The sequence below is a fragment of the Pezoporus wallicus genome, unplaced genomic scaffold (genome assembly GCF_028554395.1).
Source record: "Pezoporus wallicus isolate ANWC-B61680 ecotype Strahan unplaced genomic scaffold, APGP_CSIRO_Pwel_v1 contig_6401, whole genome shotgun sequence".
Taxonomy (NCBI): domain Eukaryota; kingdom Metazoa; phylum Chordata; class Aves; order Psittaciformes; family Psittacidae; genus Pezoporus; species Pezoporus wallicus.
Genome location: NW_026638608.1, coordinates 3,043,782 through 3,113,259, shown reverse-complemented (window position 1 = coordinate 3,113,259; position 69,478 = coordinate 3,043,782). Strand labels below are relative to the sequence as shown.

Sequence of the window (69,478 nt, the reverse complement as noted above, 5' to 3'; positions counted from 1 at the left end):
CCACTGGTACGGGGGAAGCCCTGTTTGCTCCTGCCAAGCTGATGCTGAGGGAGATGCAGCGTGGTGCCTGACCACACACTGGCTGCTGAAATGACTGAATTTGCTGAAGGAAGAAGCATGAGGGCACTGAATGCGCTGTGATTCAACAGGTCTGCTTTGGGGGACCCTTAACCCCTTCCAGGCAGGATGCTGGGGAGCACAGGGCCTCTCCCTGCACACAGTGCTGAGGTGCTTGTATAGAGCATCCTCTCCAGCTCAGCTCAAACCTCTTCCACCAGGCCCCATTAAATAGATATCCTGGTTGTGCCCACTGTTGTGTGAGGTTTAGAGAGCCTGTGGTTTCCCCTGCATCCCTCTCTGTGCTTGATGTGAAGCTGGGTACCACTTGTCAGCACCTGGGTGCTGGAGGAGGGCTCCAGTGCTCTCCCCCCTGGGAACAGCTTGTTCCCATCCTCTCCCCAGCTTGCTCTGCTGAAACATTTCACCCCACTTAAAAGGGCACTGAAATCCCCCCTCCCACGGGTGGGGAATCCCAGCACGGTGTATAAACTGCTGGAGGTGTCTGGTGAGGGGTTCACGTGGTGTAAACACCAGGGAGGATGTGCCCTTGGGCTGCAGCAGCTCGGATGGGTGCTCTGGCACAGGGGTGGTGATGCTGAAGACCAAGCAGCAGGGAAAGGAGGGAGCTGAGTGGTTTTGCTGTGCCCAGAGGGTATTTACATCCCCCAGGCAGGATGAAGCTGCTCCTTGCAGCTGAAGTGTGCTCTGTAAAGCGGACAGAAGCATTGGATGAAGCTGCTCCTGCACGTTGCTGCACCCAGGAGATGCAACAGGCTCTCCTAAGAAGAGTTATGGCCTCCATTGTGTGTGGGTGGGAGATGGGCTGAAGACTGTGAGTCCTCTGCAGGCAGGACCCTGTGGCACTCTCCAGTGTGGAGCTGGGGGTGGCTATCTCTAGGACCACAGCATCCCAGTCAAGTCCAAGGTCACTTCCCAGTGCTGGGAGCACTGTCTCTATTGATGTGAGAGAAATGGGAGAATAGATGCAGTGAACTCAAATCTGCTTCCAGATGAGGGCCTGGTGAAGCCCTCTAAGGAGCTGGACTGGTTCACCATCAGCCTGTGAACCCTGATATGAAAGCTGGAGTTTCTGGTGTTCTTGTCATCCAAGGCTTGGCATGAGCTCTCCTGTTTGTAAGGAATGAGGGGATGGATGCCCATGGTGGGAACATTTGGAGCTATACAAAAGCTGTGTAGAGGAGTGAAATCCCTGGCAAAAAGAGATCTCACATCTCTATGAAGAGATGGCTCAGACCAGCAGGTCTGATGCTGGTGCAGGGATGGGGACACAAGAGAATGGCTTTAAGTGTGCAAAAGCCCCTAAATGGTTTTATACTCAGAGTGAAAACCTCATAGGATTCCCATGTTTAATGCTTCAGATTGGCTTGGTTCAGGTGTGGGCTCCTCCTTCACTGGAGCATCTGCTCTTGAAGTCCTCCTAAACCCATCCTAAGTGAGATGCAGTGCGGGGCCTGACCACACTGGCCTGGTCAAAGAAGGCAGAGCCCACCCATTGCTGATTTGGCTTAGAAAAGAGTGTGAGGGCCCTGAATGCACTTTGGGCTTTGTGAGGGCTTTGCCACGAGCCTATTGAGAAGCCAGGTTGGGAGCATCATGTCAGGATGCTGGAGTGAATCTGACTCCCTAGGGAGGCATCACTTATGGTCTTTGCATCACGCTCTGGTGCTCTGCTGGGTGAGGAGGGTGAGTGGTGGGGCTTGGACCATGGCACTGCATCTTGTTTGGCCTTTCGTGCTCCAAAGAGCTATAAACCCAGGTGACAGCACCGATTTCTCCCTTATTTGCCACAACCTAATCTAATCCCATCTCTCCATGCTCTGAACTCATCCTTGTGCCACGTTCCCAAATAAATCCAACCTCTCCTGCCCTGTTCCAGTGTGCTGCCAGGGAAAACATGTCTGTGATAGACCCACTCCTGATGCCTTCACACTGGAACCAAGTGTCAGCCCCAGCTCCGTGGCTAATAAACCATCTGGTATCGCTTATTCTAATTGCACTGTGCTCTGATGAAGGTTGCTGAGGAGAAGAGGGTGGTTTGCATCCTTACAGGCAGCATTTGGTTGGGAATGATTGTGCAGGATCCCAGTGCTGGGGCCTTTGATTCTCAGCCAAGGGATGCAGGTGCTTTCAATGCTCACCCTGCTAAGCCTCTCTGATAAGGAGATTGCAAGCTGCATGTAGTGGTGAGAGGGGCTGGGGAGGGAGGTCAGCCTGGGTAGGTAGCAGGTCCTTGGCTGGGGATGCCCCATGGCCTCTTGTCACCGCTGTCCCTTGTCGCATCTTGTCCTTCCCGTGCTGCCTGTCCATGTGTTTGCTGCGTGTGGCTCTCCTGAGGTGTCACCCAAACTGCCTCTGAGCAGAGTGAGTGGTGCCTGATGCTTTCCCTTCTCTTGCTGTTGCCTCTCTGCTCTCCTAAATCTTCCCTCCATTCCTGCCCAGGCATTGGCTTTGGTTTGCCCACCGGGGACAGGATGGAGCAGCTGCATCCCTGCATCAAGGGCTATTTCTGCAGCTCGGGATGCCTCCAGCCACCTCTATAACCCATTAAAAGTGAGCATCTTGGTGTGGCCATTGGGTTGCTCCTAGTGTTGGAGTGAAAATAGGCTAGGTATGGCAAGGGGAGGCTGCGGTTGTGTCTCAGGCTCTCCCTTCCCTGTGCCTCAGTTTCCCTTTCTGCTCTTTGGTTTTCATGCTCAGCTCTAGGCATAGCTGTGGATGGAGGCTGGTTTGGGGGGAAAAGCACTTTGTGGCCTGTGGGATGGGTAAATCCTTGGGCTGGGATTTGTATGGCATGACTATGTCTATGGGGACACGGCAGTGCTGATGAGGACAGTCATCCTGCCTTACTGGGAGCTCATTCTTCTTCCAAGGCTTTCCTATGGGTCAAGTTTCACTCATTCCCCAGGGAGACCTGGCACCTTCCAACCCCATGTTGTGCCTGCACCAACAGGGAGAATAAACACACAGGCACAGGGGATGGCATCACCTTGTCCCACCAGTGCCGAACTGGGGCTTCCCTTTCCCAGGCTGGTCTCAAATGGGACATCTCGGCCATTCCCACTTGGTGCGGCAGCCACTTCGGGTTGCTATGGAGCACAGAGCATCACCACTCTGGAGTAAGCTGGGAGCCCAACCCTTGAGCTGCTGCTCTGCTCCCACCTCTGTTTGTTCCCAAGTCCCCCCCTACCTTCCATCAGTTCTTAAGCTCTCCACCCACACACAAACAAGGCTCGCCCCTGCCAGGCCCTGGTGTGTGAGCGGACGCTTCCATGTCTTGGTTTTCCCAGGCTTTGCTGATAAATCCTGTCTCCATAACCATGGCACGGATTGACTTGCTATCAGGCGATGTGTGGGGAGGAAGGGACCTGTGACCTGCCTGGGGAGATGGGGTGACCCTGCAGGAGGGCTTCCCTTTTTAACATGATAGAGCCAAGCGATACCTAAACAGTGATGGGGCGGAGGAAGGTGTGGGGGGTGAGGACAAGGGGATGCAGAAAGCATTGGGCACATGGGGTGGGATCATTTTTGCTGGCAGAGCACGAGGGTTGAAACTGCTGGGGTGAAACATCAGCGTGGTTCCCAATGGAGCTGAGCATCGTGGTGGGGCAGAGCTGGCTGCACATCAGCGGGGCTGAGCTTGGCTCACACGATGCTTTGCCTCAGTCCACCTGCTCCATATGGATGGGCTTCCCAGCTTCCCACCGGGGTTATCAGGAGAAAGCCCACTGGGAGATAAGAGCACCCATGGAGGGGAGGGTGGCATTGGACAGGCTTGGTGTTGGGACCCATCCCACAACTGGGGCTGCCCATGCTGCCATCCATGCGCTGGGGATGGAGGGGAGGCTGCAAACTATGTCCTTGTTGTCCCCAAACCCTGGGTGTGTATCAAGAGGGGGATAATTTGTGGTCCCTTTTCCTCCCAGCTGCTTTTAGAGCAAGGGACCTTTCAAACCTCACCTCGTCTTTATAGTGGGGGCAAAAGCGTTAAGGCATCACTGACTTGCTTCCCTTTGGGCATCCTCTCCAAGGGAACTGCAGGGTTTGGCGTGTGCTGAGCTGTTGGAGATGCTGGCAGGGGCAAGCAGGGTTTCTTGGCGTGTAGGAGCAGGGGTGGAAATCCTGTTGCTTGCCTTATTGCAGAGAGGATAACGCCTGGATCAGGACAGAGCCCTGTGGGACAGATGGGAGCTACCCTCCTGCCCCTCACCCTGCGTCAGGGCTTGAACTGATCCCATCAATGCCAAGGGCCAGCCTGCCTGTGTGGGTCTCTGATCCAGCTCCCCAGCAGGGATTAGCAAGGGCGGGCCTTTGCCAAGTCCTGGCTGTCACTGTGTTCCCACCTTTGATCGGGAGGCGGCATTCCTGAAGTGCTCCATCTCCCCCATGTTGCACTGATCAAAGGCAGCTGTTGCCTGGACCTTCCCCTGAGTCCATTTACACACACCCAAAAGTACAGAGAGGCTGAGGAAACTGAAGCGATGGATGGATGGATGGACGGGTGGACGGACAGGTGGATGAGTGGATGGATGGGTGAATGAGTGGATGGATGGATGGAGGATGGATGGAGGGGTGGATGGATGAATAGATGGATGGATGGAGGGAGGGAGGGAGGGATGGGTGAGTGGATGGATGGGTGGATGAGTGGATGGATGGATGGAGGGGTGGAGGGATGGATGGAGGGATGGAGGGAGGGATGAGTGGATGGACGGATGGATGAGTGGGTGGATGGATGGATGAGTGGATGGAGGGAGGGATGGATGGATGGAGGGAGGGAGGGAGGGATGAGTGGATGGATGGATGAGTGGATGGATGGATGGAGGGGTGGAGGGATGGATGGATGAATAGATGGAGGGAGGGAGGGATGGGTGGATGGATGGATGGATGGATGGATGGATGGATGGATGGATGGATGGATGGATGGATGGATGAGTGGATGGACAGGCAAGGGGCAGCAGTAGGCAGAGCACAACCAACATCTCCCATGGCTTTAGGTGGGCTTTAGGTTTCCTTTAAACCCACTCCCACGTCAGCACTTGGTGTGTGCTCAGGACCAAAGGCCATGCAGTCCCCTCTGGAGCCCCATGGATGTGTCTGCTAGGGAGAGATGTTGCTGGAGATGGTGATGTTCCTCATCAGCCCATGGGCAGAGGGGTTGACTCAGGACCATCTCCTCCAGGTCTGCCAGCATCAGCTGCTTCAAAGGGAGAGGAAGGAGGTCTGAGACCTGCTCTGATGGTGGCTCCTGTCCAGTATGACTGGTCCCATCAACTGTGTCTTGGAGGATGCTTTATTGTTTGTGCACATGATTTACCTCTGCTCCTCACCTCCTGTGATGCAAAGGACTTGGGCTATCCAGGTTCCCAAGTCCTTTCTGAATGCTTCTCTGTGGCAAGCCTACCTGGTGCCGGTATATGAGGATATGATGAGGAAAAGCTCTCCTCCCTCTTTCCATCCTCAGACCTACCTCTCATTACTCAGCATTAGTTTAGCTGTAAGGCTTTGAAAGGACATGATCTCCACCCCAGAACTGCAGACACACAGAGAGCAGAGCCACAGACACGCTTGCAGGGCAGTTCCTCAGCTAAGGCAGCAGGTTCAGGGGAGGGTTTAGCTGGTTGAAAGCCCTGTTCTGCTGCCCATAGACACACCACAGCCATTGCATCCCCCAGGCAAGGATGAAAGCAGATCCCAGCTTCCCAGGGATGGAGCCCTTCAGAAGGATGCTTTGTCCTGCTCCTCCCTTGGCCCCATCTTGGGTACCAGGCAGGTGAATCAGGCACTGCATTTCCAAGCATCAACTGTATCATTAAAGGCAGCCTCTTATTTCCTTCCTCCAGGACTGGGCAGGACAATCTGCTCACGGGAGATGGATCCAGGCATCTCTGCTCCCCAAACCTAACATCTCCAGCAGCAAAACCCAGAAGGTTCAGGCAACGTTTCCAATGGTGCTGTTAATATAACACTATCCATGTAAGCAGAGTGACTTGGTGGGATGCCAGCACACCAAAACCTGGCAGTGAGTGGTGCTGGGTCACATTCATCCCTGTCCCTGCTGGTGTCTGTGGGTTAATTTAATCAGCTGAAGAAGGTCCTCAGCTGGGCTACATCCTCTGTGGTAGTCCCTGAGGCTGAATATTGTTCATTATCCACATCTAAAAGGTGATAAGGTCTAGGGAGGGGATTCTCCCCCTCTACTCTGCTCTATGATGGGTATGCTCAGGACCCCCTATAACCTTCAGACCTGCTCAGCACCATCCCGCAAGCACCTGAATGGCTTCCTGGCATAGGGGATGCCAGCCAGGGTGACCTTGGTTCAGATGGATCCTACCTTCCCTGTTCACCTTCAGTGTCCATTGGTGACCAAGGCACTCCTGATCAGACAGGCATGAAGGGCTCCTCGGGGCTGTCCTTGCCCTTCTCAGGCAGGGCTGGCAGTGCTTGCCTCCAGCCCAGGGCAGTCACAGCAAGCATCCTCACTTGGAGTCACAGCTCTTCCTTGGGATGGCAGGAATGACAGGCTGTGCACGTGGGGGAATCAGGGAGAAACCTCCGGTGTCCCTTTGGACACTGTAGGGGCTACAGGCCAAGAAGGATCTCTCCGAAGACAGCAGAAGGACTTTGCATCTGGCCTCTCCCTTATCATCCCTAGGGATACGCAGGATCTGTGGCAGCTTCTTTCCTTCTCTCCATCTCCATAGCACTTCACCCCTGGTGCATCCAGCCCCTGGAGCACAATGTCGGGCACCCTTTGCCCCTCACCTCTACCTGCCTCTCCCCATAGAGCGATGCCCCTTACACCGTGGTCCCTTGCCCTAACCCTGCTTTGCAAAGTTCAGCTGCTTGGCTGCAGGCAGCCCATAATACCCTTTTACAGCAAGGTGACCCCTGCTCTTTGATGCTGTGCAAGCCCCTGTCCCGCTGGCTGCTGAGCTGGCCAGCTAATGTGTTGTGACAGGTTGACTGGATGGAGCTTGTGGAGGGACAATGTCTTCCCCCTCCTCTCTGTGCAGGGGATGACAGAGACTTGGGTCCCCCTTCTGCAAGGCAATGGGGGGATTTGGAGGCTGAAGGTGAAGTCACATCACCCTGACCCTGAAGCCATCATCCTGACCCTGCCACCAGACCAATGTGGAGCCAACTGGGGGGGACAGGAGGGCAGATCTTGGTGGCTGTGGGTTGGTGCTGTGTTACCTTTGCTGGGCCCATCACCTCCCAGTTACTTTCTGCCCCTTGCTGCTCTCACCCAGTTTAAAACCTGGGAGCAATTGCTTTTCCTTTCCCTTCCTCACCCAGCTCCTGGCACTGCTGCTGCATCCATCCCATCCTCGGCTGGGGACACCTCACCAGGAGCAGGTCTGGTATTGCCACAGGGACAGGAGGATTCACACTGGCATCATCAGAGACAACAGTTTCCATGGGGAGAGGGGGGAAACCCAACAAGCCCCATTTATCCAGCCTCTTTGCCAGTCTCTGCACAGTTCCCAGTCTATCCCCTCCCCATGCTGTGTGCCAGCAGCAGAAGGGTTAGGGATGATGTTCAGGGCTGATGTTCAAGCGCTGGGAACTGCTTTCCAAGACCTCCCTTGAGCCTTCTCAAGACAGGGCCCCAGTTTCCCTCTACCCAGGGCTGGGATCTCTGATCAGAAATGCCCTTCCACAGTGCAGCAGAACCACCTGCTGAAGGAGCAACTCTCTTGTCCTCATGATACCCCCAAAATCTCCAGTTTTCCAGAATAAAGGATGCTGATCCAGCTCTTAACCTCTGTAAACTTTGACTCATCCTGGGGAGCAGAAACCACAAAGGAAATCAAATCTAAAGTCAGTATTTGTAAAGCTTGTGCTTCTGTATTGAATCTTTGCATCAGGGGAGGGCTAAAATCTGTTGTTTTCAAAGAAGTGGGGTTAGCAAAGCTGAGCATTGCAAAAGCCACGTCCCCACATGGACACTGGGGCTTCTTTGCTTGGGCACCTGGCTCGGTTAAACTTCTTTCTCCTAAGCTTCGGTGGAGAATTGGCTCTTTCTGGTCCCAGGCACTCTCAGAGGACACATACTCAGCTGGGGAAGATCAACCCCAGTGGCAGGAGAGGTTGGTAGCAGGGGAATTGCAGTCCCATGTGTGGCTGGAGGTGAGGACCTGTTGAGAGCAGGACGTCTGGCTAAGTCCAGGGCATGTCTGTCCCAGCAGTGCTGGGTTAGGAGGCAGGAGCAGGCAAGGACAGTGCTGTCCTACCAGTGTGGGCAGGAGAGGGAGCTGCTGCTGGCTGTGAGCAGAAGGTGAGGAGGAGATGGGGAAGGAGAGAGGATGGGAGTGACAAGGGCAAGGGCTGGATGTGTTAGTGATGGTGTAAGCACAGCCCTGTCAGTGCCATCCCGAGTAACATCCTGACAGCCTGGACAAGGACAAGGCAGGAGCAGAGGGCAAGGAGGGGAGGGAGATGGGTCCCTGGTACTGTTACACCTCCTGGATACCTCTTTGAAGGGCGGCAGGAGCATCACCTCCTGGGTACCCCAGTTGGGGCTGTGGGGTGACGGCTTTATGCTGGGTGTTTTCCCTTTGAGCAGTCCCAGCAGCATCCCCCCCCCCCCCATCCTGTTTCCTGTGCACTGGGCCTGGCCATTGCCACAGATCTCCTTCCCTGGAAAACTCAAGTGTTTCCATTGCTGCTGACCTGATGGGGGGCAGGAGGATGGGCTCAGGCTGGGCTGTCCAGTTAACAAGCCTCCATCCCCGTCCTGCCAGGACACTGGGATGTAGCAGTGGTGTGGCTGGGTTTCCTGTTCACCCCAAATTACCTGAAAACACTGGGGAAGACTGAGATGGGGCTTGGAGCAACCTGCTCTAGGGGAAGGTGTCCCTGCCCGTAGCAAGGGGCTGTAACTGGGTGAGCTTTAAGGTCCCTTCCAACCCAAGCCAGTCTGGGATGTGCTCCCTGCTGCTTTGACCCTTTAGGAAGAGCACAGCCAGCTGGGCTTGCCTCAAAAGGAGCAACAGGAGATGATGGAAGACCCCTGTGCCGGGGTAGCTTGCTCTGGACAGAGACAGCTTCCATCCTTGTGGTAAATCCGCTGTGGAGCCAAACTGGTGGGTGAAAAACTAGAGAGCGCTGTGCCGAGGTTGAGCTCTGTCAGGAGTCTCTTCCCATAGGAATGGCAGTGTAGCCAGGTTTTGGGCTCAGCTCACTGCCCCTTGCTCAAGACAGACAGAGCTGGACTGAAGGGCTGTAAAGAGGAGATGCTTGAAGGAGAATGGTCCCACTCCCCCAACACTCTCTCACCCTGCAGATGCTCAGGTAGGAGAGGACCCTCAGTGTTTAATAACCCACGGGGGGTGTTTCTTCCACGATTTCAGCCTCTCTTGTCCATGGGAGCTTCTGCAATACAGCCCCCACTGGCTGTGCTGATACTTAGCTGCGTCCCCCCTGCCTCCCCTTCCCCGTTCCCCCATGCCCGGCCGGCCCCTGATCCCTTCTGTGCTCCCGGATGCTCCCCGTTATCCCCCCGGCGCCTCCGTTGCTAGGAGCCCGTTGCCAAGGCTGTTGCTAGGGTCCGTTGCCAAGGACCCGTTGCCAACATCCGGGTCCCGCCCCTGGCGCCCGCGCGCTGCTATCCCCTCTCCCACGTGACTCAGCGGGAAGATGGCGGCGCCCGGAGAGCGGCGTGTGCGGCGCTGAGGGGGTTTTTCCTTGTGGCGACCGGGTCCTGTCGCTGCCATGTCGCGACTTATCGTGAAGAACCTCCCCAGTGGGGTGAGCCTGCGCACGGCTGCGGGGAGGAGGGGCTCTTCCGGGTGTGGAGATGGGTCTGGGGGGACACGGGGAGGGAGAGGGCCTGGGCAAGGGGCTGTAAGGGGATAAGGGGTTGTGCCCATTGGGGTCCCACTGTGCCTGTAGTTGAACTGGGGGATGACTGGGAGGGCAGCGCTGTTGGACCCTGGGCTCGGGGTGCAGCTTTTAGCTGCAGGAGTGCTGCAGGCAGAGATCGGTTCATGGAGTGGATTTAGAGGGGAAGTGAAGGGGTTTAGTGGTTGATGTGGGGTGGTTTAATCAGTATGACACAGTACAGTGTGGTTCTTGCAGTGCATTGGAAGCCCTTGGATAGGAAATGCTTTGGCCTTGTCTGCAAAGTGTTTGTGTGGTTGGAAACATAGAATCAAGCATGTTAGAAAAGACCTTTGAGGTCATCAAATCCACTCTTTACCCCAGCACTGCCAAGGCCACCTCTAACCCATGGCACTGAGGCCTCGTCTCCACGGGGTGTGAACACTTGCAGGGACGGTGACTGCAGCCCTGCCCTGGGCAGCCTGTTCCAATGCCTGCGCACCCTCTGGGGCAGGAATTGTTCCTCAGCTCCATCTAAACCTGCCCTGGGGCAGCTTGAGGCCGTTTCCTCTTGTCCCATCCCTTGTTCCTTGGGAGCAGAGCCCAGCCCCTCCTGGCTCCATCCTCCTGTCAGGCACTTGTAGGGAGCCATCAGGTCCCCCCTGAGCCTTCTCTTCTCCACACTGAACCCCCCAGGTCCCTCAGCCCTTCCCCATCACACTTGTGCTCCAGGCCCTGCACCAGCTCCACTGCCCTTCTCTGACCCTGCTCCAGCACCTCAATGTCTCTCTTGTAGTGAGGGGCCCAGAGCTGAACACAGGATTCGAGGTGCAGCCTCCCCAGTGCCCAGCACAAGTTGATGCAGTGCATTGTTGATTTTCCTTCCTTTGTCCTCCTGCATTTCCCAGATGAAAGAAGATCGCTTTCGGAAGCTGTTTGCTGCCTTTGGCACACTGACTGATTGCTGCCTGAAGTTCACCAAGGAGGGCAAGTTCAGGAAATTTGGCTTCATTGGCTACAAGTCTGAGGAGGAAGCGCAGACAGCACTGAACCACTTCAACAGAAGTTTCATAGACACATCCAGAATCACAGTGAGTGGATCTTTAAGAACACCTTCCTTTATTCTTAAGGAAGTTTGTTATCGGAGATTTTGGTGCCCAGGAATGCTGAAAGATTAAGTCCTCTGTAGCAAGAGAGCAAAGCCTGTTGTTAGACCTCATGGCTGGAGTCTGGAGCAGTTGCTTCATTCAGATGAGCTGTGTCCAAGCAGTAGCAGTGATTTCAGTGCTGGTTGGAACAGCAGTGTCAGATATTGAGCTGGCATAGGAACAGCAGTGTCAGATACTGAGCTGGCATAATCTGAGCTTTAGAACCTAACCCCTTTTCTCAGGTCATTCATCTGCTCTTCTGGACAGAGAATGATTCACAATAACCAGGATAGCTTATTTGTGCCTAAATGAGGACCACAGACTGTTCCCCATGCGGAGGGGATGTGTAGCTCTGTTGCCTGTTCTCCTGCACGCACCCCCCTTTTCCATCCTGTCAGGGTTATAAGAAAGGTTCCTGGGTGAGGCTTAGCCAGCAGTTACAGTGTGGTGAGCATGCCTTTAACCAAAGATCTTACTCTTTTCAGGTTGAGTTATGCAAGCCTTTTGGTGACCCTTCAAAACCCAAAGCATGGAGTAAGCACTCTCAGAAGGTCCCTGCCTCTGAGAAACAGACTGAGAAACCTGTGGTAAATGCAGCTCCTGCAGGCACAAAGAAAGTGAGTCTTGTTTGTTTCCTTGAGGCTCTGCTGGGTGTCAGTGACTTGGGAAAGGGAAGGGTAGCCTGGTGTGTGGAGAAGGGGATGGAGCAGCTGGAACAGTAGTGTTGGAGTCCTGGTTCTGGTATTTTCTTGCCTTAGGATCTGTGTTCCCTGTACCATTAGGTTACCTGGCATTATCTTGACTGTGTTTCTAATAAGCCTTTCCAAAGGTGGTTTTGATTTTGTTTGTCTTTTCCTAGGATAAAAAGAAGAAAGATCCAACAGAAAACTTAAAGGAGGTGAGTTGAGGTTGGACTCCAATCCCTGCCTTCTTGCTAGCTTGTATTAAGAGCAAGAGTTCTTTCTGTACCCTGGTTCCCATGCTGTAAATTCAGGCAAGGTGTGTGATTTAACCAACTCCATGTCAGTCCAGTTCTACTGTAGCAAACCACTGTTGTAACAATCCTGATGCTGGGGACCAGTTTTTAGCTGTTAGCTCCTCCTGTGTGCCCATGCATTGCATCCAGGACAGTCCTGTTTTGGAATTGCTGGGTTTTAACCATATCTGAGTTTTGTCACATTTGACTTGTACGTTTTGTTTTCTCTTTTTAATGTTTTGGCTTCTTTAAAGTACTTTCTAAACATCAAATACGGAAAAGAAAGAGTAGGAAAGAGAGATTCCTTGTTTCCATGATGTTGAGGAGACTTGAGACACTTCAAGTGCTCCCCTTATCAGTGTGAAGTGAAGCTCCCTTAAGGGATTTGTTTTGTTACACTGCTGGAAATGAGATGATATCTTTGAATTCTAACTCACTACAAGCTCTCCCATGTCTGTCTTCACAGCTTGTCTGCTTGGTTTCTCTTTCCACAGCTGGAAGAAGATAAAAGATTCCAAGAGTTCTTGGTGGTTCACCAGAAGCGGTCTCAGGTGGCCACTTGGGCTAATGACACTTTGGCAGAGGAGCCCAAGAAGGGAAAAGCAAAGTCAGCAGCTGATTATCTCAACTTTGATTCAGATGAGTCTGAGGAGCTGAGTGAGGATGGCGACGAGCCCTCTGAAGATGAGGAGGAAACTAAAGGTACTGAAAGGAGCTGTCACCCTTTGTCTTTACTGTGGTGAATGTGAGAGCAGGATGCTGACAAGGACCTGGCTCAGGGTCTTGCCTCCGCATGGCGACAGTGTAATTAGGAGGGTCATTTCCCAAGCATGGGACTTCTGTGTGCTGTGGATGTATGCTTGTTTTCCCAGATTCAGGGAAATGTTGGAAATGCAGTTACTGATGCTGTGGGGATGGCATTTGTGCTTTCCCCTGGGGCCTTAAAACAGTGTCTAGGTGTGAATAACAGTCATATGCATCTTTCCCTTAGCTGCTCTTCTAGCTTGAAGCCACTTTCATCTCCAGGATTTCCAGAGCTGGATGTGGTTTCTGTTTATTTAGTAACCTTTAGCTGATGTCTGTGAACTTGTCTGCTCTGCTTTTGATATGTATTTCTGGAAATGGGCCCTCTCAGAGTTGATTGGGAGGGACAGAATTCAGTATTTTGGATCCTGAAAGGAAAACTGGGTTTAGTGGAGTAATCAGTTAACTTAAAAGACTGAGGAATCTAGGCTGCATTCTGGGGTATGTCTTCTTAGAATGCAGTGTCCCTGCACCGGTGATGAATGTGGTTTTGGAGCCTTTCTCCTTCCCTACATGGTATTTCCTTACACTGCTCTGTTGGAGTAAATGGCATTTTCCCTGCTGCTCTTTGGGTAACTCAAATGTAAGTGGGATGAGTTGATCTTTGCTGGAGGGGTGTTTTGGAGCAACAGCTTCCTCCATCCTTTTCCCTGCAAAACCTAAACTGAACAATTGAAAAGCTTCTCTGGGATCTGCTTGAAGTATTTAGTTAATACTGAGACAAAATACTTTGCTGTGGGGTTCCTCCTGCTCCTTTGTGTTGCTTTGAAAAGACAAGTGATACAGATTGTCAGTTGGGAAGTGCTGACATAAGATTGCTCTGCTGTTCCCAAGCCTTTCCTTCCCATGAAACAGGTAGAGCAGAGGAGCATGGTTCTCATGGTTCTGTTGCTTCTTGGCTTTTACCTGACTGGGGGGAGAGAGCAGCAGCATCTGTATGCAAAACTTCTCTGGTCTCTCCTCTGACAGCAAAGAAAGGAGGCAAGAAGGCAGCTGCCAGCAAAGGCCTCTCAGATATGGATTACCTGAAATCTAAAGTGGTGAAGGATTCTTCCTCCTCATCCAGTACAGAGGAAGAAACAGAGAGTGAGGAGGAGGCGGAAGAGGAAAGTGAGAATGAGGAGGATTCGGGCATTGCGGAAACCATCAGCACCCACACAGATAAAAAGGGGAAGCCAAAAGCCCAACAGCCACAGCAAGAGACACCAGTGGGGAAGAAGAAGAAAGGATCCACACTAGAGGTACAGCTGAATTAGACTTTCATCTAAAGCAGGAGTTTTGTGGGATAGTATGTGTCTGGTAGTCATTCCAGGGGTGCACTGAAAGCTTGAAGGCTGTGGGACCACCATCGGTACCAGATTTTTGCCTCACTGGGTGGGAGCCAGTAAAAGAGTTTGCTGGATCTCCTCTTCAGTGCTGATTGAATTCCTGAAGACAGGGCTTCCAAACACATGCATCTAGTGCCCTTTCCAGATGCTGCTTTGTTTTTCCAGTGTTCTCTCTGTCTGCAGGAAGCGCTGTTCTGCAGAGCTCAGTTTGTAGTGACTGAGTTTGACTGTTTCAGCCAGACTTTGCACCCTCACCTGGCACTTCCTGCCCAGGCTGATGCAATTGCAAGCATCTCTTGATGTTCTCTCCCACTCTTTCCTGTTTGTTGGACAAGCCCAGCTTGTTGTGCTGTGATTTTTGTTGGTATTCACTCAGCTTTTCTTCTCTACCCCGTCCTTCTGTGCAGAACCAAGGCAGCTCAACAGAAGCCAGCACGCCATACACAGTGAAGCTGCGTGGTGCTCCCTTGAACATCAGTGAGGCAAGCTTTGTTCTTAAGCTGGGGATGGAGGCCTGGGGGTGTTCTCAGGGTGTTCCTCAGCACAATCTTTGCAGAGGCTTCTCTGCAGAACAGCTCCAATGTCTTCATTTATGGAGCTGTTTTGAGGGTTGGAAGTGCGGTTGGGGAAGCTTTGTGCAGAGAATTGTGTGTTGCATGTGGTGGTTTTTATGGTATGTATATAAAAACGAAGTCTGAAACCTGCTGCTTCCTGTATCTGAGAACTTAAACAATTCCAATGCTTCTTGCAGCAAAAGATTCGTGACTTCTTCTTGCCTCTGAAGCCAGTGGCAATCCGGATAGGAAAACCCACGCAGGGGAAGAATGCAGGTAGTGTCTATATGTGGAAGGGGAAAATGGATCTGTGAGTTAAAGGACCTCTCAGTCACACCTCTGCTCTTTTCATGTGCAATTCCAAATGACTGACTCCTGCCCTGATTCTTACAGACCTTTCTATGACTTTGCAGCTCTGCTGCCCTAGTTGCTGTCCATAGGATGCCATGGACAGAGTTATGTTGGCTGTGCATCCTTAGGAGTAGCAGCAGGAGCCTTTTCCTTTGATCTGTCTCTGGAACTTTCCTAAACATCCCAAACCATGCCAAGGAAAGGCCTCTTCCTCTGGGATAGCTGCTGTATCAGTTGCAGAGCAGTCTTTAGCCAAGGTGGGTCTCCAGACAGGTTGTGACTACTGGAAGTGCCCACCAGAAAGAGTGTGGAGCCAGTCCTCAGAGCTGCAGGAGACTTTGCTGTATATGCTGCTTTCCTTTCATAGCCTAACAGTGGATGTGCCTTTTAGCTGGTCTTGGAGATACCTGTAAAAGCCTACTTTAGCTGTTAAATCAGGCTTCTTTGGTTTGAATGGAGAGAATAAGCTTTGAAAAGGCAGCATTCCAGTCTGACATGGCCATTTGCAGGCTGGCTGGAAACTTTAATGGAAGCTCACTGCTTTATCTGTAGGAATCTATATTAAAGAAAGCCCAATTCACCCTTAATTAGCCAATTAGTGGTTGTGTGTTCCCCACATGATGCTCAGTTGAACCTTTCCTTCCTCCAAGGTTACATCTTTGTTGACTTGAAGAGTGAAGCAGAAGTGCGAAGAGCCTTGAAGCGAAAAGAATACATAGGTAAGGGCTGTTTGTTCCTTCTTGTTGTGGCTAATGTTGATGGCAGGGTGCTCAGCTGCTCAAGTGTTCACTGCAGAAGCATCTCCTCTTGTTGTATTCCAGGTAGATGATGGGGGTGGTTTCCTCTGCTCAGCTGACATGGGATAAACCAAGTGCTGTGTCAGGAGCAGTGTAGAATTGGCAAGCGACTGAGCTTTGCATGTTGCTCTTTGGCCCTTGGTTTTTGTCATGTGCTTGAAGTGTACCTTGGTACAATAATGACACTGTTTAAATCGGGTTGGGATAGTGCAGAGGATTGGTACAAGCAATTCTGTAAGCCTGTGATTGCAACCTGCCCTTGGCTTAGCTTGTAGTGGAATGAGTTATATAGTGAAGGAGGTAGGCAGGGACACCTCACGCTAGACAAGGTTGCTCCAAGCTCCATCCAGTCTGGCCTTTAACACTCCCAGGGATGGGGCATTTACCACTTCTTTGGGTAACCTCTTCCTGTGTCTCGCCACCCTAAATCAGGCAGCATTCCTCTCAAAGCTTGTGGAATTGGAATTGCTTGTGTCACTGCTATAAGCAGAGGCACTTTGCACATTAATACTGATTGCCCGTGGCCTTGGGAAGCAGCTAATGTGCCTCTGTGTGTGTTTGTGGATCAGGTGGACGATGCATTGAGGTGCTCCGATGCAGGAATACCCCAAAAGAAACTGTTACAACAAAACCTGATAACCAGCCGTGGCAAAGAAGGAAGAGAGACGATGAGGAAGAAGAGGACTTGTCTGAATCAGGGAGACTCTTTGTCAGGAATCTTCCCTTTACTTGCAGCGAGGAGGATTTGGAGAAGATCTTTTCGAAGTATGGTAAGTGTTTGCTGCAGGACTGGGACTTGCAGGGCTACATCTTTCCTTCATGTACATGGAGGTTTTCTTGCTGGGTGTGATGGACAAAGCTGTGTCCAGCACCTCTTGAATATGGACCAATCCCATCATCCTTATTGCCTGGGCTGGTAGCGTGTGGATGCTTGGTTTGGAAACTGATGCTGGCTCCATGCTTCCTCAAAGCATATACTGCTGTGTCTGCCCTCACCCCTCTCATCTCATCACTGGTATAACAATAAAAGCTCTTGCCAGTCAGGGTAAGCTCCAAGTCCTGGTGGGATGGGGAGGAGAAGAAAGGAGAGGATCATCCAGTTCCAACCCCTGCCACAGGCAGGGACCCCTTCCACTAGAGCAGCTTGCTCCAAGCCCCTGTGTCCAACCTGGCCTTGAACACTGCCAGGGATGGGGCAGCCACAGCTTCTCTGGGCACCCTGTGCCAGCGCCTCAGCACCCTCACAGGGAAGAGCTTCTGCCTTATAACTTCCCCTGTTTCAGTCTGAACCCATCACCCCTTGTCCTATCACTACGGTCCCTGATGCAGAGTATCTCTCCAGCATCCTTGTAGCCCTCTTCAGACACTGGAAGCTGCTCAGAGGTCTTCATGCAGCTTCTCTTCTCCACGCTGAACAGCCCCAACTTTCTCAGTCTGTCTTCCCATGGTGCACAAACTGGATTTTGGGCTCCTTTTGCTGGACCTGCTGTGTTAGTCTGCAGCCAGCAGCTCCTTATCCAAGCTGGTGGCTTGCTGCACACCTTCCAAAGCTGCTCTGCTCTCCCTGCTCCTCTCCTCCCCAGCTTTGGCCAGGAGGTGCCAGTTCAGAGCATGTAGTGGCTGTGCAAGGACATGTGCCATGGTTTAGTGTGAGGTGTCCCTGCCCATGGCAGGGGGATTGGAACTGGATGATCTTAAGGTCCTTTCCAACCCAAACCATTTGCTGATTCTGTGTGTCACAGTAAAGCCTTTATTTTTGCAGGACCCCTCTCAGAAATCCATTTCCCTATAGACAGACTGACCAAGAAACCCAAAGGCTTTGCTTTCATCACCTATATGATTCCTGAGCACGCAGTGAAAGCCTATGCAGAAATGGATGGGCAGGTGTTCCAGGTACAGTGACTGATGGGTTTGATGGTGGGAATGTGTGTTAGTAACGTGGCCAAGCATTTGCTTCTGTGCTTTGCTGAACAGACCGAGTCTCTTCTGCCTTTCTGTATGGGAACATGGTTGCTTTTGGTGCAGTAACTGGGTTTGAACAGCCTTAAAGGTACCAGAAGCTGAACTAGAGGTGGAGAAGGAGATCTGAATCTCAGTCACTCACATTGTGTGGCTTCTCTGACTTGCAGTAATGTCTCATTTGGGAAGGAAGGTTCCCTCCTTCCACCTAGGCTGCCTGACTAGGAAAGGTGCTAGAAAATTGCCTCCACTCTGTGTAGTTCATGAACTTCTGTGGGTTACTTCAGAGCTTTCTTCCTTTCTTCTAGGGCAGAATGATGCATCTTTTACCATCTACCATCAGAAAGGAAAAACTCGAAGATGAGGATGCAGAAGAGTCTTCCTCCTACAAGAAGCAGAAAGAGGCAAAGAACAAAGCCAACAGTGCCAGGTACAGAAGTGTCTTGTCACGGGCAAGACAACACGGCCTGCCAGATTCCCAAGTGGCAGGAATGCATCTGGGGTCTTTGCAGGAGCTGTGTAGATTACCCAAGTCAATAAAGCATTTTGCTTTATCTCTTACCTACTTGATTCCTCTGTCCAAGTAGCTCTAGTAGCTCAGAAATGGAGAGAAATGTGGTTTTGAATGGCTTTGGGTATGAGGTTATTTCTCTGGTGTCTAATGAAGGTTGGTCTGATGCTGTAATTCTTTAGGGTAGTGGTTTTAAATCAGTTGGGGTTTTCCCATGTATTGAACCACCTCTATTTCTAAAACTATATAGGAGCTTTGTCTTTCTGTACATCAAATGAGAGTGAAAGAAGTGGCTGATACTTTCTAACTACCTTCTTTCCCCCTAACTCTTCCCCCTGGCTGCTAATGGTAGCATTCAACGCTGTTTTATTCCAGGAGCATTGAATAGAGTGGAAGAAGGAGCTGAACCTGGCTCTTCTTTCTCTTTCCAGCTCTCACAACTGGAACACGTTGTTTGTGGGGACAAACGCTGTGGCTGATGCTATTGCTCAGAAGTACAATGCTACCAAAAGCCAAGTGCTGGACCATGTGAGTTGGGGTATTGATGGGAGATCACTTTCCCATCTGTTTCCTCATGCCCAGGGCCTTCCTGGTCTTTTTATGCAGCAAAAGCCTGTGTGCATCAACAAGCACCACATAGGCTGAGAGATCAGTGATGCTGTAGCTTCTCTGTGGGGTCTGAGCCTGAAAATCCCTTTGTCACTGGAAGACAGCGTGACACTCTCAGCCCTCCTTCCCACTCTGCTTTTCTGTGGCTGAGTTTTGCATTTCTGCATAATTAGAAGCTGATGAGAATTCACACCCTAAAGTTCATCCTTCTTGGAAACCTGATTTTACCCTGGGAAGCATTCTGACCCCTACCAGCAAAGCTCCCAGCAGATGATGTGACATTCTTTCATGCAGGAGGGCAAAGACAGCGTGGCAGTGAGGGTTGCTCTGGGAGAAACAGAGCTGGTCCAGGAGATTCGCCGGTTCCTCATTGAAAACGGAGTCAGCCTGGATTCCTTCAGCCAGGTGAGATGCTCAGCTGGAGGCAGCCATGTGGACCTACCTCTTAGACTGTGGTCTGGTCCTCGTGTCCTCAGCTCTCTTTGAAATCGGGCATTAAATCCTCAGTATCTCAGAGGATTGAACTCTTACATGGGTTGGGAAGTGCCAAGGTTGGAAGTGACCTCAAGGTTCATCTGGTCCAACCTTTATTCTCTATCCATTTGAAAGTCCAGCTGCCCTCAGGATGGTTGAAATACGTAGTATGATGGCTTATAGTATGATGGTCAGCTTGTTTAGGCAGGGAAGAAACTCGTGTCCATACCAGGGTTTATCTGGAGCTGAACCCTCCGAACATGAGCATTTGTGGATCAGGGAGGTTGTACCGAGGTGTGGATCTTATAGGAAGTGTTCTAAATGGCTCTTGGGCCCTGGAAAGGGATGGTGTGGAGTGAGCATGATGTGTTGGATGTCGGTTAGTAAGATATTGGGGTTTGCTGCTTTAAATCCCATCTCCCCTCTCTTCCCCCTGTGACTGTGGCAGGCCGCTGGTGAGCGCAGCAAGAGGGTGATCCTGGTGAAGAACCTCCCAGCCGGCACGAGCGTGGTGGAGCTGGAGGATGTCTTTGGCAAACACGGCAGCCTGGGCCGGGTGCTGCTGCCAGAAGGAGGAATCACAGCCATTGTGGAGTTCCTTGAGCCCACTGAGGCCAAGCAAGCATTCACCAAGCTGGCCTACTCCAGGGTGAGTGTGGTGAGGGGCAGGGGACAGCAGCAGGGGTCTTGGCTGGTTGCGAAGCTGCACAATGGAGTGCTTGCAAATGTGAGGGACAGAGGCCTTTCGAGAGGAGTTATCCCAGTGCTGCTGCTGCTGCTGCCATCTATCCCTTGGGTTTAGGGAGATGCCCAGTGCATCCTTACGCAGCAGTGGCTGAGTAGGGCTCTCAGCCTTCAAAAGGTGGCTGGAGGAGCGGGCTGTGACATCTGGAAAAGGCTTGGTGGCCTGACAAGGGTTTAACTTACCTTTCACAATACAAGAGTGTGGTACCTGGTAGGCTGGGGTCCTGTGTGAGGCTGGGTGTAGATTCTCCTTTGATAAAAGACTTTAGCCAGCTGAAGAAGTTGTTGAGCTCTTCCACTGCCATATTGCATTATAGAGGGAGAGGAAAATGAGAGCAGAGCTTTGTCTTCAGGTCTTGCCCTCCAACTCTTCATTCCTCTCCTGTGTTCTCTTCTCAGTTTCATTCTGTGCCGTTGTACCTGGAATGGGCTCCCATGGGTGTCTTCCTGAGCCCAGCCCCTCCAAAAAAAACCTTTGAGGCTCCAGAAAAGGAGAGCAAAGCAAGGCTGGTGCCTGGTAAGAACTTTGGCTTTGGAACACTTTGGTTTTTGTGTAAAGCAGCAGTGCTGATATTCCTGTCCCTTTGGGGATGGAGCCAGCTGCACAGGGCAAGGCTGGAGCCAGGGAGAGGTGTGGGGGGGGTCACTTTATCTCCCTGTGACTGAGACCTTCACCTGGAGATGAAAAGTTTGAAGTGCAGGAGCTCCTGGAAGGCTGTTTGGGGCTGATAATGGCCTTTGCTGCCAGCTTCTGCATCTGGGAAGGGATTGTGGCAGTCACAGACGGAGGCAGATCTTCATCCCGCTCCTGTCTCACTGAATTATTCCCTTTGCTTTCCTCAAACCAGCCTCCTTCAGAGGCAGGGGATTTTTTTCCTGAAGCCTTATTGGCAGATACCCCACCAGCTGGAGCAGGGAGGGTTGGACTGCCCACCAGAAAGGCTTGGGCTGCGTGGTGCTGGGCAACCAGATGGAGCAGCAAGGGAAAGTCAGCTGGGGATGCACTGGGATGGAGCTGGGGGGTTCCTGTGTACCCGGCCCAGGGCAGGGTCTCCTGTGCCCATAGTTTAGCTCTTCTGAGCACAGACAGCATCCATCACCTGTGGTGTAGGTGATGAAGCTGCTCTAAAAGACAAGTGGTGTAGCAAGGAAAGGAGTTGGAGAGTCAGTGGATGAGTGTATACTATGATGTCTAATAAGGGCTTCATCCCTCTGCAGCCTCTGCTTGAGCATGGGGTCCAACAGATCTCTGACCACCCTCACAGGGAAGAGCTTCTGCCTCAGAGCTCATCTCAGTCTCCCCTCTGTCAGGTTAAAGCCATTCCCCTTGGCCTGTCCCTACATCCCTTGTCCAAAGCCCCTCTCCAGGTTTCCTGCAGCCCCTTTAGGCACTGGAGCTGCTCTCAGGTCTCCCCTTCAGGAGCCTTCTCTTCTCCAGGCTGAATCAGCCCAGCTCTCTCAGCCTAGCTCCAGAGCAGAGCTGCTCCAGCCCCTCTGTGTGTTGAGCCTGCTTCAGTCTATGTCTACCTGCAAAGAGCCAAAAGAGCAGTGGCCTGTTCCTGCTGCAGTATTAACTATTAGCTGGGGCAGTGGGCAAGATATCTCGCATCTTACAAAGTTGGGTTTATTCTTTGTGTTTCAGACGAAGCTATGAAGGGCACAGAGGAAACAGCAGCACAGGAAGATGAAGAGGAGGAGGAGGAGGAAGAAGAAAGCATTCCTGGATGTACCTTGTTCATCAAAAACCTGAACTTTGCCACCACAGAAGACACACTGAAGGAGGTGAGCCGTAAGCAAGGACAAGGGGCTGGGTTTTGCTTAGCATAGTCCACTTGCTGGAGTGGAAGGGGCTGAGTGTGTGGTTGGGAGCCAGGCTGAGATGCCTGATGGAGTAAAGCCTTTACCCCCAACATGGGCCAGAAGAAAGGGCTCTACTCTGCTGCAGAAGGCAAGGGGCAAGCTGTTCTTCACCTGGTGTGCTGAGGATAATGTGTTTGGAGGAGTTAAATTGCAGCCAGTATGACCTAATGGGAGATGAGGGAGCACTGGATTATACTGGGACTGGGACCCTCTGATTTGGGATTTCAGGTGCCCGTTAAGACTAATGTGTCTGAGCCCCTTTGGCCGGGGTTTAGTTCCACCTCAGGACAGGTGGAGGCAGTAGGAAATCTTTCAAGACTCATTTCCCATGCTTTCTATAATGCTTCTCCTTGGGACAAGCACTTTAGGAGCTGTGGTACTGCTCTGTGTGTGGAGGCAGTAAATAAAGGGATGATGTTTTCAGTGAGATGTGCTTTTCATCGAAGCTTCTGCCAACACTGAGCTGTCTGTGCTGCTTTACCTCATCGGGGAGAGGTAGCGTTCCAAAAGCCATGTGGGATGGTAATAGGAAAATAGGGAAAAGCAACTGGGAATTCTTGTCTCTGCCACTTCTTGTAGCTATCGAAAATGGCATATTTCATGGCCCAAGAGTGCTGGTGCAATGTCAGCCTGGACCCGTGCTCCTATACCTTGGGGCTGTGGTACTGGCTCTGGTCCAGTTGGATCCAGGGCCAGATGTAAGTGTTCAGAGAAGGACTGGGACTTGTCCCTTTTCTTCTTCTCCCTCTGGCTGTGGTTTTGCAGCCCCTGCTACCCTCCATCCCCTCCTGCACGTCTTTGGAAAGAGCCGAGTTCTAGGGCCATCACAGGAGTCACCCACCCCTAAGGTCCCAACCAGGCTGAGGGCTTCTTATAACCAGTAACATCCCTGCAGCACCATCCCAGGTCTGTGTGCTGGTTCAGAGGAGTGGTGGAAGATTCCTGGGAATGTGCCTATTGATTTCTTTACAAGCCTGTGTGTGGGGATGTATTTGTGCAGAAATAATGGTATAAGAAAGGATGCAGCTGCACTGACTGCTTATCAGGTGTGTGCACAGCGGGGAGGTGGGCCTGGCTCTGGAAGAGGGCCACGTTGTCACTCGAGTCGCCAGCCTGTGACAAAGGGAGCTGAATCACGTGTCCCAATTCCTTGCAGACGTTCTCCAAAGTGGGAGCTGTGAAGAGCTGCACGATATCCAAGAAGAAAGACAAAGCAGGTACTCTAGATGCTGCTGTTCAGTTCCTTCCCTCGGCTGGTTGCTGAGGGCTCAGGTGTGGCGTTGCTTTAGCATTCAGCTGGCTGAGCATTTGTGTTCTCGTTGGTGAAATCCTCGTTTCTAGAAGTGTGGCTGTTGTGGTTGCTGCTTTCAGCCATTTCAAATACCTTGGGGTCTGGCCTAGGAGGTGAAGCTGAATTGTGGGATTCGTGGAGACGTGGCCTTCTCTTGAGATCTTGAGATAGAGAAGCCAGCTCCTTCAGGATCACACAAGAAAGCAGGAGGCAAGTTGAAAGGAACCAGTCCCCCACAACGATGAAACGTGCACAGGATGCTTTAACCTCAAATAACAGTGGGATCTTCAAGGGTGCCTGGCTGAGTACTGTGCTGAGTGGGCTTCCTTTGCCTTCTGCCTGCCAGCAGGCTGTGCTGACGACTGGTTATGCCTGCTGCATTGACTGTGCTTGCTTTCTGGGCTGTTGGACAGGGTAGAGTTTGCTTCAAGCAAGCACTGGCTAGAGGGACTGTGTCTTCCTTCTTTTAAGGCTAGGAAGTTGCATGGCTTTATAGGATTTTTGCCCTAACAGGGCTCTGCTTGCATGGGATACGAAGCAGTTCCCCCTCTTACTGTGGGGCCATCTCTACAGCCTGCTACAACTAAGGTTTTGAAGTTGGAAACTGGGTGTTACGTATTTGCATGGGGATCTTTCCTTTCCTCACCCTCAGCCTTAGTTATGGCTCTTGTACTAGCCCATGTGTTCCTCAGAAGCGTGCTGTGACCATGGGTGCTGCAAACCTTTGCTGTGCAGGGAGGTGGAATAAAGGTCTCCTCCTCTGGCACGAAACTAGCAGCTGCCCACCCAGTTTCTAGAAGTGCTTGGTGCTTCGTGCCTTGGACCTCAAACACACTTTGTCCCTTAAGTGAACTACAGAGCTGGCACTTTGTGATGATGGGAAGTACAGCACGTCACACCCAGTTCTGGGTAGTTGGCAAGTGTTCCAGGTGAAGGTCTCACTTCAGTCACGAGGAACAAGTCTCAGGACAAGTCAGTAAGGAAGGGATGCTCATAAGGAGCATGGGAGTTAGGGCATGGGCAGGCTGGCCTTTTGCATAGGGTGTTAGTTTCTATCCCCCTCCAGGTTTTGGCCATCAGTGCTTGCTCCTGATTTGCTTTGAATCTTCTGCTTAATATCACAGTTTCCTGCTAGCTTCATGAGTCCCTTCTCTCTTCTGGTAGGCACTTTGCTTTCAATGGGCTTTGGATTTGTGGAGTACAAGAAGCCAGAGAGTGCCCAGAAAGCCCTGCGCCGGCTCCAGGTAAGCTTAAGCATTGTCAAGTCTGGATTTCTTTCCAGAGATGGTAGGCAAAGGCTTGGATGAACTGGGAAGTTCAAAATGCAGCTGAGGATGTCTGTGCTAGGGGTTACATCGTGCAGATGGGGAAGTCTCTAACGTGGGCTTGTGAGGGAAGGGAGTATGTAAAGGACAGTTTAGGGTCTTCTAGCCTCCTGCCTTCTCCGTCACACCCATCACAGGGCTTGGCTGCACTCTGAGGAGTAAATCATTGTCTCTGGTGCTAGAGAAACATCCACGGGTTTGGTCCACGCTACCTGGGTGGTGCAGGTGGGACAGCTGGAGTGATGCCTTTCTAGGTCGATGTGAAGGAATTTCTCTGTGTAAACTATGTATGTTCATTGGGCACAACCCGTGAGGTCCACCTTCAGCAGGTGGTCATTTTGCATTCCACAGCCTAAGTAGTCTTGGGGTAGATGTGTGTTCTCCATCCTTTTAAATGGCAGAATCCTGGAGGAGAAAGCAAGGAAAATGGGTGCTTTGTGGATGGGGTGGGCAGCAGGGCTCTGTCGGGATGATTAGGCAAGAGGCTGCTTGTTCTAGTGCAGGAAGCAAGAGACAAAGGACTTCCTTGCTGTATTGGCTGCTGCTGGCCATCAAGACATCCTTGGCTCTTTCCACAACAAATAATAAGACAGTCCTTGCCTTAAAGAGTTTAGAATCCAGAGGCAGAGGAAACCACAGCCCAGAGCATTGAAGTGACTCAGCTTTGTCAGTTTGGTAGCAGAGCTGATGTTGATGGACAGCTCGATCAGGGATGTTGGCTGCTGCTTCAGTCTCCAACCTGTCCAGTCTTTGAGCTGTTTCCAGCCTCCTATCAAAGCCTTGCCTCACATGAGTGGTGTTCAACAGGGAGCTATTTGGCAGGGAGAAAGGGAGGGATACATAGGGAGGAGCAGGATGTGAAATACTGTGCTGGAAGCTTGGAAGCTGTTGTGGCTTTGATTTTAATTTATTTATTGAGTTTATTTTCTTGAATTCATCTATTCATGTTTCTGTTCTTTGTTTTAACTTCTAGGGCTGCTCAGTAGATGGCCATAAGCTGGAAGTGAAAATCTCAGAGAGAGCTGTCAGGTAAAGCTCATGTCTCACCTCTGTAACATGGTTACACTTCAGCTGCAGTAATGCTTGACAGGCTCTTGCCTTCTTACCTAGCATCTCTGCATCACAAGGGATGGAAGCAGCAGTGCTCTGACTGTTGAACACATCAGCCGTTGTGATTTACTCACTCACTTTAGTCAGTCTTGCTTGAAAAGCAAGAAGAAATGATGAATAGCTGGTACAAAGGTGTTCACTCACTAAATAACGTGTTTCCAGTTAAAGCCATGAGGCAGCATGCAGGGACCCCAAAAACGAGCCCAAAGTGAGAACCAGGCACTGGAGTTTTCTTCCACGCTGAAGGAAAAGAGCCCTCTTAAGCCTCTGCTTTGACAGTTCAGTCAGCATTGCAAAATGAAGTGATAGCCTGAGTTGCAGTGGGTTTAAAGAGCTCTTGAAGACAAATATTCTCCGGGTAATGAGATCTTTTACCCTAGTTCATCAGGGAGAACAGGAGCTTAAGAACAATGTTCCGCTGCTGACTGATCAAATCAAGACAAATAAGGCTGGTTTCTTGCTTGAAAAGAGATCTGGATTCAACTTCTTCTGTTGGGGCAGTTGGGTGCAAAGGAGATGGTTACTTGTGGATGGATTTACTTGGAGATTGAGTCCTGCTTCCAACAGGGGAAGGGTTCCACACTAGAAGGGTTTCCTTTCCTAGCTTGTGTTCAGGATGGCATTTTCAAAGTGCAAAGTTGGTATCTAATCCAGATGTTTGAAGGTGAATGTAGGCACCTAAGAGCTGTCCTGTAGGCACTTTGGGAACTGCACTAGAGGAGGTATCTCTTAAATGTCAAAATGTGTCCCTGGGGAGCAGAAGCAGTCTGACAGCTCCCTGTCTGCACTTCCTATTCAAGTCTGTAATAAACTGTTTTCATCCAATTTGATTTCTTCAGTCCCTTCAGTGGGTACCCAGCCTGCAGTATGGAATGCTTTGCTTAATGAAATGAGCTGCTGTGTTTTGTCGTAGGTAAATTCGTGTCCATATGCAATACAATTCTGGAGTTAAAAACTAGTAATTGTTGAATGTTTCATTCGCTGTTTTCTAAGGCAGAAAGAAAAAGAAACTAACTGAGCTTACACTGAGCTATTTAAAAAACGTATATCAGATAGTGCATCCTCCTGAGAATGGAAGGGACAAGATTTGATGTCAGAGCGGGTGGCAGATGGGAGTCCAGGCTAACCTCAACAGCGCTGTCTAATCTCAACCAAGGTCGCAATCAGCAAGCTGGAAGCTTTGGTTTTCAGATGTAGGATTTAACTCAGTTCATTCCTTCTCGGTGTGCTGTGTGGCATTTCTGTTACCACCAGCAAGATGCCAGTGAGGATGTTGATGTGTGCTAGCTCATGTTCTGCATTCCTGCTGTTGGAGGAGCCAGCGTGCAATGCTCGTCCTCACTTGCTCTTTCTGGTGCCTTCCCAGGCCTGCTGTGAAATCCTCCCGAAGGAAGCAAATTGTCAAGAAGCAGAAGACTTCCAAGATCTTGGTCCGAAACATCCCATTCCAGGCCACCATCAGGGAAATCAGGGAACTCTTCAGGTAGGAAAGTGCTTTCTGTTGGGTCTGTGGAGTGCTCCGGGCTGGAGCTGGTGTGGTTTTCATGCAGGATCTTGCTGCTGGATTGTAAAGTTTATGAGGTTTTGTTTGCTTTGTGGAAGTAAAGGAGCCTTTTACTGAATATAAATGCCAAGGCCTGGCAGGTTATACCATATAGAAACTCTGCTGATGAGACAGAGCTCACATAAGCCAGTGTTTGGGCTGGAGCCACTCACTTTCCTTTCCATGAGGGTTTCACTGCCTATGCCTCACATAGCTGTGGGGTGTTGCCCTGTGGTTGCCAGCCCTGTGTCTGTAAGGGGGTGGGACTGTGCTGCCTTTAATACCCTCACCAGCAAGAAATACCTTGTCAGCTGTGAGACCTGCCTGGGATAATGCTGAGTATTGAATAGGGATTTTGGGATCCCAGCCTGCATCCTTCTGTGTGCTGGCTGATGGCTGTTCTCTTTGCATCCTCAGCCTTGTGTGCAGTGATTCATTAAGGCTTGTAATGTGTCCTGGAAAAGAAGTGCAACTGTGTAATATACAGCATCTTTTCTGCTCTCAGGATGAGAGTCTTCTGCTCATTGACCCAGGCCATGCTCCCTGCTCCACTGTTGGCTTGTGAAAGGGATTTGGGGGAATTGGTGTCCAGCTCCACCTGTTAGTTTTCCCATCTGGGAAACAAGGATGATAGCTCACTGGGTTAGGCTTTCTGTGTGGGTCTGTCTAAGCAGGAGGCAGGGGCTTTGGTTTGGTCAGGACTTTGGTTTGATCAGGGCTGTGGCGTTTCTTTCCAAAGGAGGTGCATTGTGGAATTACCTATGCCTTTGAAACCTCCTCAGGCCATGCAGTGGAAACCACTTTGTGAGGACCTGCAGGGCAGTGATTTGTTCATTGTTAGGGGAGCTATGCACTTCCCTGCATACAGTCAGTTCTGCCTACTTTATTAACCTGTGATGTTCTCCTGGCTTGACCACAGGTAAGGACAGTGGTTCCTGTGTGGCTGGTAGGCCGTTTCCAAGGTATAATGCATCAAGGGATGCTGTGTGTTGTGATGCTGGTTTGGGGTAGGTTGGGGGATTTAACTGAATGCTGACTTTGACTTGGCTCTTGGACCTGTGTTGCTGGAAGGGTGATGGTAGGCACAATGTAAAGATCCCTGTAGAAGATGTGTTTGTGCACACAGAAGATACTGCTTGTGCTGTGCAACCCTGTGAGGCCCTACTGAAACAGGGTGAAACCTCTGGACTTCCAAATCACTGTGCTGAGTTTCTTAGCAGCGGGGCACTGCTAATTCAAAACCCAACAGTGTGTGGCTACAGACATGACCCTCATGAAGCTGGAGCAAGCAAACCCAGGGGGATCTATTTGCCTTCTGGGGCCCTGGGTTAGGTTCAAGGAGCTGAGAGGCTTGTGTATAGCATGAGGACAGACAAGCCCAGCAGACTGGGGGGGTTGGTATGTTGTTTTCTCTCCTGGCTTGTCTAGCACCTGAGTGCAGTGGAGAGGAGGGGGAGAGGAACAGTCTGACTATTGCAAGGAACATGCAGCTTCAAGCCACGGGTGCTGTTGGCAGCGCTCTCGGCGTGATGTGTGAGCATCCCTTTCAGTCACCTGGTGTATTCAGAGATGGGAGGTTTTATCCTCAAGACAAAAGCCATCAGCTGGTAGGGACAAACACACACACACACACACAGAGTCCTCCCTCTCCACCCCTGCCATCCCTCTTTCCCTTCGGAGCAGCTAAAACCAGGCATGACGGAGCGCTACGAAACACTTCATCCTCCTGGACTGCTTTTTTGGGGTGGTTTGAAATCAGATGCCCTTGCTCTGGAGCTCTTCCTGCATTTAGGAACCTGTCTTGTTTCTATTTGGTTGTGGAGTTGGAATTGTGAACAAGTTCACAATTGGCAGCAGGGCTGCAGGGGGCACTCTTAGCCTGCCCAGGAAAGGCTGGCTGAGGCCACAGCATTAGGGACAGCAAGGGACAGCCAGCCTGAGGGCCACCAGGCCACACTGCTGGGCATCATCATGCAGGGTAGCAGCCCCGGCCCATGGAGGTGAGAGGCTTTGCAGGGTGAGCATCTCTCCTGTATTGTTTGACACGCTCAAAACCCACATTCCAGCCCTGCACCTGATGTTGTCTCCAAGCCTGCTTCCTTCTGTGCTTGCTTTTGCTTTTCTCAGTTGCCTGGGCAAGAGAAAGATTAATGCATAAATATATGTACACACAGTGTCTCTCTGTGTATAAATTAACCAGACAAATACATCTGTTATGCAAATACATGTTTACATCTGTTTGTGTATATGTATATATCATAGAATGGTTTGGGTTTTAAAGGACCTTAAGATCATCTAGTTTTAACTCCCCTTATATATATCGATATATATTTATCTATAGATAGATATAGATATATATAGATATATTTCCCAAGACAATTATTTCCATGTTTTGAGCTTTGTCAAGGAGCTGTGTCTTCCTTTGGACCCACTATAGGTGTTAATGACACTGGGACAGCAAAACAAGGGAGTTGGGTCTTAGGAACAGTGGATTTTAAAGGTTGTTCAGCCTTCAAAATCAGCACTGGCAGTACAGGAAATCCTGCCCTGGCTTTATGCTTTTTCGTATCATTGTTATTATGTTATTTAATATCACTGTGTGTGGATCCATCCCTCAGTACTCAGACTTGCCCTGCACCATGGTTCATGCTCTTAGCACAGGTGAAGGTAGACCATGGCTGCCTTGTGTGGGTCCTTTTTTGCTCTTCACCTTCCCCAGTCACTTTGGGTAATCCATGCAAACCACGGGAAAGGCTCTGCACCATCCTCTGCATCATGAGCACCAGGAGGTTTGGGGAGCTGCATTCCCCAGCAGTGAGGTGGATTCCTGGGAGGAAGGAGGCCAGGCAATCCCTTGGGAAAGATCTATGGGTAGGTGTAAAACTCAAAGTCATTTCCCCCCAGGTCATAGTTAGCAGGAGGTTCAAAGCAAATGTGTTTCTTCACATTTGTCTTCCCTGTGAGGGTGCTGAGGCACTGGCACAGGGTGCCCAGAGAAGCTGTGGCTGCCCCATCCCTGGCAGTGCTCAAGGCCAGGTTGGACACAGGGGCTTGGAGCAAGCTGCTCCAGTGGAAGGTGTCCCTGCCTGTGCCAGGGGACTGGAACTGGGTGAGCTTTAGGGTCCCTTCAACCCCAACCATTCCATGATCCTTTTTAGTTCTGGAATTGGGCCATATCTAGTTTAATTCTTGGGCTGGACAAATGTGGTGCTTCCCTGTCTCTGTATGGGAGTCATGGATGCTCTGTGTAACAGCTGAAGTCTTCTGCCTGCAAACCAAACATCTTGTTGCAGGGCTCCATGAGCCTTAAGTGCTGCCCACCTTCCACAGCAGACCCAATGGGTGTGTGGTGCTGGTTCTGAGCGTGTCCTGGCCTCTTCTGCTGGAGGTTTTGGCCTCTCTGGCACCATCAAGGCATTTTTAATTTCATCCTTTTGAGCCCCTGCAAGTGTTATTTTCTTTAGAGGGAGAAATGCTTTTCAATCACAGGGGCTGCCTATAATAGCCAGGTGTGAAGATTTAGCTTTTGTGGGTGTGTTCTCTTTTTCTTCACCCCCCCCCCCAATTTTTGTTCTTTATTCCATTCTCCTCTTTTTTACTACCTGGAAATGTTACAAAAGATAAATGGTCCTTAGTTCTTTCCCAGAGAGCCATAGGAAGGGGAGGAGAGACAAAGGGACTGATATCCCATGACGGCTGCTAATTCTTGCTCCCAAATTGGGGGGCTTTTATGGCAGGACTTTCTCTCAAAAGGAACTCCAGATGTGGCAAGCTGAATTGGAGCTTTCTGAAAGGCCACATTTTCACAGATTGGAGCTCTGGCAATTGCTGAAAATGAGGCTCCTTTAAAGTCTATCCCATTAGATCCATGCAGGAAGTTCCAATTAACTGTTTGTTTCAGAGCATCCTCTTCCATCCTCCTTCCCCCTGTCTACACCATGAATATTACAAATAAGGTTGTTTTCCAGTTGGCATAGAATGTTTGCAGGAGATGTAGGTTTTCTTGTCCCCAAAGGGGGAACGATTAGGTGTAGAAAGAGACTTCATAAAAGGTCCTTTCCAACCCTAACTATTCTATGATCCTTACCCAATCAAATACAACCTAAGGGATAGATACTGGTGAGAGTCTGCCTGGAGTTTGACATGACTGATGCTTGTACCACCTAAGGATGCGGTTATTAGAGTTGCATCTCAAGTAGCATGTTTTAGGGCTGACATTGTTGCCTCTTTGCTTTGCAAAATGTATTTAAAAACTCTTTCTTGGGGCTGTATCTATAAATTATCCTAATATTGCAATAACCAGCACTTCCAGCCCTCCCCTGCTGACTTACTGCAGCAGACACTAACCCATCCGTGTGCTGACCTCAGAGCAGCTTCCAGTGTCTGAGGGGTGCTACAAGGGTGCTGGAGAGGGGCTCTTCATCAGGGACTGTAGTGATAGGACAAGGGGTGATGGGTTCAGACTGAAACAGGGGAAGTTCAGGTTAGATATAAGGAAAAAGTTCTTTACTGTGAGGGTGGTGAGGCACTGGCGCAGGGTGCCCAAAGAAGGGGTAAATGCTCCATCCCTGGCAGTGTTCAAGGCCAGGTAGGACAAAGCCTTGGGTGCCATGGTTTAGTGTGAGGTGTCCCTGCCCATAGCAGGGGGTTGGAACTGGATGATCTTAAGGTCCTTTCCAATCCACACCATTCTATGAGTCTATGAAAGTTCAGAGCGACATCAGGAGCCAGCACCATGAGTGTGGAAGATGGTTTACTGGCCATCCCTTGCCTCTCACCTAGAAGAACTGCAACCAAACTGTTAAATCACACAAATTAGTATCACTTGAGAGACTGGACTTAAGTTTGACTACAGAAGCTTGCAGTAAAAGCACCAGAAAGCTATGCCAGAGCCCAGAACTGGTTATCGGGTGCATTTTTCTCCCTTTTTCTGACTTTCCTATAAAGAAAGTAATGCTGCTTCTTGCAAAGACCTTCAGGGGTGGGTGTCTCTTTTAATTTTAACTCCTTTGCTGACTGTTTTCTTCCTCTTGACAAAGACATGGCATTTATTACAGCTGGCAAAACAAGTGCCAGGCACTGATTAGGAGAAAACAGATCTATTCCCTCTGATAGAGGGTAAAAGTGAAGACAGGCTGTGGGACAAGACTTTGGAGTCATGTCTCTTCTGGAAGAAGAAAAGTCTCTGAAGAGACAGACAGTGGATAAACTGGCAGAGCTCTATTTCTTTTAAAGGCAGTCTTTATGAAGTTAATTTTATAAGATGATGCCTTTCACTTCTTCTGACCTATTATAATAAAGTGGAGTTATCAGAATGGGCTTTTCATTTCCCATTATAAAGGACACGGTGGTATAATGAATCCGTCTGCCAGGCTTGCTTGCTGTTCACACCTTTCTCCCAGTAATGGAGTCTACATGACTGAAGACAATTTCTCCTTCCCAGAGTGGTGTTGCCCTGTTGAAGCTGTGGAAATCTTTGCTACTGAAAGGCAAGAGATGGCGGGGGGGAACTCAGTCCCTTCATAAACATGTGAGTTAAGCAAGTGCTGGGCAGTATTAATTAGAATATCCAGTGCAAATAGTCCTAGGATGCCCAGTGCTGTAAGCATTGATCTCTGAGCAGTCTGATGTCATCCAAGTGATGCTTTTGCTTCTAAACCCCTAGATGTTGTGCTAGAAGTGTTTCAGAATCCATTGCTGCTTCTCCTTTTGCTCCTGAAAGTTTTCCTCTCCATACTGTCCCCCTGCAGTGAGGTGGCCTGGGAATGCTGCAGGCATCCCAGTGAGCATCTCCTCCTGGTGTAAGGGTCTGCTGGGGCTGCACAACTGCGGCTGGAGGAGATGGAGTTGCTGGGGAGAAGCCCCAGGAGCTGTTGAGCCCAGCTGGAGATGGTGGGACAGGCTTAGTGATTCCCTATTGCCCCGTCCTGCTGCCATCCTACTGCATCAGCAGCGCTGTCCTGGGTCAGATGTCTCCTCCTGGTTGAATCGCTTGCTTAGCTCCTTGCTGGGAGTGATGTCCCCCAGTGTGTCCTGCACCCTGCTGTGAAAAGCCAAAGCACACCTCTTTCTCTTCTGTTCAACAACTGGAAGCTCCCCCAGCACCCAGCACAAGGGCATGTGCATTGCAAACTCGATTCATAGGATCACAGGACTATATTGATTCATAGGACTATAAAACTTCCTATTTATTATGCTCCCAGCCCTTTACAACCAGACCAAAATTTAACTGACAGCCATAAAATATTGAGAATATTGTTTGAGGGGCAGGGTTGTAGATGTGCAGGTATTGGGCACACTGGTCTGTAGTACTGATGGGAAGATGTGGAGCAGATCATCAACCCTTCCTCATGGGAGAAACCACTGTTGGCTTCATCTGGGTTAGCTCCATGAACAGATTAAACTGCATTTTTGAGTCAGTTTATCATGATGGTCCCACTGTGAGTCTGCAGCTAGATCCAGTCTGAAGGACTCGGACCAAGGAGGTGGCTGTTCAAGTGACAAGCAGAGCCCACCAGCTAAATGTCTCTTGTCCTAACTGTGTGTAGTTACTGGTTTAAAGCTAATAGGTTCAGCTCCTTTATCAGTGAATACAGAGATGCTCCCCAGAGCAATGTATCACTGCTTGTCTCCAGGAAGCTGCTTCTCCTGAGGGAAAAGCCTTTTGGTCTTTCACAGTGTGGTACCTGTGGTCCAGCAAACTGAGTTGTTGGTTGATGTGGAGTCAGATGAACCAAATCCTCTAGTGGAGCATCTGCAGCTGAGAGGAGAAAGGCTGATCCAGTCTTGATACCTTGATGGGGTCTTTGCTGTTACCCAGGCAGGTATTGATCACTCATCCCAAAGTAATCTGCTTGCAAGCCTGTGCTTGAAGAGCCCAAAAATGAGTGTTGTACAAGCAGAAGGATCCCAGGGAAGCAGCTAGCATCAGTGGGTGCTCTGCACCCAGCACTGGGTCAGTGTTGGATCCCAGCTTTCTGGCTTCCCTGTGAATTGAGGTGTTGGTGCCAGCTTTCAGGTGGAAACCTATCAAAAACAGTTGTAGGAGCAAGAGCTGGAACACATCTCATTACATGTTTGAGCATGGAAAGCACTAACGATGCCTGTGAGTTTAGTCTGGTGTTGAGTGGGGTCCCACATAGTGTGTTCTCCAGGAAACAGATGGGTGGTTTCAAACAGTGATCAGTCTTTCTTTGAGATCTCTAAAGCCATTCCCAGCTCCTGCTCCAGGCTACTGAGAGCCCTGAGCTCACAGGCACTTAATGGTGATGCTGGTTTGCATTGGAGCACGTAGGTGCACGTATGGGCTCTGGTGTCTTCAGCTTATGGATGGATTCCTATGCCGACAGCACTTTTGCCCTGTTTTGGTTTATCCCTAGGGATAACAATGTCTGCTTCCCATTTTAAAGCTGACTTCATGGTGCAAACCAATGCCCAGAGCCCCACAGGGCTGCATGCACTGGTAGCAGCATCAGTGAGCTGGTTCAAGGCCACATCCTCAGCAGATGTAAATGCGAGCAGGTTCCGCCGATGCCAGCAGGTGATGTGGAGCTTTGGGTTGCTGCTGGATTTCAGCATTCCTAATTGGAATGCCAGGGCTGTGCTTTGGGCTGCTGAGTGTCTGAGGAGGAGCGTGTCTGGCATGGGAGGCTCCAGGGTGCTGCTCTGGAGTGAAGCTTTAACCTGGTGCAGCTCTGCCCCTCTCACCCGCCTGCCCACCTGATTTGAAGGTGGAGATTCCTTACTGTCACGGTTCCCCTTCCCTCCAGCACCCCTGGCAGTGTGGCATAGAATCACAGGAGGTTGGAAAGCACCCTAAGATCATCCAGTTCCAACCCTCCTGCCATGGGCAGAGACACCACACGTTAGCCCATGTCACCCAAGGTGTCCTTCCTGCAGCCTTCCAGCAGACTCAGGGCTGGTCTTTGCAGCAAGTCCTGTGTGTTGTGTTGGGCTGCTGTGGTCTCCCCATCACATAACCTGGCTCTCCTCCTGCCCTTGTTCTCTGTTATCACCCCATTTCTGTCTTTTGCTGAGGGCTGTTGGGAGATTTAAGTCTCTCCCCTTGGGCTGGATCCCTGAACCACCAACCCCATGCCTTTGGACTGTGTGTGACCTTGTTCTCCTGCACTCCAGCTGCCTCCTCACAGCCTAGCTTGGTGCAAGGGATTTACTAATCCTTGTGTGCTCCCGTGCCCAGATTGCAGGTGCTCAGGAGCAATGACAAGGAGGAATGGCTTTAACCTGCCAGAGGGGAGACTGAGATGAGCTCTTAGGCAGAAGCTCTTCCCTGTGAGGGTGCTGAGGCGCTGGCACAGGGTGCCCAGAGAAGCTGTGGCTGCCCCATCCCTGGCAGTGTTCAAGGCCAGGTTGGACACAGGGGCTTGGAGCAAGCTGCTCTAGTGGAAGGGGTCCCTGCCCGTGGCAGGGGTTGGAACTGGATGAGCTTTAAGGTCCCTTCAACCCAAACCAGGCTGGGATGCTGTGTAGTGTGGGTGCTTTTGTGAGCAGCAGGTATGCGCACCAGCCTCAGAGCTGAGAGCTGCAGGTGACAATACAGGGATCTGCTGCTTTATTTCTCTTACAATCTCAGAAAGCATGAATTAAACTATTGGGTCTTTTAGTCCTTTTCCTTCTGTACTGGAAACCCAAACACAGCGATTCTGGGTTGATATTCAGAGACCCAAAATGTAAGTGGCCACTTTAATTTGCCTGTCCAAAATGAGCCATGGGCTGGGGGAGAGTGAAATAGGTTTTCTGTGCTGGTTTTCCAGTTTGAATCATAAAGGTGTTTAACATAGATAAGGGAGTGTTTAACTCTGTGTTATCTTGACAGAATTGCTTTAAAAGGTGGATCTTCCCAAGAGCAGGAAGATTTTTTCAGTTCCATCTCTTTCCCTGGCTTGAATATTCATTGAAATACTTGATTTTGTTGTATTTCCCCCTCTTTTCTGCACTCCCCATACTCCATACCCACAGGTCCCCTTTTCTGCTCACCCAGAACCTCTGCTGAGGAGTTTTTGGCTGCCTGCTTTTGCTTAGTCCACTCGTCCAGTGCACAGGAAAGGAGTTTCTAGGCTGAAACTCCTGCTGAAGCATCTCTCACCAGGGCACCAAGCCCGACCTCCTGATGGAACTTCATTAGTTTTACACATAGATGCTGATGCTCCTCAGCATAGAGGGGCTTGGGGAGATGGAAGGAGATGGCGAAGGGGCTGCTCTTGAAATGTCTGGTTCAGCTGTGACTCAGCTTTTGCTTTGGGGTTTTTGCCCCTTCCTGTGCTGATATGTGTGCATACATGCGGGTCTTTGCTCCTCCATAGAAAGCAAAACCCAAAGCCTATAGGAGTTGGTGATAACCCTTGCAGTTAGTAGCTATTACAAGGTCTCCTTTTATCTGAATAGCTAAGAGAAGAATGTGTGCATCTATAGCAGCCTTCCAGCATGTGAAGGGGGCTACAAGGATGCTGGAGAGGGACTCTTCATTAGGGACTGTAGTGATAGGACAAGGGGTAATGGGTTAAAACTTAAACAGGGGGAGTTTAGATTGGATATAAGGAAGAAGTTCTTTACTGTAAGGGTGCTGAGGCACTGGAATGGGTTGCCCAAGGAAGTTGTGAATGCTCCATCCCTGGCAGTGTTCAAGGCCAGGTCGAATGGAGCCTTGGGTGCCGTGATTTAGTGTGAGGTGTCCCTGCCCATGGCAGGGGGGTTGGAACTGGATGATCTTAAGGTCCTTTCCAGCCCAAACCATTCCATGATTCTCAGTATAAGGAAGGGAAAAGGTGGAGGTTTTCTGCCTTATGTTGTAGCCACTTTTTGCTGATTTTCAGAGTTGTCCCTTGGTCACTGAGACTCCTTTGGGGGCTGGCAGAATTCACTAGGTTGAAATGACACTGGGTGAACTTTTGGGCTTGTGTCTTTAAGTCAAGGAGGAACCAAGATTGTTCTTTCCTTCTCTCTGTTGCATTCCTTAACTTTAGCTCTTGCAGTGACATTGTTCTCTTCCGCTACCATATACATGTGGGTATTTCTCAGCCTCACTTGATGAGAAGGTCCTGAGCAAGCCTCTAATGAATCACAGTTTTCTCCTCGGGATGACATTGTGTCCTTATTTGCATCTCTGTTTGCATTCTTATTTTGTTTTAACCTCAAGCCTTTCTACGTCTTCTCATCCAATGGATTTTAAGCCTTGGGATATGGATGCAATTAAGGACCTTTCATTGCGCAGTCTCTTACCTCCCCCGGGGGCAGACCTCCTGCCAAAGGCATTTGAACCGTGCTGGCTTCTGCAGCTGGTGATACCATGAGCATTTCTGTCTGTGCTTCTGCCCATGTGTTGCTTTTCCTGACGAAAACAAGCTAAGGAAAGGATCAGGCTGACCATCTGTCTGTTCACCTCCCTTTCCTTATCCCCAGTAGTATCCTGACCACTTCCAGGCCTCTGGCAAAGGAGATCTTCAGTTGAGAGCTTGGTGCAGCTAAGTATATGAAGAAGCTCCTAAGGCTTGCCTTATGAAGGTGGTGTTATGGGATTGACCATTATGAGACATCCAGGAGTTCACAGAAGCCACCCTTGAAGATGGGATGTTTTCTGACCAAGTTCTCGTTAGATGACATTGGATACCAGGGAAGCTGACCCTGGGAAAACCACCTCCTTTGTTCTGCTTCTTACAGACCTGCTTGGCAACAGAGGGGCTGCCCATCTGTGTGCACCAAGCTGGCCCCTTGTGTGTCATCCTTGCCCAAGGATGTTTGCAGGACAGGAGGCTTGGTCCTACTTTATCCTCCTATTAGTCTTTAGGGAGGCATCTCCTTGTTGAGCTCCATGTGGCAAAGCAGCAGTGATGACTTTTCCAAGCTTGGCACCTTGGGCATGATGGCAATGGATTTGTGCCCTGCCAATTGAGTTGTCCCATGGGCTGCATCACCCCTCTTTGGTTCTCTTTCACACTCCTCCCACCTTTTGATCCCTACTAGAAGCCAAAGGGTTAAAAGAGCTCGGGGGGGGGGGGGGGGGGGGGGGGGGGAGGAGGTGGAGATGAGGTATTTCAGATGCTCATTACTCACTGCCAGCTTCCCCCCACATCATATTAATTTCACGCTGTCACGCAGGACTGCGCTGTCTCTCTCGTCAGCATCCGAGAGGGTGACGGGGATGGGGGGGGGGGGAAAGCAGGTTCCCCCCTCTCTTCACCACGGCTGTGATTTGGAAAGCTCATTGGTAGCCTCATTCCTTGCTGTGGTCCCAAGCCGGGGCTGCTCACCTTGCAGGGGGGACCTGGGGAATGGGGGGCCCTTCGCCACGCGCTGCCTCCCGATGATCATTTTCCACCCCGCTGCTTCTGCAAAAACCCCATGAAATGAGGTCTGCAGCAGCAGGGAGGGAGGGAAGGAGGGGGGGGGAGCTGCCAACCTGCCCTGCCCTACCTGTGGGCAGCGAGGATGCTGCTTAAAGTTGGGCTTTAACCAGTTGCCTCCCTTTCTAGTTTCAATGCAAGGAGCGCTGCCTGCGATGATCTCTGCCTTTGCCTCCTCTCTCATTTCTCCCCCTTTTCAGCTGTTTGCTCGCTGCAGCTGCCAGAGCTGTCACCTCTGCAGGGACTTCTTGCCATCACACGAGGTAGGGCTGGGGCTCTGACAGCTCCCACACAGGCTCAGCGCTCCCCAGCCCACCCCGGCTGCAGCTCGCTCCTGCTGTGAGGCTCACCAGCAGCACGGATTCTGCTCTGGCCCCAGCAGGTTTTGTTATCCTTATCCCTGGAAGGTGTCTCAGGTTTTTGTTCCACGTGTGCTCCTGTGTTTTGGTGGGGGTTGGGGATGAAGGGATCCTCTCCTCCCCTTTTCTCTCATCGTGTGCCCTATGGCCACGCTTCTTGCAGTGCTTGGCAAAATGCAGCAGCAGCAGCTCGGGTCTCCCTGTGTTTGCAGAGCTGAGGAGGGAGCACATTAAGAGGCACAGCTCTCCCCTCTGACAGCAGGGAGCTGGTGGCCCACGCTGTTTGAAACTGGAAAGCTTTGCAGTCAGCCTTGGGAGGGGAGTGCCAAGGGACCTGTGGCTCTCATGCTCACAGAGCTCTGGACCCAAATCCTTTGCCGTCAGCAGCACCAGCCTCTGGTACCCCAGGAGCTTTCTAATGCTGATGAACCATTAGAGAATCTGTGAATCCAGGCATTAATCCATCTCTTTAATCAACTTTGCTCATGCTTCTGTGGCTCTGATTCCTTTTTGAGGTCCCCTCTTCCTCAGAAAGGCCATCCTCTGATGTGGGAACTCGCATAGACACATCTCTTGGGAACATCAGCATCTCCCTGGTGCTGTTCCCCCACCTTTGCCCTGACCTTACAAGCAGGAAGTGCTGGCAGGAAAGGTCTTTGAACCTCCTTTTGCAGGGCTAGCGTGCTGGCTGTCATCGGGCACACTGTATGGGACCAGTCCAGCTTCTTCCCATCAGTTTTTACTCTTCCCATATGGAGATCTTCCAGTTGAAGCAGAGATGTTGCTTCTGGGGGGTATGTGGCAGGTTGTGGCTGTTCAGAGGCAGACAGGGGATGGTGAGACATGGTTTCCTGAGCCCTGTTCCTTGACATTGGTGCATGACTCAGAGGAAAGTTTGTACCTTGGCAAATGCCTCTATTCAAGCAAAGCATCTCTTCTTGAGGAGTCACTCCCTGCTCCCATCTCATTTAATCCCTCAATATGAGCATGGCAGCTTGTGTACCAGCCTGGAGAGCTGGACCTAGTTGCTTTGCCTCTAAAAATGAGGATGTGTTGAAAGCCTCTGGCCTTGCAGCAAGGAGACATGAGGTCCTTGCTCTTCCTCCTGCTCCCTGGATATCCCTGATGGGCAGCCAGTTACCCAAAAGGGGCAGACTCTGTCCCTTTTGGCCCTCTGTTGGTGTTAGCAGGTTGTTTTTCAGGTAGGTCATTGCCTTTCTTCTTTCCTGCTGGCATCCATGCATGCATTCCAGCTTGTTCAGGTCAGCTGGTGCAGGCACTGCTGGCAGCTGCAGCAGAACATGGTTTCTCTTCCTCTCCTGTAGCCCCCTGTTTCTCCCTCATATTCACCCCATGCTGTGAACACCCAGAACATTGTGAGGAGCCTTCCTGAAGGTCTGAGGGGAACAGCAGAAGGGGGTGGTGATGAGGAGAGCTTGCACCCCATTGCACAGATGCCCTGCTCAGTGTTGGGTGCTGCTTTAGAACTGTTCTGCCCTCTTTTGAACTCTCTATTGCACTATTCTAACACTGGAGAGCAGGGCTGTGGAATGCTCTGGCTGTGGGGTGGTGTTGGGGGAGCTAATTTAGATTATTGGAGAGGCTTTAAGTTGGGAAGGCTGGGGCAGGGGATGGGGAGCACTGAAGCAGACACTTGGCCTAATCTAGGTCCATTTATTGAGTTAGGAAGGCTGCATCAGCAGGGTTCATGGCTGCACACTGATGCGGCGAGATGCTGGGCAGGGACAGTGCAGGGATGCATGTCCCCACCTCTGGGACATCACCCTCCATGGAGGAGGTGCTGTGTGCCTGGTGGTGGCTCATTCTGTGTCCGTGGGGAGGATCTGTCTTGGCTGCAGTGATGAGAAGCTTGCACTGTGGAGAGCAACAAGCTTCCTGCTATGAGGAATTTGCTCAATCCCATGATGGCTCAGGTAATAATTGCACCATGCATTTGCTCCCTGTCCCTTTGCAGTGACATGTGAAGATGTGTCCTGCTGCATAAAATAGCCTGTGAGCTTCAGCAAGTGGTAGTGGTGCGGATTGGAAAAGGGTGTCCCAAGAACGGTACACCAGGAGCAAGAAGAGATGTTACCCCCCATCATAGCTTGGGTAACGCACACAGCTCCAGTTTTGGGGATGGGCAAATTGGAGCATTATTGGAGTAAATTAATGGCTTTAAGATGAAAGAAGGGAGATCGGGATGAGCTCTTAGGCAGAAGCTCTTCCCTGTGAGGGTGCTGAGGCGCTGGCACAGGGTGCCCAGGGAAGCTGTGGCTGCCCCATCCCTGGCAGTGTTCAAGGGCAGGTTGGACACAGGGGCTTGGAGCAAGCTGCTCCAGTGGAAGGTGGGGACTGGAACTGGATGAGCTTTAAGGCTCCTTTGAACACAACCCAGGCTGGGAGTCTATGACAAGTAAGTACATCTAGGAATACTGCTCTGCTCTCCTTGCTCTCCGAGTACAATGGGGCAGTCTGACGTGTCGCTGCCGGTTGTATCTCTGGAGAAGACTGCTGGATGACGTGGTGGCTCCCAGCGAGCTGATGCGCTCCTGTTCTTGCTGCTCTCTCTTATTGTGCTCCCTGACAGACTTCATCTGTTGTTGGGCTGGGCTCTTTGGAGACAAACCTGCGGTCAGGAGATCTCGCCATCCTCATTGCATTTGAGTCACCAGAGCAGAAGCACTTCATACAAGCTCCTCCATGCTTTTGCATGCATTTGATCTTCCCTACGTGTTTCTCTGTTCTCCTGATGAAAATAATTAAGCTGGTTATTTCTCTAAGTCATCCTGCAGCTTTACAGGGACAAGACTTAAATAAGGCTTCTCTTTAAAGCAGAACTGTGTTAAAATAGCTGGCTGCCTATAAATATCTCATTGCTTCTATATTTACTCTCAGTGCAGGAGGCTCTACAGTTGAGTCTGAGATTCAATAGTCTGATGCGGCCAGTATCTTAACTGCAAGGCTGCTTTCTCCAAAGGATGTCCTAGGATGCCTTTGAGGGCCTGTGAGGTACGGCTAAATCTCCCTTCCATGTTTACTGCTTTGCTAGTTGTACAGATTTCCTCTTGTCTTTGAAACGAGCCGACTCATAGGAATCCTGGAGGAGCAGAGATTGGTACCGGGCCCTCTTATGAACACTATTTTTAGCATAACTTCTTTTTGACCAGAGCTGCGCTCTGATCAGGGTTTTCAAAAGAGCCCAGAGGAGATAAATCCCTAAATCTCAGCTCTGTTGGAGCTCTGGGTTCCTTTGAAATCCTGACCTGCTGGTGATTACTGCAGTGACTTGGTGGCTTCTAAGCCCTGGTCCTGCAAGGTGCTGCGCACAGGGAGAATTGTGGCTTATGAGCACGAGCTCTGTGAAGGGCTTTGGGAGCATTGGAAGCTCTCATTGAAGTCTGTGCAAGGATTGAGATTTTGTGAGGTTTGGGATATAAGGGTCATGACTGTCATGACTTTGTACATCTTGCTGAGAGCCACCATAGGAGGGTGGTTTGGTCCTGGTGTCGTCCTCGGGGGTGGGTGTGATGGGGAAGAGCTGGACCTTTCTCCTCTATGTTTGAATGTCTTTTGTCCCCCAGAAAATGGTCAGTAATTACAGCAGCATCAAGAAGAAAAGCCATTGGTTAGGTGAAATCACACTGCTCCATCAGCAAGGAGCAGGAAACAAGGGCAGGACAGGCATGACTCTGCTTGTGCAATGCCCTATGGGCTGGCACAGTAGGAAGGGACCTACGGAAGGGCTGAGACCTGGCTTTGCAGTCGGAGAAGGAGAAAGTTGGCTTTGTGACTGGCACTGATTTTCAGATTCAAGGGGGTTGGAACTAGATGATGTTAAGGTCCTTTCCAGCCCAAACCATACTATGATCTTGGGAATTCTGTGGTCTCTGGTGATGTGCATCACTTTCCAGCTCCATTAAAAATGCAAGATGGGAAAAACAATAGATGAAAAAGCTTTGTGGATGTAGAAGCTTCCTTGAACTTAAAGGTATTTTCCAACGTCAGTGATTAGATCAGGGGATGACCCAAGTCCATCCTACTTGGCTGAAAGGCACCTGGAGGCTGCTGGGTGCTTTTTGGTGTGTTGGCATCTCATCATCCCCCCCTTTTCATTTCACCCCATTCAGTTTGGTGTGGAGCCAGCTCTGTCAGGCTAAATTCCTGTGATGCTCACACTGTTCCTGTCTGCCTCTGCCAGTGGGAAGCTGTTGAACAATAGTCATCATTTGGGAGGAGGAGCAAAGGGAGGCTGTAAGACAATGTGATGCTGGTTCCACTGCACAGCGAATCAGTGCCGACCGGGGAAGAGAAAAGCCCCTTGTAACATCACTTGTTAAAACCAAATCTCAGTAAGGAACTGCATCTCTCCCACAACATTAAAACCTTGCGGAGCAGCATTAAATGCAGCAAAATAAAGCAGGCAAACCTGGCTGCAGCACCGGTTTAGAAGGGACTGAAGTGGAGGGATATTAAGATGTGAAGACCTGCCGCTGTGCTGGTGATGGAGGATTTAAAACCTAATAATGACTGTTGTGGGTTTTCCCCTCCTTTCTGCTTGGTTCTCAGAATCGCTTTCGTTCTGTTTAGCATGCAGCCTAATTGTGTAATTAGACCATAGACTGGAGTAGAATGTAGTCTGTGTAATACCAGTTATAAAGAAGAGGCCTAATTATGTATATCTGCTCAGGTAAATAATACATCAGGGGCATGGAGTGGCCTAATTACTGTTCTGAAAACCTGCCTAATGACTAATTTACTTGGAATTCCAGGAAGCTTTTGATAAGGTCCCTCAGAAGCAACTCTTAAGGAAAAGAAATGGAGAAAGGGGTAAAACGCTTTGCTATGTTTTTAAAGCAGCAATTTCAGCGATGTGAAGCAGCCCCTGGCTTCTGGATGGTGAGGAGAGGGAAGGTCTTGTGGCTGCCTGTAGGTCTAGGGCCAGAGCTGTCGGGTTGCTGATCCTGCTTCACCATGAGCTCCAAGAGAAGCTGTTGCTGGCTGAGGTATCCACAAGGAATAGGGCTTAATGTTGGCAGGAGCCTTGTAGGTGAATTCACAGCTCCTTAGGAGAAGCACGTGGATGTCCAGAGTCACTGGCACTGTTTGTGCATATATGAAGCATTAAATAACTTAGGAAGGTCTGTGCCAAAACCTTATAAATCCAGAAAGAGCTGAGCTTTGTTTAGGTGTCTGCAGGCAGAAGACAGAGGGAGCAGGGACAATCCAAAAAGCTGGACCAGCTTCCCCAGGGTTGGGTTCTAGGTGGATCTCATGGGCTTCCTCTGTGTGCAAGGGGGAATGGGGTTAAACTTAAACAGGGAAGTTCAGGTTGGGTATAAGGAAGAAGCTTTTTACTGTAAGGGTGCTGAGGCACCAGAACAGGTTGCCCAGGGAGGTTGTGAATGCTCCATCCCTGGCAGTGTTCAAAGGCAGGTTGGACAGAGCCTTGGGCAGCATGGTCTATCTAGTGTGAGGTGTCCCTGGCCATGGCAGGGGACCTGGAACTGGATGATCTTAAGGTCCTTTCCAGCCCAGACCATTCTATGTGTTGGAGCTGGGATCAGCACTGTTATTCTGGGGAGCTTGTAGGGTACATCATGGAGATACCACAGTGAGATTTAAACCTACAGCATGGATACAGGAGTCAGTCCCTGGTGAGAGCTGGGCACTGAGCTGACACGGAGGGGTAGGAGATGTTAAGACTTGCAGGGAGGAGAGTCCCAGTGAAGCCTTTAGCTGGGACAAGGGTACCCTGAACCAGGGGATGAAGGAGGAGAGCTTGATGAGGGCTGCCTGGTGCCAAGGCTGGGCAGGGATGCAGGAAGGGGTTGGGGCAGATGTGCCAGGCCAGTGTGGCCACTGGGGAGGGGAATCTGGTACGGTGACTTAGGGACAGGGACGTGGGAGCTTTGCAGGCTCCCCTCTGCTCCCAAACCACCTTGCCCTGTGCACTGTGTCTACCAGGATGATTTTCTTTTCTTGGCATGTATCTGTGACAAAGCATGACTTTGTTCTGCCACGGGCACAGTGCCTCTTCCCCACATTGACAGCTTTAAGGGAAAGAGCTAAAACATGCACTTTGTAAGGTCCTCCACCATGTGAATTGCAATGGTCCCCCTCGCCCTGGACTCTCCTCCTTCAAGCACTGCTCTGTCCTGCTGCCTTGATGTAGAATTGTAGAGTCCGCTAAGTTGGAAAAGAACCTTAAGCTCATCAAATCCACTCTTTACCCCAGCCCTGCCAAGGCCACCCCTAACCCATGGCACTGAGGCCTGGTCTCCATGGTGTGTGAACACTTGCAGGGACGGTGACTGCAGCCCTGCCCTGGGCAGCCTGTTCCAATGCCTGAGCACCCTCTGGGGCAGGAATTGTTCCTCAGCTCCATCTAAACCTGCCCTGGTGCAGCTTGAGGCCGGTTCCTCTTGTCCCATCCCTTGTTCCTTGGGAGCAGAGCCCAGCCCCTCCTGGCTCCATCCTCCTGTCAGGCAGGTGTAGGCAGCAATCAGGTCCCCCCTGAGCCTTCTCTTCTCCACACTGAACCCCCCAGGTCCCTCAGCCCTTCCCCATCACACTTGTGCTCCAGGTCCTGCACCAGCTCCATTGCCCTTCTCTGACCCCGATCCAGCCCCTCAATGTCTCTCTGGTAGTAAGAACTGATGCGTCTCTTGGTGCAGGCAGGTTTGGCCACCACTGCTCCCTGCCTTCACAACCACCTTGCTAGGATTTTGGGTCTTTTCTGGGTGCAAACACCATTGTGTGTTTCCAACTAGAGGAGCTGATGTGCAGGGAGCAGTGGGAGGGAATTAGCACCGAAGGATCCTCTGCCAAGCAGCCAGGATGGAGATAAAGCAGGAGGATCTTTGTGCCTAGCCAGGGAATGCTAATTGCCTTCCCTTCCTTGCAAACTTTGCAGATGATGCTCTTGAAGTCCTCAGGAAGATAAGCAGTTGCTGTGGCAGGTGTGCCGAAAGCGCCGTCTGGATGCAATTAGATGTGTTTGTGAGAGAGCATTCCAGAGACAGGGAATGGGGCCGTTCCTGCCGGGCACATCCTAGGGGGCTTGTCCCACTCCTGTGCTGGGCTGCTTGTGGAAAGCTTTGGTTGCTTCCAGCCTCATTTAGGGGATACAGAGTGGGAATCAGGCTGGCAGAAATAAAGCCTGAGGATAGGGAGAGGTGTTCCTTGTGCTGCAGGGACAGAAAGGTGGAAAAGTGCTCTCGGTGACACATCAGAGACCCTCCGCATGGGATGAGCACCCAGGCTGGACACCACGTGTCCCATCACCACAGCCAACGTGCTGCCCGTGTGCCTTTCTCTGGCCCCAGTTCTCCCATTAAAGAGAATTCCCTGGGTGATTTCTCTGGGTTTTCCAGGCTTCCTTCCCAGTCTTTTTATGACTTCCAGCTTTTCTGCTGCTTTTGCTGTGGGGTTTTTCCTTTCTCTCTCGTACCAAGGATGCTCACATTCACATTGCACGGGTTAAATCACGAGTCCCTCTTCTACCTTCGCGGATGGATCAAAGCATTGTACGTCTGTGTGAGGCTGGTAGACAGCAGTGGGCAGTGAGCTGGGGTAACGGGAGAGGTGTGGAATCCTGAGGTCACCTTTATGGGGAAGCAGAGCTGAAGAGGAGCCTGGGGTCCCTGCTTCATTCCCCAGCTCTTTAGCAGCAGCTCAAGGGCTGCAACATCTCTTAGTGCTGGCTCCTCCCGCATCAGGATCTGATGGTCATGCCTGGTCCTGGAGAACCTCCCGGTTTGAAAATGCTGTTCCCAGTTTTCATGGGCCCTTTGTGTAGAACTGTGTTAAATGGCACTTTTCATTCCAGAAGCCTTTGTTTCAGAGAGATCCCTGTCCCCTGGGGTGACCTGGAAGTTCTGTTGGGAGTCTCTCCACTTCACTGTCCTGCCATCACCCAGCAGCGCAGGAGAAGGACAAGTGGGAATCACCTGTGTCCAGCTGAATACACAGGAGGCTTTTGGACACAGCTAAGGACACAGGCTTGAACAGCTCTGAAATGTGACTGTGGTGAGGCTCCCCAAGCAGACAGGGCTGCACTTCCTTTAGGTGTGGAGGAGGTTCCCCACCGCATCCACAAGCTCAGCAGGACTGGCAGCTCCTGCCTGGAAATGCTCGGTGCCAAAAGCAATGATTCCACGATGGAATTGCTCAGCTTCCCTCGGTAAGGGTGGCCAAGAGGGGAGCCTGGCTTTGGATGGGAAGCTCTGAGCAGGGTGGCCAGGTCTGTCCCCCAAAACTGGCCTCAGGAAGGGGTCCATTGGGAGGACTGGGAGAATACAGCAGCACTTCTCCCAGCAGCACAAGGCTGGCACTGAGGAATCACATCAAGTGAAACCCAGTTTTGCTGCGGCAGCAGATCAAGAGGCCTCCAAACAAAGATGATGCTCCTGGGCAGAGAGGAGGGGAAGCTGGAAAAACTGATGATCCATGTAGGAAGGAGCAAGGTGCAGACGTGGCTGTCCCCCCCCCGGGTACCGCTGCCTTTTCATGGGGGTTTGAAGGGGATTTGATTATCCAGCAGCAGGTAGGGAGCCACTGCAGGAATGAGGGGTCAGCTTTGAGGTGGGGACCTGCTGCCCAGCATCGCTTCATCCGTGCAGCCGTGGGCTGGGGGCCCACCAGGACACCTTGTGTGTTGTAAAGTCCTCCCAGCCATCATCTTCTGCCCCACTCCACCAGAGATGGAGGCAGCAGCAGTTTGCGCTTTGGTGAGGGTGTCCGGAGCCTTCGCTTTGCCCTCCTATGTGTTCAGAGGTTACCAGGATGTTCCTGATGATGATGATGATGATAGCAGTAATAGGGGAGATAGGTGGCAGATTAATTCCTCCAACTCTAACAGGATTTAAGCTAACAAGAGAGGAGGGCTTTCTTTTTTCCTCCCCCTCCCTCTTTCCTTTCCCTTCCTCTTTTCAGGTATTTCCTGTGCTGGGGATAACACCACCAAGGGGTGTTAAATTGGCTCTGAATGTCCACCCCTGGCTGTCCACATTCTTGTAACGATTTCATTAGCTTGAATTATCCACGTTATTTTCTTGTAATGGGATTAGCTGTACTGGAGTCAGTGAAGTCCTGGAGCGGGAGGCGGGAGGGCCCTTCCGCTGCCTATTTCATTAACTCTCTCATGCAGGGGGTGGAACTGGCCATGGCTCAGCCCAGGGGCAAAACTATTTGCCAGGGTCCTTCCTAAAGGAAGAAGAAAGAAAAAGGACCATTATTTCCCTCCCCATTCCCTTATAATCAGCAAATCAGTGCAGAAGCAGAGGCTGGTAGGGATGCAATTTGCTGGGGGGAAGGAAGGTCCTTTCTGGGGGCAAAGACAGGGTGGAAATCATACAGCTGAGATGACCATTGCAAAGTGATGGGGTGAATTCTGCTGGCTTGATGAGTGGCTGCAGCCTGCTGCTGGGGAAGAAAGAGGTGGTGAAGCAAGGGAAGGGAAGGGCTTGTGTCTCTTGGCTTGTGCTCCCTGCCCAGAGCCATGTTTGGGGAGCGGTTATGCTGCCTGGCTCATTCACTTGAGCTCTGGCCTAGGGCTGCCAGCAGTCATCAGGGAGGATGGAGTCAGCAGCACATGGTGTGCGAGGCATCCCTGCCCATGGCAGAGGATTGGAACTGGATGATCTTAAGGTCCTTTCCAACACAAACCGTTCTATGAGAAGGCAGCGAGAGCAGAGAAGGAGGTGGTGGCAGTAGGTGGCAACCCATAGGAAGGTTGGCAACCTTGCTAGAGGTTTTCACGAGCACCTTTTCACTCATATCTAATCTAAATCTCCCCTTTTTCATCTTGAAGCCATTCCCCCTTCTCAATGCTCCCGAGCACTTCCAATCTGGGCATAGGAGCACACAAGGGGAGGTAAATCCCTTGCACTAAGCCAGGCTGTGAGGAGGCACCTGGGGTGCAGGAGAACACGGTGGCACACAATCCAAAAGTGAATGGCATGGGGTGGTCCCATGGTATCTATTCTAAATCTACCCTCTTCCAGCTTGAAGCCATTCCCCTTTGTCACTGTTTATTGGTTAGTTATGTTAATTGTGCTGATTGCCATGACCACTATTAATAGAGGCAGTTTTGGTGGGGGACAAAACCCCCCAGCAACCCACCATGCGTACACTACTTCATCACCTCCTGCCTTCCTTCCCCATATAGTAACAAGGATCAGTGTCCTCTGAAATCCCAAGTGGGACCAGGGCTTGGGCGGGTGTGGGATGGATTTGGAGGACCTTTCCCTCGATGAGTCACGCATCCCAAGCACCACAGAAACATGCAGTGTTCCCAGAGATGCCGGTAGGGCCATCCCCTCCCTGCCACCCACAAGGGATCCAGCACTTCTGCATGGCATTGCCAGCTATCAGGTGCTCTTGTGCTGCTCTTCCAGGGGTGCTGCAGCCATCCCTTCGCTTCCGTGGCTGAACAGAGGGAAGAGAAGTAGATTTCTCCTCCACACTACAAGCTGGCTGCAGGTCAGAGGAACATCACTCCTTGGGATTGTAATTACATCCTTCTGGCACAGGCCAGCTGGGAGGCAAGTCCTTTGCCTGCTAATTATAGGGCATTATATTGCTCTTAACCAGAGCATACCCTAGGTTGGTGGACAGCACACGGTTCACTTGGAAGGTGCTTGCCCATCCTTCATCAGCGTGGCCAAGCAGCCAGGCGAGGACAGGGGTACAGGTGGTCTCCAGAAGCTTTCTTCCTTCCTCTGCCAGCATCACCCACAAGTCTCACCTGCATCTCCCTCCCTTTCCATCACTGCTCTCCTGCTACCAAACCCATTGTGCTTCCACCCCAGTACCACCTGAGTGCCAGCACCATCTTCTCCTGCTGACTCCACCACCTCTTTTCAGTGCTCCTCTTCTCCCACCAGGTTCTGTTTGCATTTCTGCCCCCTGCTTCCCAAGTCTGACTCAGTGTCCAAGCGTGGCCCCATCACTGCCCCAGGCAGCCGTGGCAGTGGATTGCATGTGCTCATTCATGAGACAGGGACCTCCAGACCAGGGTAAGCTGCAAGCTCCTTGGGACCAACCTGTCCAGCCCTGGTTGTTGTTTTGAAGTCCCAAACATAAAGACGTGTTCATCTTGGTGTGCCCTCAGCTATGAGCTGATCGAGCGCTCTTGGGTTGCCAAGTTCTGTAAAGGAAATCTCTTTCTCTCATTTACATCCCTTCAGGAATAGACTGAGCTGAGCTCTTAGGCAGAAGCTCTTCCCTGTGAGGGTGCTGAGGCGCTGGCACAGGGTGCCCAGAGAAGCTGTGGCTGCCCCATCCCTGGCAGTGTTCAAGGCCAGGTTGGACACAGGGGCTTGGAGCAAGCTGCTCTAGTGGAAGGTGGACACAGGGGTTGGAGCTGGATGAGCTTTAAGGTCCCTTCCAACCCAGCCCAGGCTGGGATTCTCTGATCATTGTGAGCAGCTCCATGGGGAAGTTGTACAGGACATTTCGCTTTGCCAAACTTGTTACAGGTGACGTCTCAGCCTGATGCAGTGCCACCAAGAGCTGCAGGGGCCCAGGCTGAGCTTGTGGGTCTGGTGGGTGCAGGACTCACCAGAAAGGAGCTTAGAGTCTTCCACAACCAAGTCACAGTCTCAAGAAGGAAAGGGCTTTGCTCCTGCAACCGCCAGGTCCTTCAATGCTTGTGCTGGAGCTGAGCCCTGGTGCTGGTGCAGGAGCTCAGGAGCACTTGGGGAAGACCTGGATGCTGGTGGGTACAATGCAGAAACCACTTGGGTTTCACACTCCTGCTAAATCCAGGGTCCTCCCTGTGAACCACTGTGCTTGGGGCCAGGAGCCTGGCATGGGGCTGGCAAAGGAATTTGGTGCCAGCGCTTTCTGATCTCTGCCCAGTTTGACAAGGAGAGAGATGCTGGCTCCAGGAACCCCCATCCCTGGTCAGCTTTGAGAATCCCCATCCCTGCTGCGTTCTCATGCTGGTTATGCCCATTGGGACCATGTTGTGGAAAAGAGGAAAGAGGTGGCAGTGACCCCAGGCCCAAGTTGCTGTGAGTCCCTCTGCCATCCCCACCCCAGGAAGAGCACGGTTTCAAGCAGCTCAGTGGGATCTTACACTCGAGCTGCGGTTCAGCAGCCTGTATTGAAGCTGCTTTCTTCCCTCCCCTGTCATTTTGCTCGGGTTTTGCCTGTGTCCCTTTTCCTCCTGCCATCCTTCTTCCTGTGGCTTTGCCCTGGTACTATCCATGCACAGCCATCCCGGAGCTGGAAGGCTGCAGCATCGATGGGATGCGGGAGCAGACATGCAGCATCTGCCTTCCTTGGGTACCAGGAGCCTGGCGCTGCGGGGGGTAATTGGGTTCCCTCCTCCTCTGCCTTTCTCCCCCCTTCCCCCCCAAAACCCAGAGGAAATAATTGGAAAAGAGAGGTGTGAGCCTCTGCCTGGCACTGCAGAGGGGAACATTAAAGGCCCGAGCTCTCCACTTCATTCGCAGCTCCTGGGCTGGTAATTGCTGTGTTGTGGTTTCTAATTAGCACCACAGTTGGGGGTAGGTGTTTTACTGGCAGCCCTGGTGGGGTCAGCCCTGCCTCTGCAGTGCCCCTCGGCTTCCCTCGCCCCCCCCTGCTTTGCCTGCTTCCTGATGGATCCATCCCTCTGGGAGCAGCTGCTGGGTACCACCGTCCTTCCGCCCAGGGAGATGCCCGTGGCCAGACCTGCTCTGGATCAGGTCCCCACTGCCTCCAAACGTCTCCCAGCATGGGTGTCTCTGAGCTGGGAATGAAGGAAGGAAAGAAGAGGCATCTCCTGTCTCTGCCCAGGGTTAAGGTGGGTCACCGTGGCCCCTGGGACCCCATGAGCACTTTCTTACTCGTCCTCACCCATCTGCCTGTCGGTTCTCGGTGTCAAAGGGAGACGCATGGTGTTGTAGTGCGCAGAGTAAGTGTTGTCTGAGCTCTCCTCCCTTTTAGCAGACATTCTGCTCCCCATAGGCAATGCCTGTGGTGTTTTCCATAGTCTGAAGCAAGCACCCCCCTGCCCATGCCACCACGGGCTGTCTCTCTAGATGCTCATCTCCTTGGACCAGGAGCTGTCTCATTACCTCTCCCTTAACCCAGCCATGGTAGGGATGCTGCAAGCTATAGGAGCCACCCGCAGAGCTCCTGGGGCCCCCCTTGCCTGCACCCCCATGCAGGAGGCCCCTTCTGCTGCTCCCCGGGGGCTGAGCATCCCCACAGGGGAGGCTGCTCCCTCCCCTCCACTCGGGTTTGTTTGTTTGTGTAACACCAGCACGAAGGGGGCAGGAGGGAGGGAAAGCACTGAGGAGGAGACGTGCAGATTCATTTTGCAGCTTCATAATGGTACATTTACACACCACGTTGCCTAAGGAAATTGGGGAGATGAATGCCTGGTCATGCTGCCAGTGCACCAGGTTAACTCCTAGGATTTAGCTTATATCATTTCACGAGAGCATTTATGGCCTTTACTGTGTTTATTCCCAGGTGCTCTTTGGCACTGCTGCATCCCGGGTTCCTTTTGTGTATGCACGTGTGTGTGTGTGTGTGTGTGTGTGTGTGGAGATTTTCAAATGAAATAACACATCTAGTCAGACCTGGTCCACATTAAATATTTATTGCCTGCAGTTTGTGCATATGTGTTTGATAAATGGCTGGAAGGGGAGGGGAGGAGAAGGGGAAGCGGGAGCTCGGATGCGGAGAAAGCATCGGCTTTGTCCTGGAATTCCTCCAGGGGATGGCACTGGAGAGGGCTCTTTTGGGTCTGTTTTCAGGCTTTTTGGACAAGGTCCAGGCTAGCGGGATGGTTGGGTGCTTTGGTGCTCAAGTGACGAGCTCCTTCTCTAGGGACAGGTGTACCATGACAAGGTGTCCTCTTGGGTCGTGGCTGAGCCCTACCCCACACCCTCCAGCTAAACAGAAACCCCTTTATTTCCCCATTCCTTGCCTTTCCACTCTATTGGCACTCAAAAACCTGGCTGAAATGCTGCTGGATCTGGGGGTTGTTGTGCAGGACTCAGGTCTGCTGAGTTCACCTCTTTCTACATTCAGCAGGCTTAAGTAAAAGCAGTTTATTCCAGCCCATGAAAGAGGCTGGGTGGTTGGAAATGCAGGTATCCGAGTGTTAAAGTGAGGAAATGCAGTCTTAAAAGCCATGCCCAGCTTCTGTGGAGCAGAGGGATGGGGCTACAACAGGCTCTGGGGATGGAGGAGGTACTCTGGAAAGAGAACAGGTCCCCCTGGGGCCATGCTCTGGCTTCTGCCTGTATCCTGTGCACTCTTCAGAGGTGCAGATCCATGTGGTTTGGTGGTGGCTTGGAGCAGCAGTAACCTGAAGATGCTCTTTGGCTGCTCTGAACAAGGCCTGCAACCAGTAGCACCGTGGCTTGTGATAAACTGATGGCTCTTCCCCTGATCTCACCGTGTCTTTGCTTTTCCCTCTCTAATTCCCAGCACCTTTGGAGAGCTGAAGACTGTCCGGCTGCCCAAGAAAATGGCAGGAACAGGATCCCACCGGGGCTTTGGCTTCGTGGATTTCCTCACCAAGCAGGATGCCAAGGTGAGATGTAATCTTCCTCTTTGGTGCTCTCCCAGCCTGGTCTTGGAGCAGAAGGTGATGGAGGGAGCCTGGAGGCTCTGTCCCACTGAGGCTTAGCCCAGAGGTGGGGCAGGCTATTACCATTCAGCAGCAAAGCTGGTAGCTTCCAGGTTACATGGCAGAAACCAAACCTAAGCCATAATGGGCACGGGTTTGGTGTAACTGATAAAATGGCCAAAACTTCTTGTACCGTAGAAGGGCAGGGGCTTGTGTTTGAGGTTTATCAGAAGCCAGGTGAAAAGGGATGGGTTTGACCAACATTAACACCTTAGGAAACCTGAGTGCGTGTCCCACCTCCCCTACTGCCTTGAGTTGGATGTTGTGGCTGTTTACTGTTGTGAGCTGTGCAAGGCTGATGTTCATGAGTTCCCCTGTGTGTTTTGAGAGCCCCTGTGAGCAGCCTTCCCCTGGTGCTTTTCAGATAGTGCAGTAAAGCAGTGGCTGTGAATTGGCCAAAAGGATGGGCAAGAAGAGAGAGCACAAACCCAAAGATCAAGTTCTGTACTACAGCCATTTGTCTTGGTCTGAAGAGGGGACTTTGGCTGTTACAGGCTGGCCAAGGATGCTTTCTCTACAGCAAGAACTGAGCTCCTGAAGGTTGAAAGCACGTTTTAACCAAACCCCACAGATTGTTCCAGTATCTTGGTGTCTTCACAACCTATGTGCACTTTCTGCTGCTAAATATTCCATAGCATTTTTCATCTGGGATAGATTCCTGTTCAAAGTGCTCTTGTCTATTCTTATTTTGAAGCTTTCCTATATGGTTAAATTCCATATTTGCAGAGGAAACAAGAGGGTTGTAGCCTGTCTGATAGTGATGTTCTCACTTTGCCAGGGGTTCGGGACCAGGCATGGTCTCTCATGCGCTGGACAGGAGAAGGGTCCTCAGCCCTGCTGGAAGCTGCTGTGTGGGTACTCCCAGCACCAGAGCAGGGCAGGTTTCATCCCCATTGCTGGCTCCTGGCAGTTTGCACAGTATCTTGAAGGGGAATGGTTGTGGGCACAAGGCAGGGGATGTTACTGCTGAAGGGAAGGGGCCACATGGCTCCACTGACTCCCTAAGACTCTGAATTTACGAGACCAGAGCTGAAGGACAGAGGAGGGGGAGCAAGCAGAGCCTGTGTTTATGTTTTTAGACAGGATTCATTGATCCAGGATCACCAGGGACTATTAGATCATCCCTTCCAGTCTGACCTCCCGTATAACACAGTACATAGAGTTTCTTTGTTAGTCCTGTATTGATCCTGATTCAAACTTCCTTCTGCTCAGCATTTATCCTCTCCTTGCTCACTGGGCAGCGTGGGGTGCAGTGAGTCCCCTGGGAACTGGTTCCTCTCCCTGTGCCTGTGGCTTTACTCAAACTCCAGCTGGGGTATGCTTTGCTTTAACCTCTGCTTCACTCCAGAGTCACTCAGGATTTCTTCCTGGTGTTTGAATTAGGCTTTTCCTAAAGGAAATGGAAAGATGCATACAGGGAACTGGCTGGTTATCATCAAACCATAGAATCCCAGCCTGGTTTGGGTTGGAAGGGACCTTAAAGCTCCTCCAGCTCCAACCCCTGCCACGGGCAGGGACACCTTCCACTAGAGCAGCTTGCTCCAAGCCCCTGTGTCCAACCTGGCCTTGAGCACTGCCAGGGATGGGGCAGCCACAGCTTCTCTGGGCACCCTGTGCCAGCGCCTCAGCACCCTCACAGGGAAGAGCTTCTGCCTAAGAGCTCATCTCAGTCTCCCCTCTGGCAGGTTAAAGCCATTCCCCTTGGCCTGTCCCTACAGGCCCTTGTCCCAAGCCCCTCTCCAGGTTTCCTGCAGCCCCTTTAGGCACTGGAGCTGCTCTAAGGTCTCCCCCTCTCTCAGCCTGGCTCCAGAGCAGAGCTGCTCCAGCCCTCACAGCATCTCCGTGGCCTCTCCTGGACTCACTCCAACAGCTTCACGTCCCTCTTGTGTGTCCTTGTTGCTGCTCAGTTTGGGGGTGCATGGGGCAGCACCCGCTTTTCTGCTTGCTTTCAGGAGGAAACAGGGCAGAGGCTCAGTGTCTCCCTCCCATCCCTCTTCAGCCCCTTGGGGACCCAGTGGCTGATTCCAGCCGTGCTGGATAAACAGAGATCTCAGTGGTAGGAAGCTGGGAGAGCACTGGCAGCATTCCCAAAGCTCGTGGAAGCCACAGGAGGTGAGCGTGCAGGGAGCAAGCTGCCCTTTGGAAGAGCATCTGTGGGGGATGTTGTTCTTCTCCAGTGAACCACCTCTTCTTCCTTTTCTTTTTATCTCACTCATCTCTTTGAGGGATTTAATTGTCTCACAAGTGTCACATCAAGTACACTCCATTGGCCGTCTGCGAGAGGATGCGCTGGGTATTGATGAATAGGATCCTGAATATTGTAAACAGGGCCATAACTGGCTCCGAGTTTATTGCTTAGTGAAAAGAGAGGAGGGGAGTGGGCCTGGAGACCTGGGAGCTGAATAGCTTGTGGTTGTCAGTGATGTTGTTGCTCAGAGCAGTAATGTGGAAGTCGCTTCTGAGTGTCTTATAAAACATGATGGGTTTGTAATGGAACAGTTAAGGGGGGGGGTTGTTGGGCATTTAAAGCCTGTGACCTCTCGTGTTTGTCTTTTTCTCTGAGCAATCTCAACCAGGACAGGGATGTGGGGCTCCTGCTCCCAGCTGTCCTGTCGGGTTCCTTCAGCCTCCCCATATGCTCTGCCCAAGGAGAGCAGTGTGGTCGCCTTGCTTATAGGGAAGGTGATGTTCAGGCAGGGCACAGGACACTGCTGGTGGGAGCAGCTTCTCCCCATCCCATCATCTGCTCATCCTTCAGGGCCCCATTCTCAAGCCTGGCTTTCCCAAGCCTGATGTCTGCAGCCAGGGCTGTCTCTTGGGTCATTTGACAGCTCCCAGGGTGATGAATGGACTCCACTGGGAGCCCTACACCACCATCAGGTGAAATCAGCAGCCCTCTGCCTTCTGTGTTGTGAGCATTTAACAGATCACAGCGCACACACATGCACAGCCAGGCAATGGCAAAGAGCTCATGTCAAAGACAGCAGTGGGAGGGACAAAGTAATACTCCCAAAGAGGGTTTGTGTGCCTGCTGATCATAGAATGGCTGGGTTGGAAGGGACCTTAAAGCTCATCCATTTCCAACCCCCTGCCATGGGCAGGGGCACCTTCCACTAGAGCAGCTTGCTCCAAGCCCCATCCAACCTGGTCTTTGGTTTTAAATCCCCACTGCCAGCTGACCACTAGCTGGGAGTACATGGAAGTTAGGGGATGAGAGAGGGAACTTTGATCTGCTGGCAATAGCAAATGAATCCCGTTAGGGCAGCGTTACCCATTTGCCATGTTCCCTGGGCAGAATTGCTGGGGGATTGTTTTTGTTTGTGAACCATTAACTGGAAGACAAGTTTCCCCTTTTCTCCCCTGTTGATATAAAAATGCATCTGGTCTCCAAACAGAAATTGCCCATTCGGGAAAGACAGTCAAGCCTTTAAAAATGCATGCACACGGAAGGCAAAAATCCTTGTGTGCAGCTGGCATCGCAGAGAGCATCCTCAGTTGGGACTGGCTTTTGTGAGGAAGGGAAATTTATCAAGCTCCTAATGTTGTTGACCCTTTGTCCCTCTAATGGCTCCAGCCCGGAGGCCCTTCAGCTTGAGTATTTAATAGGGCAAGGGGGAATCTCTAGGCAGAGCAGCACTGTCCTCCAAATTAACATGGCATTTAGGGATGGAGCTGTAGCACTCGGGGGTGACAGGCGCAATGGTCCGGTCTCTTGATCTCTGCCTCTCCGCTGCCCTGGCGCAGCACGCTCTGCTCCAGAGCAGCATCTGTCGTGTCCCAGTGCCTTCATGTGAGTTTTATCAGCCACCCCATCACTTTGAAAGCCCCTTTCTGAATCCCACAAGCGTTTTTAAGCTGCTGTTCCAGCCTCTCTTCCTCTTTGCTCTGCTCTTTTCCCTGGCTGGGCTCTATCGCTGCCCAAGCTGTACTCAGAGCTAGCGACAAAACCCCACTGCACTGAGATACAACACTCAGCTTGAACCAACCAACGTGTTTTAAGCATCCTGTTTCCTAAGGCTGGAAGGCTGTAGGGTTTTCATGCAACCCCTGAAGCATTTGGAAAGCAGAAGAGACCTGTGAGGAGGTTTGCCAGGGTTCTTATTCAGGTACAGCTAAACAAACCTGGCCACCCAGTGCTGTCTTTGGAAGCCAACCTGTTTGTCCTCATGTCGTATTGCTCGTGTGATTAAAATGTGCTTTTTCCCTACCTATCCTTTCATTTGGAATAGCAGCAGTGGCAAATTTCCTCCTATTTCCAGCAGTGTGGATGTATGGGGGTGGCGTTTGTCCCCTTCATCCTTTTGTATTTTAAATCGTGGGTGGTTTCTCTGTTTTTGAGTCCTGAAGAAGTCTTTATTCCTCTCAGAGCAATGCAGAGCTGAATTTTATGGTACAGCTTGCTTCTAAAGGAAGTGACATTCACATGGTTAATTGTAGAATCGCAGACTGGTTTGGGTTGAAAAGGACCTTAAAGCCTTTACCGCCCTCACAGGGAAGAGCTTCTGCCTAAGAGCTCATCTCAGTCTCCCCTCGGGCAGGTTAAAGCCATTCCCCTTGGCCTGTCCCTACATCCCTTGTCCCAAGCCCCTCTCCAGTTTCCTGCAGCCCCTTCAGGCACTGGAGCTGCTCTCAGGTCTCCCCTTCAGGAGCCTTCTCTTCTCCAGGCTGCCCCAGCCCAGCTCTCTCAGCCTGGCTCCAGAGCAGAGCTGCTCCAGCCCTCACAGCATCCTCGTGGCCTCTTCTGGACTCACTCCAGCAGCTCCACGTCCCTCTTGTGCTGCTGCCCCAGAGCTGGATGCAGGACTCTGCAGGTGTTTCACCTGAAAGACGTGGCTTCTCCTCCTTTCCTGCATGGGCTGGAGCAGCAGTGGGCTGAAAGGCTCTCCTGTGATCTCACCCTGGCATCCTGAGCTTTGCTTTCTCCTGGGTGCACACCAGCTCACTTTGGGAGTGCATTTGGCTGGGAAGTGCCCATGTCCCCAGGCTGCTGGCAGATGCATCTCTCCCAGCGGGTTTATTCTATGCAGTACAACTTAATGGCAACATCTGGCTTCCTTCTTGCTCCGTGACCTTTCCCATTGCTGCCAACAAAACCAGAGGATGCCTCATCCCAAACTGAGCTGGGCAGATGAGGACATGGCAGAGCAAGCGGCTTGGAGGACGAGAGCCCAGCACGCACCACACGTTACACTGTGACTATGGACACGTTCAGCATGGATTGCCCTCCTCCATGACCTGCTGTGGAGTGCAGCGGGGTTGCTGGGGCTCTCTGCTTGTCTTCCAACCTTCCTCTTCCTTTGTGCTATGGGAGGTGAGCGCTTAAGGAGTATAAATTAACAAATGAGATCCAGTGATTGGAGCTGCAGTTGTTTGCCAGGCTTTGGCAATAACTTGGTGCCAGCACAGCTGCCCACTGCCACCTCCCCTTGAGTGCTTAGTTAAGCCAACACATTGCTGTGCTAATTGGAAGATGGGCTTTTAAAACACCAGCAGTGGCAAATAAACCCAGCTGTAGGTGCAAAAGCACCAGCCAAGCTTGCAGCCTGTAGGACAGGAATGGGGTCGGCCCCAAGGAGCTGGTGCTCCATGTTTCTCTTCCTTATAGTCAACTGGAATTATATGAGTGAAAGGGAGTCAGAAGCAGGGGGAAATGGAGGTTATTGAGTGCTGGCACTGGAAATGGGGGATGTTTGGTTGAGGTTTGTAACCAGGGAGCTCAGGCAGGGTCCTGCCTGCAGAGGAGTGGTTTGGGCAACCAAAGCCTCTTGCAGGAGAGGCCCCTCTGCCCAGAGATGTGTTATTTGGGGATGCAGAAGTGGTTCAGAATTGCTGTTTATCAAATGGGCTTTTCTAAGACAGCTTTGGAGCTCTGGATGGGAGGGCACATCCCTGATGGACAGCGGGATGTGTTCGTGTGGTGCTCAGGATGGGAGGACACGTCCCTGATGGACAGCAGGTTATGTTCCTGTGGTCTGGGCTTCTTCAGGACAGCTTTGGAGCTCAGGATGGGAGGACCCATGCCTGATGGACATTGGGATATGTTCCTGTGGTGGTCAGGATGGGAGGACACATCCCTGATGGACACTGGGATATGTTCCTGTGGTGCTCAGGATGGGAGGACACATCCCTGAGGGGCATTGGGATATGTTCCTGTGGTGCTCAGGATGGGAGGACACATCCCTGATGGACATTGGGATATGTTCCTGTGGTGCTCAGGATGGGAGGACACATCCCTGATGGACATCGGGATATGTTCCTGTGGTGCTCAGGATGGGAGGACACATCCCTCATGGCAGTCAGGATGTGTTTGTGGTCCTACAGCTGCCATATTTGTTCCAAAGATGCGAGTTTGCAGGGCTCACGACCTGACTTAATCCCAGCCCTGGTTTGCAGTTGACCCACTTATGCTGCCCCAAGCATCCTCAGCCCAGCTCAGGTGTGGTCCCAGGGTGATGCAGGGCTGCAGCCAGCCTTGAGCTGCTTGCTAGGCTGGATTTGAGCCTGTTCCCTGGTGAGCAGCAGCAGCCTGCAGGAATGGTGGTGGGTGTTTGCTCTGCTGCAAGTATGGAGAAGATAAATGACTGAGTCAAAGCCACTGATGGAGATGAATCCTTGCCCCATCAGAGCAAAGCAGGATGTTCTCTGGTGGCCTTTCAGATTCAGGGCAGGGGGAGGGACATCCTCGCTTTGTCTCATATGAGCTTGCTTTTATTTTCTCCCTTCTGATCTTCTTTTTCCCTATTAACTCTGCAGAAAGCATTCAACGCCCTGTGCCACAGCACACACTTGTATGGCCGGAGGCTGGTCCTGGAGTGGGCAGACACAGAGGAGACAGTGGAAGCCCTGAGACGGAAAACAGCAGACTATTTCCATGGTAAGGCAGCAGCATCCTTCTGGGCTGTCACTACATCCCTGCCTGGCACAGTCCCATCTGGCACATGCTGCTGGTCCACGCAAGCCCTTTCCCTGCCACTACCAGCTTGCCAGAGCTGGCAGGGAGATGCTGGAGCCTGAGGATGCAGGGGGAAGCAGGAGGCATCCAGGCCATGGCTTTGTCTGACAGCTCTCTGTGTGGATGTGAGCCCATTAACTCTTTGTGTGCTGGTAGTGCAGAGGCACCTCGATGCCTCCTGCCAGCCACGATGCTTTCACTCCATCCGCATGCACCCTGGGGTGCTCTGTAGTTGGGGACCACGCTCTGACCCATGCAAAGGGATGAATAACTTGGCCATCAGTTGAGACACGGACAGGGCCGTTTGGATCAGGTTCCTGAGAATGACAGCTCGGCAGATAACAGCACTGCAGGCTCCTATTGACAGCCATTGACAGGCACAAATGCATTGCTTGGCAAATATTTATGTAGGAAGGGCTCCCCTGGGCTGGAGGGCTAAGCTGGGGATCAATGCTCTTCCTCCTCCATCCCCTCCTAGCCTCCCTTCTCCAGCACACACATACCCATCATCCTGGGGGTTGGCATAAGCAGATGTGGGGCTGTGGATGGAAGTGCAGCAAGTCTTGCTTATTTACTGAGCCTGACTCCAGAGGGACCCAGCCTCCTGGCTGTGAAATGGTGTGCTCAGTGCTGGTTGTTACAGGCTGGGAAGCTTGCCCTTTGGTGGTGGAAGGGTGGAGAGTGGATATAACTGGAGAGGTGTGGGGCAAAGTGGGATGTGCTGGAATCTATGGACTGATCTCCAGTGTGGTGCCAAAAAGGAGCACAGCAGTGCCCAGGCATGGGCAGTAGCCTGGGTGCAGAGCTGTGCTGCTGGGGGCATGTGTGAAGCAGCAGGGGATGGATGTGCCCACCCAGAGCCCAGTGCTTGATCACAGTGATGCAAATCTCCACCTGGGTGCAGAAGGTAGCAAATATGATGTCTCATGTACCCCACTTTATACTCAGGATCTCCTTTCCCCCTTTCTACTCTGCTTAATCCAGGAGGAACAAAACCAGGCTTTCTGGTAGTTGCAGACTCACAGCAGATGCTGTCTGTGAGCTCTGTCACCTCCCACCTTCCCCAGGCTCAGCTTGCTCCTGGTTGCAGTCTGCATTTGCTCCAGCCCCCTTGTGTGGGGTCTTCTTCACCAAGGTGGAGCACGTGGGAGAGCATTTGCACATCCCAGGAGGAATGCAGCCTTGGAGCTGCAGGGACTCCAGGAGCAAGGTTATCACTCCCCATCTTTAGGGACTGAGAATGTGCTTGCAGGCAGCAGTCATCACTGCGCTCCAGCCCATCTCAAGGGGAGAGAAATAACATCCAATGAGTTGAGCCCTGCGTGGTGCACACACACATCCTCTGCTGCAGAACTGCTGGTAGCTAATCCTGCAGCAGAAGGAGATCTGCCAGGAGCACATCTCCATAACAAAGCCTGTCTGGGGCACACTGGTGGGCACGGGGATGAGGTCTTGGCAGCGCCACCCTGCACTGGCAGGCTGGAGTTCCATGGTGGGGTTTTCTTTCTTTGGGAAGTGCCCTCTCCTTATTTCAAGGGGTTTTTGGCAGGGATGCACAGCAGCCTGAGGAGGGAAGGGAGCTGCACCCTATCCCTTTTGCTGTGGGTGTGTGAAAAGCAATTGTGATAGTGATAGAGAGGGGAAAGCTTCAGCTACCGCTCTGCCTTCAGCCCCCGTGGGGATGCTCCTTTGTGTTTCCTCCCCAGTGTAGCCAGAGGTTGATTTTTCCCACCTGGAGCTGGGTTGGAGAGGATGGAGCATGCACCATTGTCACCCTGCCTTGAGTCCTCCCTGCCCCTGCAGCCTACTGAGGAGCTGGGCTGAGACCTCACATCTCATTTCACTGGTGATGCAGAATGGCCTCTGTCGAGCAGGAACCAAGCTCGCTTTTTCCTGATACCCATTTCCACCCCACACTATCCTCCTCTGCCCATAAGGCACAGGAGCAGCTCAGACATCCCCATACTGTTCATGGATGTCCCAATAAGTTTCCTCTCCCACCTCAGTGGGAGACTTGTCAGGGTCTTCCCACCACTTTGCAGGTTGCAAAGGTCCCTTATCTCAGGTCAGAAGGACCAAGATGGGAATGGGAGAGAAAAGATAATTTGGGATCTTGAAGGCTTAGTGAACAGAGTCAAGAGCAAGGTCCCTGGTGTCTTCAACTGTTCTTTGCCACCAAAACCTGCTGCTGCTGTCCTCTTGTCGCTCCCCAAGCCAAGCCCAGCATCTGAGAAGCAGGATGTGGAGGCAGATACCTTCAGAAGGTATAGTGTGGTGGACGGGGTGGGTCTTATCCCACCATCCAGATCAGCCTATTCCTTGTTTCCTGCCCTAACTTTCTTCCCAGCATTGAGCATTGCCATCCTATGGGAGGCTTTTTCTGTGTTTGCTTTCTCTCAAAAGTCTTCTGTGATCCTTTAGGACCTGGGGACCAGCACCACAAGCTCCTGTTTGGAGAGGCTGGTCTTGCTGTAGCAGCAGTGTCATCTGTATCAAGCCGTGTGGGCAGCACTGTGCTATTCGGTACAGGGTAACTAATGCTTGGCTTCTGCTGCTCCTGGCCCTTTTCCTGGTTATTCCACAGGAATGAAAGCAACCAGAGAGCATACCAAGGACTTTACACATAGCAAAAGGGGTGAGGAAAGAGTTACAGCAGGATAAAGGACTGAGCCTGCCCATCTCGCGGGGCTTTCAGACACAATCCCCCCAAGTTCTATGCAGTTGGATTTGGGGTGTGTTGAAAAGTTCCTTCTTTTTCTGCTTCCATTTCCTCTTTTCCCTGAAGTTTTTGGCTAGCTGCAGGCACAGCAGCGACGCACAGATGTTTCCATGGTTAGCACATGGTGGCTCTAGGTGTAGGAGAGGCTGCAGAGCGATACCAGAGGTGAGAAGATGGCTGTAAGGCCTGGGGGTTGTTATTACTGGGGTCCAGTGGGGACAGTGCAGTGACCTGGATTTGATGGCAAGGTTCACTTGAGCCATGAGCTCATCCTGCTCCATCTCAGTGCATCACAGCAGCTTTGAAAGAGTCACCTTGGTCTTTCAGGCTGGTGTCTTGAGGAGCAGCACCCGGAACCCATCACCCAGCGGCTCAGTGTCACCCCCATCGTTTTTGGCTTAGATGTGTCCTACCACTGACTACTCCCAACTACAATCATGCTCCTTATTTCTCAGCATCATTTATAGAGATTTGGCTTCCAGCTCCCAGGTCTCACCCTGCTTTATTTGTTAGGTTAAAGAGAGGTCTGGGCTCCGAAATCTTTGCTCTGTGCAGGTGTTCATCATGGCAATCAAGCCACTTCTGAGCTATCTTTTCAGTAGATCTAATAGATGCAATAAACCAGAATGGGCATCCTTCCCATTTCGTGTTGTTTGCAGGTCATTCTTTATGGCTTGTTCTGAGTCTTTGTAATGTTCCAGGAGACGGTGAGGACCCCAGAACCGGCCACTGCCTGCCAGATAATGCTTTCAGTGATGCTGTCAGGAGGGAGGCACAGCCCAGCACTGATGCTGGGGCTGCAGCCCTACACCTCCTGCCTCCAAGCACAGTCTGTAAGAGATTTAAGGCTTTTTGCTCTTTTCTGAGTGGACCTTTTGTTCATCCAGAGGCAGGAGGGTCTTATTGAACCAAGAAACAACTCTTTGTGGAGTTCTAATTGCACCCCACCAGGGGTTGTTAGTTGTGGGACCTGCTTTAGGCCAGGTTGGACTGGGCTTGGAGCAGCTTGGTGTACTAGAAGGTGTCCCTGCCTGGACTTGGGGTTGGAACTGGGTGATCTTAAGGTCCTTTCCAACCCAAACCACTCTGTGATGCTAAGGTGGATGAAGAGCCTGAGACGGGGGACGTTTGGAGGCTGCTGTGGATAAAGAGACTTATCTACTCTTGGGCTAGATAAGAGAAGCCATGGAGAGGTTGACCAGTGATTGGCCTTAAATCCAGCCTGTCATGTGGAGCGGGGTGATGGCAAACACTACATCAGAGCAGCGAGAGATGCACAAACCCTGCCACCAGTAGCATCTTGGTCCTCATTTGGGGAGGAGGATCCTCCCTTTGGAAAACAGGGATCACTGACATCTTTGAAACCAGCAGTGATGAAGGGATCCCAGTCCTGCAGCTGAACGTGCCAGCCCTGGGCTGAGTGGCCCATGAAAGGCGTATGAACAGCTCCATCCCCCTTTTCTTCCCTCTCTTTCCCAGCACAGGGTGATGGTTTGCAGGTGCAGCTCCATCCTGGCAAGCCTTGCTGCGGGATGAAAGGCTGCGTGGAGACCTCAGAGCAGCTTCCAGTGTCTGAAGGCCACATTTTCACAGATTGGAGCTCTGGCAATTGCTGAAAATGAGGCTCCTTTAAAATCTATCCCATTAGATCCATGCAGGAAGTTCCAATTAACTGTTTGTTTCAGAGCATCCTCTTCCATCCTCCTTCCCCCTGTCTACACCATGAATATTACAAATAAGGTTGTTTTCCAGTTGGCATAGAATGTTTGCAGGAGATGTAGGTTTTCTTGTCCCCCAAAGGGGGAACGATTAGGTGTAGAAAGAGACTTCATAAAAGGTCCTTTCCAACCCTAACTATTCTATGATCCTTACCCAATCAAATACAACCTAAGGGATAGATACTGGTGAGAGTCTGCCTGGAGTTTGACATGACTGATGCTTGTACCACCTAAGGATGCGGTTATTAGAGTTGCATCTCAAGTAGCATGTTTTAGGGCTGACATTGTTGCCTCTTTGCTTTGCAAAATGTATTTAAAAACTCTTTCTTGGGGCTGTATCTATAAATTATCCTAATATTGCAATAACCAGCACTTCCAGCCCTCCCCTGCTGACTTACTGCAGCAGACACTAACCCATCCGTGTGCTGACCTCAGAGCAGCTTCCAGTGTCTGAAGGGTGCTACAAGGGTGCTGGAGAGGGGCTCTTCATCAGGGACTGTAGTGATAGGACAAGGGGTGATGGGTTCAGACTGAAACAGGGGAGATTTAGGTTGGATTTAAGGCAGAAGCTCTTCCCTGTGAGGGTGCAGAGGCGCTGGCACAGGGTGCCCAAAGAAGGGGTAAATGCTCCATCCCTGGCAGTGTTCAAGGGCAGGTTGGACACAGGGGCTTGGAGCAACCTGCTCCAGTGGAAGGTGTCCCTGCCTGTGGCAGGGGTTGGAACTGGAGGAGCTTTAAGGTCCCTTCCAACCCAAACCCAGGCTGGGATTCTATGATTGTCTAAGACACGCGAGCAGAGCAGCCATCCCCTCGGCGTGCGCGCGCTCCCTGTCTCCCGGGAGCCCGCAGTCCGTGCAGGGAAGGCACTTGCTCCCAATCCAGCTAAATTACTATTGACTTGTGTTCTCTGTGCTTCACAAACATTGCACCCGGGCGTCAGCAGCGGGGCTGGCGGGATCCTGCCAGGCCTAACTTGGGAAACCAGCTGTGCCGGGCCTGCTCCTTCCCATCGATCAAAGCATTACATTGACAGATGGGGAATTCGGCTCAGGCAGGGGAAGGCAGGACTTGTGGGGTTGGTTTGGTTTTCCTGATAGGAAGGATGGGGTGGAAAGAGGGGATGCGGAGGCTGCGGGGTGGGTGGATGAGAGGGGTGGGTGAGGAGGGGGCACTGTATTTCAGTGGTGAGAGCGTTTCCGAGAGCCCCACTGCAGCTTGGCCCTGGTTATTCCGTTGTTGGCTGTAAGCAAAGGGTTTGCAGGGGAGGGCAGGCTCCAACCGTGCACTCCCTGGTGGGGCGCGAAGAGTCTTCCTCATCCCCATCCCCTTATCCAGGTTGTTCCTCCTTTGAGCCGCAGACCCCCAACTGCTCCTTTTGCCTCTGGGCTGCATTACAGCCTCACCTCCCAGCATTTTGGGCTTCCTTTTCTCTCCTTTCTTCTTTTATTACAGCTTTCTTTTTCTCTCAGAGAGCATCTGTAACTAATGCAAACACATGCTGTAGCCGGAGAGTCAAACCCCGCAGGATTAGCGTGGCATCCACAACCCTGCCATGTTCTAATCCCGTGGTAATCCCCCTCCCGGCCCACCCCTGCCGGCTTTGCCTTTTGTTTAAAGGAAGCAAATGGGATCCTTAGCGGGCAAACCTTAACCAGCTTGGAGCAGCACAACGGAAGTCGAAGCAATTCTCTTCCCCACCCTCCTGCGTTGGGGTTTTTCCCCCTTTTCCTCTTTATTAGGGAGATGGGGGGGGATGCTCCCAGTGCTCCCCAGCAGTGCTGCAGCTGAGCTGGTCGATCTGGAGCGTGTGGTGGGGGCCTTTTGCCCTGCCAGCCTCTTGCCAGGGTCCCATGGGTGCACCACACTGCTTAAGGATGCACCCTTAGCACCCAGCATCCCTCATCCACCCTGTGCAACCCCCTCATCACCTCCATGCGGGACCTGTCCCATGGATGCACTGCACTGTTTAGGGATGCTCGCTTAGCATCCATCCAGCATCCGTCATCCAGCACCCCCTCCCCTGTGCAACCCCATCATCATCTCCATGCGGGACCAGTCCCATGGATGCACTGCACTGTTTAGGGATGCTCGCTTAGCATCCATCCAGCATCCGTCATCCAGCACCCCCTCCCCTGTGCAACCCCATCGTCATCTCCATGCAGGCTCTCAGGACCTGAAGGAGTGTCAAGTGGGAGGCACTCTCTTCCCTGCTATGGATTTGGGAGCTGGGACCACATCTGATGCCATTTCCAAGCCCTGACCATGAGGCTTGACACGGAGCTGGGAGGGCAGAGGGAAGGGGAGGGAGAATTGCTGTGCTGGCAGTGGGTTGTCCCTTGTGCCTATGGGTGATTGAACTGGGAAGAGCCACCGGAGGTACTTGGGGTAGCACCTTGTGGTCTGCCTCGTCTCCCCTGAGCTCAGCACCCGCATCCCTGCAGCCCCCAGGGGATGGAGGCAGGTTCTGGCTCTCTGACAAGGAATTAATTGGAAACTAAAATCATTAGATGGGAACTCTAGAAATGCAAAATTGTTGGGAATTGTTGGGGGGGGGTGGGATGTGAGCTTTTGTCAGGTTAATTTCTTCTGTATTGATGTTTTGTGACATTTGCTTGTTGTTTATCTCCCGCAGCAGCTGTAATACTAAAAGAAAATGCACAGCTTGTTCCATTTATTTATTTTACACCTTTTCTTTAGTCCTATGGTATGTTTGTTTGTTTGAGAAACCCAGCGAGGCTTTTGATGTCTGAAAGCAGGATTTAAACAGCTGTTCTCCATGTGCTGCTTGCAAGCCAGAGCTGCTGGCTTAGGGGGAAGAAGGGGGAGAGCACCACTTCCCTGTGGAGAGGAAGAGGAGGCAGAGCCGACTTCAGCCTCAGGACAGGGACCAAATGGTGGTGTCGCCCCTGATGCTGTTGCGATGCTCCCTTGGGTGCAGGCAGAGCATCAATAGGGAGGGATGTGCACGCAGTGGTATCAGGGGTGTGACCATAGAATCATGGAATCATTTAGGTTGGAAGAGACCTTTAACTCATCCAGTCCACTCTTTACCCCAGCACTGCCAAGGCCACCCCTAACCCATGGCACTGAGGCCTCGTCTCCACGGGGTGTGAACACTTGCAGGGACGGTGACTGCAGCCCTGCCCTGGGCAGCCTGTTCCAATGCCTGAGCACCCTCTGGGGCAGGAATTGTTCCTCAGCTCCATCTAAACCTGCCCTGGTGCAGCTTGAGGCCGTTTCCTCTTGTCCCATCCCTTGTTCCTTGGGAGCAGAGCCCAGCCCCTCCTGGCTCCATCCTCCTGTCAGGCAGTTGTAGGGAGCCATCAGGTCCCCCCTGAGCCTTCTCTTCTCCACACTGAACCCCCCAGGTCCCTCAGCCCTTCCCCATCACCCTTGTGCTGCAGGCCCTGCACCAGCTCCATTGCCCTTCTCTGACCCCTCTCCAATGTCTCTCTTGTAGTGAGGGGCCCGGATGATGCTGGGAGGGTCACAGGATAGTGCTGTTGGTGTGGGGCAGGAGAAGCAAAGGAAGGGCATTGCTGTCGTTGGGCATGAGCTGGCCTCTCACCTTCATGCACTGCCAGCCGAGGTGGGCTGCAGGGCCAGGCAGCAATCAGATGTCTCAGCAAGGATGTTGGTAGGTCTGTGTGCTGCTAAGAGCATTGTTGAACCAAGGCTGGTGTCTAGGTTTGGTGTTGACCACCAAGAGACGTTGCTTTTGGACAGGGAATGGGTGAATTGGGGTCAACAAGAAGGGTTGGCATCACCAAGGAGCCTGTTTGGGTGCTTCCTGCAAAGCATGGGTGGTAGGTATGGAGTCACACCTCCAGCCATGGTGTCCTGAATGGTGAGGAGAAGTAGGTGACAGTGGAGTGGCTTTACCAGAGAGGGGGATGAAGGGGCCTTGAGGTAGCCCAGGTTTTAATCTTTGCTTTTCTTCTTCTCCTCTATCCCCTTTGCTACCCCCTGGGCCTGGACAGAATCCCCAAAGAAGAGAAAGAAGTCAGAGGTTTTGAAGGAAATCCTGGAGCATCTGGAAGAGGAGGAGAGCAACAAGGATGAGGCCATGTAGCATCTGGTGAGGTGGGTACCAGGGCAGGGGCGGGCAACGCTGGCCCTAAAGGTCAGAATGGGCTGCTGCAGGGTCAGCAGTGCCAGGAGGAGAAGGCAGCACTGCAAAGGGTCAGGGTTTCCATCCTGCCCCTGCTCCCACTCACCCTGCAGGCTCCTAGTCATGGCCTCAGGGGGTACAGCCTGGATGTGGGCTCAGTTTGGGCTCTGTGTGGAAGTCAGTGCCCGCACTGCCTGTGTGTGTGTGTGCTGCCCAGGGTTTGCTGTGCTGCAGGGGAAGCCAGCAGAAACTGCTGCTGCAGCAGAAATTGCTGTCAGGTCACAAACCGGCCCTCGCTGTGCTTGGGAAGTCAAAAACATCAAGCTCCTGTTTGGAG

At 51.7% G+C, this 69,478-nt stretch overlaps 1 protein-coding gene across 1 annotated transcript; it reads left to right on the top strand.

Annotated features, from left to right (window-relative positions):
* The first annotated feature begins 9,737 nt into the window (after positions 1–9,737).
* RBM19 (RNA binding motif protein 19) lies at positions 9,738–69,109 on the top strand. Its single transcript, XM_057411239.1, has 24 exons — positions 9,738–9,828; positions 10,809–10,991; positions 11,534–11,665; positions 11,908–11,946; positions 12,519–12,726; positions 13,798–14,069; positions 14,564–14,638; positions 14,908–14,986; positions 15,712–15,780; positions 16,428–16,628; positions 17,621–17,751; positions 18,126–18,247; positions 18,760–18,856; positions 19,232–19,342; positions 19,860–20,060; positions 20,555–20,672; positions 21,798–21,937; positions 23,172–23,232; positions 24,471–24,550; positions 25,605–25,660; positions 27,108–27,224; positions 53,440–53,545; positions 60,395–60,515; positions 69,011–69,109. The coding sequence occupies exons 1-24, from the start codon at positions 9,793–9,795 to the stop codon at positions 69,100–69,102; spliced, it is 2,847 nt and encodes a 948-aa protein (XP_057267222.1). The 5' UTR covers positions 9,738–9,792; the 3' UTR covers positions 69,103–69,109.
* The last annotated feature ends 369 nt before the right edge of the window (positions 69,110–69,478 follow it).

What these genes read in the sequence shown, in the direction of transcription:
- RBM19 (XM_057411239.1), top strand. Translation starts at nt 9,793, where the DNA reads ATGTCGCGACTTATCGTGAAGAACCTCCCCAGTGGG. An exon ending in ATCTCAGAGAGAGCTGTCAG is followed by an intron (nt 25,661 to 27,107) that starts GTAAAGCTCATG and finishes GTGCCTTCCCAG; the next exon opens with GCCTGCTGTGAAATCCTCCC. An exon ending in GAAATCAGGGAACTCTTCAG is followed by an intron (nt 27,225 to 53,439) that starts GTAGGAAAGTGC and finishes TCTAATTCCCAG; the next exon opens with CACCTTTGGAGAGCTGAAGA.